This window comes from Notolepis coatsorum (assembly GCF_963971535.1).
Source record: "Notolepis coatsorum genome assembly, chromosome: 8".
NCBI classification, from domain to species: domain Eukaryota; kingdom Metazoa; phylum Chordata; class Actinopteri; order Aulopiformes; family Paralepididae; genus Notolepis; species Notolepis coatsorum.
In genome coordinates, this window is record NC_140172.1 from 128,625,481 (window position 1) to 128,697,569 (window position 72,089).

Consider the following 72,089-nt stretch of genomic DNA (forward strand, 5'->3'; position numbering starts at 1 on the left):
GGGAGCCGGAATGAAAAGGGTTTGGAACCAGATGATCTGTCCTGCTCCACAAGGAGAAGGATGGCGGCCCCCATAGACATAGCCGCTATCACCCCACGGTCATTTAGGCATGGGGGACTGAGTTTGTAAGCCGTAGTCGAGACTGCAATAACATGGCGACAAGATTCGGGGAAGAACATTTTGCCAGCAGACCCAAGGAAACCTCGTCCTAGCTTGCTGAAGGTGAAAACATACCGTAACAAGTAACAACTAAATGGGTTTTCCATGTTGACAGTGCCATGGTTTGCTTGTGTTCATTCATTCTTAGCAGAATGGGGCATACATCTCAAGTTAAAATGTAACGCAAGTCACCACCGATACAATGGACTGGCATTCGCTTGTGCAAGATGGGGGAGATTAAAGGCCGAAAAAGTTGAGTGGCACGGTGTAACTCCATAGGGATTTTACTCTCTATGGCCGCTCTCCACTGCTCTCTCCTGCTCCTCGCTCTTCCCCATAGATATTAAACCTGGACTCTTTTCACATCGCCAATAGGCCAATGTGACCCTGGTGTTAGGGGAGTTCAGCTGTTGAGCTGTGTATGAGACTGACTGAGCATCATATGGTGCAGCCCATTCTTCGCATCAGCATTCAAAGAAACTTAGGGCCAATGGTGTGTCCATGCCTTTAGGTTGTGATTGAAGATTGAAATTTGATTTATTATTATTATTAAGCCTTAAAGAAACATGTCAACATTATGGAATGGAAGTGGATACGGATCACTAGCCTAGTGTAAAACCCAGAGAGAATACCACGACCACAACACCAGAGGGAGCTCCACAAATCATGTTCAACCCCAGATTCGGCTCAAACAAGGGACTAAACACGTCCCGCTCTCAAAGAGCACCTACGGGAGGCTGCCATTTGAAACTGGCCCCTGTAAACAGCCAACCCCCCCCCCCCCCCCCCCCCCTCCAATGTACAGTTTCTTCCCCCTCAAATGTATATACTCTCTTTCAGAAACCCTGTCTCTTAAACAGTACTGTGTCTGTATATTTGTATATCATAAATATCTGGATAGGCCTACTGTTTAGTCGTGTATGTTATAAATGTTACGATGAATTGAAAATGGGGGACCCTGATGTAAACAAGACGAAAGTCTTTCTCTGGTCTGCATCCCCGTAACAATTGTGTGTATTGAGCCATACTGTATTGTACCCATTCTGCAATCTGCTAATAAAGTTTTCAATCAATCAATCAATGAAATTGGTATCTATCTTCCTGTCTGACTCTGGAGAAGACGGTATGTGCATTTGCCATAATGTTGGCGTGTGTAGTGTACCTTTTAACACTGGGAAAATATTTAACCTACAGCCATGTATTTTGCTTTTTACATGGCAGCACACCTTGCTCAAAATAGGCTAGGTCGACCTGTCTCACCTAATGAATGTGGGTATTTTCCAGCAAATATATATTTTTTACATTAAATTAGATGAGTGTACTTGGTGTAGTGAAATGCAATACTCTTTTTTTCCAATTTAAAAATCTAGATACTTCTTTGAAAAAGGACAGCAAAAATCTTACCAAATATTTGGTTGCGCCCCTAGCTCTTCACCCATAGATATATATAGAACACATATATCTATGTCTTCACCCACCCAACCCGACAAGAAGAAAAAGGATGTGTCGTTTTGTGGGCGTGTCCCGGCTGGCCAGAGAGAGATAACCGTTCGCGCGAGATTGTGCGAGAGAATAAGTTCAGGGAATATGGCGACGTCTAATTTGCTTAAGGTAGGGTTCACTTCGATTCAATTCAATGATTCCGGTAACATTTGACAAAGCGACGATGTCCAAATCTGACGTTATCATGTAACGTTATGTCTAACCTGAATGAAAATAGCATTGTTGTCCCACAGATGTCTTTCACTTTGCAGTGTTTTTAGGGATTGCCTCTAAGCTTGCCAACACAAACGTCACAGCAGCTAACACACAGTAGCCACTATTCAATTATGTTGTTATCTGGTTAGTCTAACGTTAGCTCACCGTGATAGCATGGCTAGATATAGTAGTGGAGATACTACGGTAGAGACGAGAGACAGAGATGTAATGTTAACTTTGGTCTTCACCAGCGTCCTAGCTTCATTTCAATGTCGCCACAAACGGTCTGCTGCCGACTTGTTTTGAACTGAAAGAAAGACAGTCATATATGTCCTATTATTAAAATGATGAGCCACGGCTGACTGCTGGGCGGTTAGCTTGGTTGTTAGGTAGCTACCCTGGTTACAGCTCAATGCCACAATCAATGATGTGGTGCACAGCGACTATGACGTATATAGTAGGTAACAGAGGTTAGATAAGATAAGGGATACATACACACCAGGGCCCAGGCCAGGAGTTAAAAACATTGAATCCCCATTGATTGATTGATTGATTTGAATTAACAGATTGCAGAATGGGTACAATACAGTACAGCTCAATACACACAATTGTTAAGGGGATGCAGACCAGAGAAATACTTTCGTCTTGTTTACATCAGGGTCCCCCATTTTCAATTCATAATGAGTTGAAATGAATGAATACAAATCTGATCCAATCAGATAGGGATTACAAGTTTTGAACTCCTGGGCCCAGGCTATTATTGAATATGTTAGGCACTGCAATCACAACATTAGGCATTATTACGTGTTTTTGTAGGGACGATTTAGTAACTGCAGCAGTCAGGCAATGCTGAAGGCAGCATAATGTTAGACAGGCCTATGTGAACTCTCCACTCCACTGTAGCTAATTGTTATGCATTGATAAAATACCAGTGGTGCTCAAGCCTTTTCAGGATGTATGATGATGATATGTATGATGAATTGAAAATGGGGGACCCTGATGTAAACCAGACGAAAGTCTTTCTCTGGTCTGCATCCCCTTAACAATTGTGTGTATTGAGCTGTACTGTATTGTACCCATTCTGCAATCTGTTAATAAAATGTTCAATCAAAACTCATACCCCCTTGAACCATAACCCACATTCCTCGACACACACACACACGCACACACACACCCCCACACACACACACACACACACACACACACACACTCACACTCACACTCACACTCACACTCACACACACACACACACACACACACAGTTCTGGTACCTTTTCAGATAACTGATGACAAGACATGTCGTTGTGTGCACTGGGAGTCGTTTATTTTTCACACTGTAGAATTATTCCCTGATAAGTGGGCTGGCTCTTCTAAATTCTGCCAAACCTTTTTGTAACCACAAATGGCAAGGTTCAGGCAGCTAGACTAAATGTTGTGTAGTCAAAAGTAGGATATTTAATTCTAAATGTAGGGTATACAAGTACAAAGATCCTTGCAAATGAAAGTAGACAACTAAGTGAAGTACTTTAATTTTGTGAGGTCAAGTACTTACAAAAATAAAAGTATACAAAATGTCACCACATTGAAATGGCTACTGGTTAGCATGTAGCATCTCCTGGCAGGTTAGCATGAAATGGCTGATATAGACTCAAGATCTCTAGTGTCAGATGCTAGCTCAGTCTTGGCTCTAGCATTAGAGTTGAGTTCGCTACAACCTCTGAAATACAGTAATGTTGTCTGTATTGCTGTCGATACGCTCATTCGCAGAGGAGGTTAACAAAGATTCTGTCGGAGGAAGAGTCAGGTTCTGATTTAAGACTAAATTGCTTTGAAAAATTATGGTTGCATGGAGGAGGTGCATATAGGCTAAAATGTAGATCATAACTTATAAGTGCTATAGATACAAATGTTTATGTAGAGTAATCATTTATATAAAAAAAAAAAAAACATCCACAGTGTGGAATAAAAGTATTGCTTTTCCCCCGTAAGATGATTTATTAATGAATTTATCATTGAAAAAACCTTTTGCGGGTCCAAAATGAATGTCGTTGTTTACATGTTGCAGCCATTATCTGTATCCCCTCCCTACTTCCAATTTCCCACGTGGAATGCACCTGATTGGATAAATTACATGCTAGTGCGACATCTAGTGGCTGAATGTTATCTATGGCACCTTTAAAGGGGCACTTCACCGAAAAACAACACTGATTTATTTATAGCTCTTTTGCACACATTAATTTAGTTTAACAGTTATTGAGAGTTAATGATTATATTTTTGAATATCTCCTCCAGTGATGTCATCAGAGGACACTGAATCCTTATGTTGTGTTAATTACAGCTAAATTAAATGAGGTAGATAAATAGAATAGAGACAAGGATTGCAATATAGTGATAACTCTCAATAACTGTCAAACTACATGAATGTGTGCAAAACAGTTTAGAGCCTTGGGATATGTGTGAGATTATGTACTAAATAAATCTGTGTTTTTTTTCTGTGAAAACCAAGCCGGGAAACTTGTGAGAGAGTACATTGTTGAAAATGCCGTAGTCTACATTTTCATAGTGATTGGACCCCTAGTTAGTCTATACCCCACATATTCTATCTTAGATAGTAGGTTATATAAAGGTGCTGTGGCCTATATTTTTGTGAATTATAGTGTTTGGTCAGTAACATCTCAGCTCTGCAGTAAACGGACATCCTTTTCTGGTATCATTCTACTTTATCCAACCAGGAGAGAGAACTCTAGATATTTTTTGTTATTTAAAGAAATCTTGCCAGGCCAGATTTGCTTACTGCACTGGCAGATAATTTTTACCTGTTTAAAGCACATATTTGCTTAAAACTAGTTTATATTTCTTCTTATTTCCTAATTTTGTCAGACAGTTTTATTTCAGTGTGGCGTTCTCTCCTGATTCGATGAAGTGTATGTTGTGCTTACCGCAGAGCGGAGGGACTAGGAGACCCATGTTACTGACCAAACTATAGGCTATATCAGTGATGGCTGATTATTATTATTATTAATGTAGAGCTATTATTTTAACATGTTGTAGACCACTTACAGCACCTTTTAATGTATTCTCCTCTCCCAGAAAAAAGGGTCCCTCCAGTTTGAGGACAAATGGGAGCTGATGCGTCCCATAGTGTTGAAGCTGCTGCGCCAGGAGTCCGTCACCAAGCAGCAGTGGTTCGACCTCTTCTCGTGAGTCCGCTCTTCTTTTTTTTATCTACTTTTTCTCCCCCTTTTTCTGTATTTTTCTCCCATCCCAATTTAGTCGTTATGCCAATTCCCTTCCCTCCCTTCCTGGTCGTTGCGCACATTTTCCCCCACTTGCCGGTCTAGGGAGGATTGATAGATACTATCACTTGTCCCCTCCGATACCTGTGGAGTCAACCAGCCGCTTCTTTTCACCTGACAGCGAGGACTCTCACTGGGGGAGCGTAACTCGTGGAGGGCTCACACTACTTCCCCCAGTTCCCTTCCTCGCTGAGCAGGCGCCCTGACTGACCTGTAGGAGTCGCTGTTTACAACGACCAGGATACACACCCCGCCGGCTTCCCACCCGCTAACACTGCCAATTGGTTAGTATGGACGACCGACCAAGCCGGCGGTACCGGCTGACAGCTGGATTCGATACCAGTGTCTCTGTGGTGGTAGGCAGGCGCTTAGTCCGCTGCGCTACCCAGCCGCCCCCATGAGTCAGCTCTTCTTGTTCTCCTAACGCCTGGAGAGTAGGCGTCCTCCTTCGGGCAGACTCCAGTCACCGGTCGCATGCGAGCAATATCTGAGCCAGAGTCTGACACCGATCTAATGTGCATCTGTATGTCAAGTTCTAGAATGCCACCATGTCGGCAGAGTCTCTGAATTGTGTTTTGTGTGCTTTGCCTTTGGGTGACGTCATGCATCGGGAATAGAGGGCTCGCACGGAAATGTTTGTGTGGTTCTCTTTCTTCCAGCATGGCTGCCTGCCTGTAACATCGTTTTGTACGTGTCAATGGAAGAGTCAACGGTTGCTATGTGCAAATGACAGTTGCTATGTGTTGATATATGAGGAGAAAAACATCATAATTTGGTGTCTTATTACTGGATCTTCATCTAGTAGACAATTCACAGTGGAACAGTAATATCTTGCTTTCCCAGCGTTTTACCCACTCTACCACTACACAGAAATTAGGCATTGTCTTTTGAAAGTGGTTACCAATAGTTACAGACAGCCATACTGGAAGAAATAACTACACAAACATTCCGTGCAAGGCCTCTCCCAGGCTATGTTATTGAAAACTGCCCAAAAGTAAGTTTGCTAAATACAGTTGTTAGTTAACATATTTCATTAAATAAAATATATTCGTCTAAGGATGCGTTGCCATCTTGTTGACCACTGATTTGATGATTCATAATGAATATTGGCCAGGTTGTTCATTGGCAGATTGATTGGGACTATCCCTTTTACAAAGCAATGCATTCAACTATGGCCTCTCATTGCTCTGCTTTTAGGGGCCGATGGGGATTAATATGCATTGATTTATTGATTGATTGATTCTCTTTCTTGTTGCCATAGAGACGTCCATGCAGTATGTTTGTGGGACGACAAAGGACCATCTAAGATCTACCAAGCCCTGAAAGAGGACATCCTTGATTTCATCAAACAAGCACAAGCAGTAAGGCTAGGGTCATAATAATCAGAGTTGGCTTAATCAAGGGTCTGATATAGAACCTTCTGTTTAGCCACAACACATTTTGTTATCGCTGCGGTTATCTCCTTGCTTTTAGACTATTCAATACCCTGTATCCCTCCCCTGAAGCAGGTACTGAGTCACCAGGACGACACGGCCCTGCTGAAGGCCTACGTCGTGGAATGGAGGAAGTTCTTTACCCAATGCGACATCCTACCCAAACCCTTCTGCCAGCTGGAGATGACCATCATGGGCAAGCAGGGCAGCAACAAGAAGTCAAGTGTGGAGGACAGCATCGTGCGCAAGGTGAGGAGGAATTTACCATTTTGCTATTATGTCATGCTCGGGTTGGGATTCCTTTCCACCCTGTTCCCACCTTGACCCCCCCCCCCCCCCCTTCTGGCCAATGAGTATACTTTTCTAAATGCAGGAACACAGCGGCAAGATGCATTATTCTCCCAAATGTTAGACCATGGTGTCTGTAATATTGTCTATGAGGGATGAGCAAACAGATTGTGTCGCAGTAGCGCCCCCTGTAGGGTATTAGATGCACTACTCGCTGACAAAGTTAGCGTCCACATTTTGTCCAACCAATTCAATGTTGTAAATGACGGAATGCAGTGGATGGACATCATTCCCCAGAAGTGTCGTTAAAAATTGGGACCAGTAGTGTGTAGTGTCTCATGTGAGACAATGTTGCACCCGTCCGCCCCTCTTAGGACTGTCAGTATGACATGGTAAATGCCTCAAAACTGGGACGGGATACATCGTTCTCCCAAGTATAGTGAAAGTGGGAGCAGTGGTGGTGTCTGATACCTCACTGGGTCGGAGAGCAAGCAGTTTATGGGACCAGATTCTCCTCTGTGTGGATGCAGATCCAGTCTTCTTTTGTGCAGGGTCACTTTGTCAGTGATAGGAAGGGAAAGGAAACTCTTTATTTGCCAAGTACATTACATATAAGATAAGATAACAACATTATATACATACAAACATACATACAATACATGATTACATATAACCACACAAAAATATAACCTAAAATAAATGAAAAATACAGTAAACAAAAAGAGAAAAAGAAAACTAATAATAAAAGACAATTGCATCGTTCTTATACAGGTTGTCACTTGCCATACAGAAATTGCCTATCTAATAAATCACCGTCCTATGCCTAAACATCCTCAGCGGGGAATTTTAGATTAAAATAACATATCCCTTTATTGATCCCCTTGGGGAAATTCGAGCTTCATAGCAGCATGGTGGAGGTACAGGTATGGGCAGGGTAATAGTAAAATGACATAAATATAGGCAATAAAATCATAGTAAAGATAAAAATAAACAGTGTAAACAATATAATTAAATCTGAATATGAGAAATAAAAAATATACCTTGGAATGTGTTCTGCGTTTAATCCACCCTACTTTAACACTTTCAGCACCAGCCATTACCCTTATCCCTGTAGCTAATGCGCCAGTTTTCCATAGCCTATTTTCACTGTGCGTCACTATGTTTGGAGAGCTGTATCTATATTCTATATTATAGCTATGGAGACAATACTATGGTCATTTAACAGTCACTTTCTCCCATCGAACATGCAAAAAAGAGATAATCTTTTCATGTATACGTTCGCTCGTTATCCCGTGGTAAATATTCTATAGTTTAGGAGTGATCTGGGGTAATTCATGAAAAGCTGAGTTATAGGGCACTATGTGAATTTAGCTAAAGTCGTTGGCGTTTCTCGCCTGGACACATTACTATTTCCAAATCAAATGTATATAATAGGTATTATGTTTCATCATGAATGCATCAATGGGGGGGGGGGGTCGTTTTTTGATGCTCTGATCATCATCGGCATTAGTTTTGAACACCACACACGCTGATCAGCTGGATCGATATGAAATCATTGTAGGATCAAGGTGGAATTGACGTCAGATAGTCCTTACCTTTGATCGGGGGTATTCCAAAAAGAATATTCCAATTGTCTGATCCGATTGCGATTTCCAGTATTGGTGTCCATCGGGCCCCCGACATAATCCGGCACAACACATGCATCGAGGGGCCATGGACGCGTTCCAATGTGTCCAAGGAACTAATATTTTCAACAAGTTCTTTATCATAAAGTTGTCTCTTATAGCGGCCCCAAGGGACCTTTTTGTTGCAAAGAGAAGTGCTGGGAGAGAGATACTGCTAGCATTCTGTTCTATGGCCAGCCATGCAGGGGTGGTAGTGGTGGTCTCACCAGGGTATGAGTCCTGCCAGTAGACCAGAGCTCCTGCATTGGCTGCCCAGTAGTAGTGTTGAAACATGGGTAAGGCAAGGCCTCCCATATTTGAAGGCTTGCACAGGTGATTTTTGGAAATACGGTGTGTTTTGTATCCCCAAATGAAAGACATAATAAGAGTGTCAAGGGTCTTAAAAAATGCTTTTGTTAAAAGAATTGGCAGGTTCTGGAACAGATATAAAAACCTGGGTAAAGTGACCATTCTTATTGCATTAATACGGCCTATCATAGACAATGGGAGAATTCTACACTACATTTCAATTTCTCTAACATTGGTTCATGAAATATTGTAAGCCGTCATTTGAGGCTTTATAAAAGCAGCACAATGAACACAAATCTGTCAGTGCCGAGTCCGACCTCATCTTAAATAACAAACAGCATTGCTTGTTGCAGTTAACAAAGAGAGGCAGAGTTGATTTAGCAAAAAAAAATATATATATATATATATATATTTTATAATCGAATTTTATTTTCATATTCGAATCCCATGCCCATCGAACGAAGCTTCGAAGTATTTAAGACAGCCCTAGTGGTTTCTAATGCTAATGGCGAAGGGTTCGATTGCAATGGCAAAGAGTAAAGGAGATAATGGGCAGCCTTGGCGTGTACTACGGTGAAGGGCAAAGGCTGGTGATTTATTGCAGTTGGTCAGGACTGATGCAGTGGGGTGAGAGTATAGCATTGCAACCCATCACCCACTCATCTGTATTATCTAATAAGATAACGTCTGTTCACCTCATTTCAATAATCTATATTGCAGTAAAATTGGATTGTCAAGCAAATGTCTTTTTGCAAATTGTATCGAATTTTCCCCCCACCCCTAGAGGACACGGAGAACATCGCAAAGCCCTCACGTCGGGGTTCCAACTCGGAACCTTCTCGCTGCGAGGCAGCAGTGCTGACCGCTGCGTCGCCCTGCCGACTTGTGAATAGTAGGGATCGGTACCGAATTCGGTACTTTCGAGGTACCGAACCGAAACACGTCGGTACTACCGAGTATCGAATCAAGTGAGAAACCAAAAAAAAAATAAAATGTCAACGTTCACACGCACAATATATGCTTACCTAGGATTTGACTTGATTCAACAACAAAGCAGTCGGAGCAATGACAAGCCGAAAACTGTCGAAATTGTAGTTATTTGAAGTTTGGATTTTTTTTTTACGGCTGAGGTAGGTAAATTAAATTTCTTGAGACTAAAGTACCGAAAAAGGTACCGTTGGGTACCGGTATCGATTCACAGGTACCGGTATCGGTATCGGTTCAAATGTGAAAGGTACCCATCCCTAATAGCCCTGTTGTCATGCCGTCCTCTCTCTGTCCCCCCTCTGCTGTGACTGTATAGCTGATGCTGTCCTCTCTCTGTCCCCCCTCTGCTGTGCCTGTGTAGCTGATGCTGTCCTCTCTCTGTCCCCCCTCTGCTCTGCCTGTATAGCTGATGCTGTCCTCTCTCTGTCCCCCCTCTGCTCTGCCTGTATAGCTGATGCTGTCCTCTCTCTGTCCCCCCTCTGCTGTGCCTGTGTAGCTGATGCTGTCCTCTCTCTGTCCCCCCTCTGCTGTGCCTGTATAGCTGATGCCATCCTCTCTCTGTCCCCCCTCTGCTGTGCCTGTGTAGCTGATGCCATCCTCTCTCTGTCCCCCCTCTGCTGTGCCTGTGTAGCTGATGCCGTCCTCTCTCTGTCCCCCCTCTGCTGTGCCTGTATAGCTGATGCCATCCTCTCTCTGTCCCCCCTCTGCTGTGCCTGTATAGCTGATGCTATCCTCTCTCTGTCCCCCCTCTGCTGTGCCTGTATAGCTGATGCCATCCTCTCTCTGTCCCCCCTCTGCTGTGCCTGTGTAGCTGATGCTATCCTCTCTCTGTCCCCCCTCTGCTGTGCCTGTATAGCTGATGCTATCCTCTCTCTGTCCCCCCTCTGCTGTGCCTGTGTAGCTGATGCTGTCCTCTCTCTGTCCCCCCTCTGCTGTGCCTCTATAGCTGATGCTGTCCTCTCTCTGTCCCCCCTCTGCTCTGCCTGTGTAGCTGATGCTGTCCTCTCTCTGTCCCCCCTCTGCTGTGCCTCTATAGCTGATGCTGTCCTCTCTCTGTCCCCCCTCTGCTGTGCCTGTGTAGCTGATGCTGTCCTCTCTCTGTCCCCCCTCTGCTGTGCCTGTGTAGCTGATGCTGTCCTCTCTCTGTCCCCCCTCTGCTGTGCCTGTGTAGCTGATGCTGTCCTCTCTCTGTCCCCCCTCTGCTGTGCCTGTGTAGCTGATGCTGTCCTCTCTCTGTCCCCCCTCTGCTGTGCCTGTATAGCTGATGCCATCCTCTCTCTGTCCCCCCTCTGCTGTGCCTGTATAGCTGATGCTGTCCTCTCTCTGTCCCCCCTCTGCTCTGCCTGTGTAGCTGATGCTGTCCTCTCTCTGTCCCCCCTCTGCTGTGCCTGTATAGCTGATGCTGTCCTCTCTCTGTCCCCCCTCTGCTCTGCCTGTGTAGCTGATGCTGTCCTCTCTCTGTCCCCCCTCTGCTGTGCCTGTATGCGTGTAGCTTTATGCCAAGCAAGCAGTGCAAAAATTTACCGTAGTGGCGTGCAGTAATGCGCCTTTCATTTTCCGCCGCCCAGCGCCCAGGTCGCGCGGAAATAGGCTGTCTATTGCCATTCTCTTTGACAAACTCTAACCTTAACCAGCTCCTTAACAACGCCTAAACTTAACCGTTCTAACCTTAACCAACTCCGAAACAATGCCTAACCTTAACCTTAACCATGCCTAACCTTAACCGGCGAAAGAATACACGTTAAAAAAAAATCACGTTAAAAAATATTTTCGATGGGATTCGAACTCGCCAGCAAACGAGCCATAGGATCCACAGCCATGTGGCCTTGCCAATTGAGCTATTGCTAGATACTGAATAAGGGGCGGTGACTTATATATATTGAGCTCCGCTCGAGGCGGGATCTCATGCGCATGCGCGGGCACCTCGCGCGAGCACGCCGGCGCACGCACGCACCTGAGCGAGCACGCCGCCGCCGGTGCACGCACGGTAGCATTTGTCTGAAAAGAAGGGCGCTTTACCGCACTGGCGTGCGGTGACGAATGCGGAAGCATTTTTGCACTGCTTGCTTGGCATAAAGCTACAGGCTGCCTGTATAGCTGATGCTGTCCTCTCTCTGTCCTCCCTCTGCTGTGCCTGTGTAGCTGATGCTGTCCTCTCTCTGTCCCCCCTCTGCTGTGCCTGTGTAGCTGATGCTGTCCTCTCTCTGTCCCCCCTCTGCTGTGCCTGTATAGCTGATGCTGTCCTCTCTCTGTCCCCCTCTGCTGTGCCTCTATAGCTGATGCTGTCCTCTCTCTGTCCCCCCTCTGCTGTGCCTGTATAGCTGATGCTGTCCTCTCTCTGTCCCCCCTCTGCTGTGCCTGTATAGCTGATGCTGTCCTCTCTCTGTCCCCCCTCTGCTGTGCCTGTATAGCTGATGCCATCCTCTCTCTGTCCCCCCTCTGCTGTGCCTGTATAGCTGATGCCATCCTCTCTCTGTCCCCCCTCTGCTGTGACTGTATAGCTGATGCCGTCCTCTCTCTGTCCCCCCTCTGCTGTGCCTGTATAGCTGATGCTGTCCTCTCTCTGTCCCCCCTCTGCTGTGCCTGTATAGCTGATGCTGGACACATGGAACGAGTCCATCTTCTCCAACATCAAGAGCCGGTTGCAGGACAGCGCCATGAAGCTGCTCCACGCCGAGAGGCTGGGCGAGGCCTTCGACTCCCAGCTCGTCATCGGAGTGCGAGAGTCTTACGGTGAGAGAGAGAGAGACCACTGCTGTCTGCTCCTTCTGTGTTGTAGAGAATAGAGGTCATATTAATAAGGTTGTTTAGTGTTTTCATCTGTAATCAGAATCAGAAAGGTCTTTATTGCCAAGTAGTTTACACACAAGGAATTTGATTTGGTCGTTTGGTGCCGACATTAACAGGCAGACAATTACGGTAGAATAATTGACCTGTCTCAAACCCTGCCCTCTTTTCTCGACCCTCCAATCACAAACGTTGCTTTCCTCAGACAGGAAAACAACAGTTGTGATTGGAGGATCAAGAAAAGGGGGCAGGGTTTGAGACCGGTCAATTGTTTTATAGCAGTGGTGCGGGGGGCTCATATTTTGGTGTTTGTTCTACATCCATCCCTGTTGCTCTGACTTGGCAGGTTGTAGCGTTAATACAGTCCATATTGGGATACTTGATTATGATTAAAGCGTTACTTCTAAAGCACTGGGCCTGTAATTGTAAGTGCCTTATGAGATAAATTGATCTGGATCATAATGTGTTGTTAATTTCCTCTTCCATCTAGTTGTGGAGGTAGTGCTCTTCCGCTTCTGGTCCACCACGATGGCAGAATGAATGTAGAGGAAATTCTGCACTGCATACATTTTATTATTCTGTGTCACAAGATTATGGCGGCAAATTCAGATCTGTGCTCATAAGTACCTGCGGATGTCTTGTTAAAATGTTGGCTACTGATTTGGTTTTTAAAACATTTGGTTTTGTCACACATTTAAGCTTATGTCTGTATCACACAGCATGATACATTTGTATTTCTTAGAGAGTAGGGACGTCTTGTCTCCTCTGGGATTTCTTTCTGTATTGAGAGACGGTAGGAATAATCAGGTTGATGCAGGTTAGCGAGGGATACGAGTTCACGGAGACACAGCAGAAAAGGTTCTCGAGTCAGGTGTCAAGTCGACTGTTCCTTTATTCATCCCCATTTCAGGTGTCATAGCAGAATGGGGGAGGGGAGGTACAGGCAGGAAAAAAAGATAATAGCAACAGGGATTCTGTGATTCTGTGTTTGTAGAGGTGGGGGAGGCTGCCTGAGAAAGAGCTTTTTAGTTTGAAACCTGTCATCTTGTAGTGTAGCTGCATCTTAGGTAAATACCTATCTCAAGCCTGCCCTCTTGATGCTCCAATCACAACTGTTGCTTTGTTTATCTGAGGGAAGCAACAGTTGTGAGTGTAGGATCAATAAAAGAGGGCGGGGGTTGAGATAGGTAAATGATGTGTTCCTCTACCGTTTGTGCACTTTCTTATAACTTGAAATGGGACTTCCTGTTTAGCGGATTGTTTTTCAAAATAAAAATGTAGAGAAATCGCTAAACCCACATCACTAAACACAGGAAGTGCTATTTCACGTTATTTGTTCTGGCTTGACACCTGGGCATGCCCATTTGTACACTGCTGTTTTAGGCCTTTTTGGGGCCCATTCTCCTCCCACTGTTCACTAGTGGATGTAACAACTACACCATTAAATGAGCACATGTCATTCTCGTTGTCTCTGAGCAGTAAACCTGTGCTCCATACCTGACGACAAGCTGCAGATCTACAGGGACAACTTTGAGAAGGCCTACATGGACTCCACCGAACGGTTCTACAGAACGCAAGCGCCCTCCTACCTACAGCAGAACGGCGTCCAAAACTACATGAAATATGTGAGTAATTGTATCCGGGCCCAGGTTTCTGCTGCTTTGTGACGACAGCGTCGGATATGTCGGCAGCGTATGTTGTTTGACGTTGATATTTAGACATTTCTTTGGGTAGGGCGGCTACGTGGTGCAGTGGCCAAGGCGCTCACCACGAATACTGGAGACGCTGGGTTCGCCTGTTCGAGCCCAGCGCTCCACATTGCTTTCAGTTTAGCTGGTCGTCCGTACTAATACACATTGGCAGTATTAGGGGGTGGGAAACTGATGGGTGGGGATCGGGCGTTGTGGACAGCGACTCCTACAGGTCGGTTGGTGCGCCTGCGCAGTAGAATCAGGAAGCGATGGGGGCAGCGCCCCTCCAAAGCGCAGACCCCTGACGCTGAAAGATCGAGCCGCGCAGGTGAAAAGATGCGACTGCTGTTACCTGGAGTATCGGAGGGGACTCGTGCTATGTATGACTTAGTCCACATTGCAGCCGGCTTGTGGGAGGCAAGAAACAGCGTTTGAGACAGGGGAGGGTTGAATTGGATGATACGAAATTGGGATGGGAGAAAAATTGAAAATGGGAGAAAAAGTGGATAAAAAAAAGAAAATGTCTTTGGGTTGAGGGATAATGTCGGGTGATGGACATGGAGAGAATGCTGTGTGTGTTTGTGTTTGTCAGGCCGACTCTAAGCTGAGGGAAGAGGAGAAGCGCGCGCTGCGATACCTGGAGACGAGACGGGACTGTAACTCCGTACAGGCGGTGAGTGCTAATGGTTCCTCCACATCAGGGATCGGCAACCTTTTGGACGCCAGTTTAGTAATAATGTACAGACCCGCGGGCCAGATGGGATTTAAATAATGCGTCTCTGTTCACACTACAGCTGCTAGTGGGATTTGTCTTGCCATATTTATTCCAAATACCCAAAGATCTTCTGTACTCTGTGCAGAAACAACAGTTGCTATGTGCCCAACAATGGTTGTTAAATATATCAAGACATTCTTTATAATTTGGTGTTATTATCTTATTACTGGATCTATTGAAAGTGGTTACAAATGGTTAAAGGCAGCCATGCTGGAAGAAAGAGAACTACACAGACTAGAACTATCCTGTGCGAGGCCTCTATTACCAAGCAATTAATCACTTGTTGAAGAAAAAAAAGATGATAATAATAGCCTATTGTTTTACATCCCAGTTTAAATGACCTCTTTGGCACACGTGCCACATTAGATTAGATTCAGATTAGATTCAAATGTATTGTCATCATACAGCACAACGAAAATAAGTCTGGCATCCAACCAGAGTGCAAATGTAACGGTAAAGTGCAACAGTAATATATAATGTACAGGTGATTAAACTGGGTATAAAATGTATGAATTAGTCCTACTGACTAATAGTGCTAATCAGATGTATGTAGTTTGTACAGAGCTGTACTGTAGTATTAATATGTACAATGATACAGGTATAAAGACACTATGGTAGTAGTCATACTGAATTCCCCCGAATTTCCCCCAAGGGGATCAATAAAGGAATATCTTATCTTATCTTGTCTTATACTGGCCGGCAGCGTGTGAGAGTAGGTGAGGTATATGTACAGATATAGATATAGTATCTACAGATGTGTAAACAGTAGGGGTGGGGAAAAAAATTTATACGTAGTAGTATCGCGATACTTTGCGTGGCGATACTGAATCGATACAGGGACGCCAAGTATCGATATTTAATTATTTATTGGGGGGAAAAAAGAAAAGAGAGAATTATTTTATAAGGAAGTTGCATTGTTCATTTCAATACCTGTAATAGTACAGTAGTCCACACGTGTGCATTCAGTTAAGTTGGAAAATGACAATGTAATACAAACAGTTCAGTTTGTCAGGTACATGCAACACATATTACAGTGTTTACATCTGTCTGCTTGAGAAAATACCATGTTCTGCAATAAAAATTATTGAAGTGAGATGAACAGACTGAACTTTATTTTATTAGATAAAACATGTTGACAAAGTTTTACTTTGCAGTTGAAAAAAGGTAATAAATTGCAATATATCGCAATATTAATATCGCAATACTCAGCATATCGCAATATATTTAGTATCGCAATACTATCGTATCGTGAGGCCTCTGGTGATTCCCACCCCTAGTAAACAGGATATAAAAAGCATCTTGCTGACCTCTGCCTGCTGACCCTTGCTTGACATATCGTACTGTGTGTCTCTCCTCAGCTGATGGAGTGCTGTGTGAATGCGCTGGTGACGTCCTTCAAGGAGACCATCCTGGCCGAGTGTCCAGGCATGATCAGACGAAATGAGACAGAGAGTGAGTACGGCAGGAGTGCTCCGACCAAAGGCTCAGCCAGCTCAGGTTTGCACCAGGAAACGGCCCGTCACAATCACTCCCCCTCCCCTCCCCCCCTTCCCTCCTGCACCCTAATCGTCTGTAGAATGTCCATGTACTCTCGTGTCCCACAGTCCTACGCAGAAAGTCCTTTCCACGGTCAAAACATCTCTGCCCAAAGAGGAAGTAACTAACCGGTGCTGCCTATGCTATATTCATTTAACCTTTATTTAACCAGGCGGGTCAATTAAGAACAAATTCTTATTCACAATGACGGCCTGGCGAGAGGACAAAAAGGCCTATTGAAGGGTAACGGGGAAAGGGGGACCAAAAAAAGGGAAACAATTAAAACACACCTCAAACAAACAACCAAATAAAATTACAAGGTATTTTATAATCAAATTTCACAACGTCTGTGCAGCCTTGTTTATTCACGGTCTCCATGGAAACAACGATGAACACAGCCATAAAGGCATGGTGTCCTTATGCAGAAAAGATAGTCCGGTTACCTTTCTGATAACTATCGCAGCATAATTCATGAATGTTCAGACAAGCTTAATGTTTGGTTATTTGTGATACTCTGTGTACACCCAATTCAAAGTTATCGGCACATATCAATGACTTAATTACTCATTTGGTCACGGATGTCCGGATTTGGTACAGTCGTGTGACACTTGGGGCAGAGCTGTTTTGCAGGCTGTGACGTCCAGGCGTAGAGGCAGCTCTGTGTAGGAGTGTGGCTTGTGTCCCCACCTTCTCTCTCCACCATCAGTGTCTGAGTGTGTCTGTCCTGATCAGTGTCTAGACTGCAGTAATCTTCCACGTGTGTCCTGGTACTGTAGCCCTCACAATAGTGTGTGTTCCATAGTGGCTCAGGGTATGGCCTGGCTTTATTTGTGTGCATGTGTGTGTCGTATGCCCCAGGTGTGTTAAGTCTAATTTTAAAAATAGACAAAGGGCATCCATGCATAGTAGGGGATTTTAAAGCAGCCCCATCCTCCCTCCTATTCTTTGAATGATGCATCTGCGGATTGGCTCGGGCATTCGGTACATCACACAGAGTGGAAAGCCCTGGTCTGTTTTCCTATATTACATGGAGGTCTGTCTCTCACTGTACCTCTTGTCAAGTCAGCCAAACAACGCTTATACTGTAAATGACAAACATGTACTTTTAGACCAAAATCATCTAGTTCACATGTCGTAGACATCACAGGCCTTTTTTAAATGTTTATTTCCTCTTTCCTACAGTGGCCCTTTAAAGGAACTCTAGGAATGATGGGAAATGCGCTTATTGTCTTCTCCAGAGTCGGACAATAAGATGGATACCAATTTCCTCTCTGTGTGTACGTAGAAAGCTACAAGCTAGCCTAGCTTAGCACAATTTATTGGATGTGGATATGTAAGGGATAATGTATAGCTACGAGGTCATTGTCGCAAAATAATTGACCGACACGTAGTTTAAAATACCGAGCCGCTTCGGCGAGGTGTTTTAAACGTCAGTGAAGGTCAATTATTTTGCGACAATGACCGAGTATAGCTATACATTATCCCGCTTATTACATGGCTAACTTACTAACAATATACCTAATTCATTTGACAAATCGCAGTTGTTCTGTGGCTCTGTCAGCCCAAATAAAGTGATTATTATTATCGCGGGCAGCCTCTGTTCTGGCTCCGCTGTAATACACACACTCCGCTGTCAGTGCAGTCGCGGCAGGTGTGTCTGATTTGCTGCACTATACATTATCCCGCTTATTACATGGCTAACTTACTAACAATATACCTAATTCATTTTACATCGACTCGCAACACTGGTTCTGGCTGCGTTCTGGCTCCGCTCGTCGCTCCGCCCCCTGTCATCGCCGGCAGCAGAACACCGGCAGTGTCTAATTGCACTGAAACAGTGTGTGTCAGTGGGCTTGATTGCGAACAGCTGCGCACAGCGGTCATTATTGAAAAAACAGCGGTCATTATTGAAAAATAATGACCGCTGTCGGGGGGCTATTGACCAATCACAAGCAAGCATTTCGGCGAATGTGAAAACGCCATGTAATATTGACTGTTAACCTAGCTTTAAACTCTAGGAGAGGTGTTTTTGGCCAACAGCTAGGCTAGCTGGTCCGTATCCGCTTCCATTCCTTTGTGCTAAGCTAGGCTAGCTTGCAGCTGGATGGCTTTCTACTGAACGCACAGAGAGGAAATTGTTATCTATCTTCTTGTCTCTGGAGAAGACAGTAAGCACATTTTCCATAATGTTGCCGCGTTCCTTTAACATTTTCAATGCCAGCAGGGGGTGCACGATTTAGTGCTTGCGTGCCACCACCCACTTCAATGATAGCGCTCTCATATTTGCGAACGCATAAACTACATCTTAAATTATGGCTATGTGTCTAATCTGGCCGTCGCTTATCAATGACTTGTTTGCAGTCAACATTGTCGAAACGGATTGTTTTTTAATCGGTTAATTTCCGTTTTATACCATTTTGAAAAACGCTCGTTTTTTGAAAGTTTCAGGAAAATATAAAGATTCTGTGATAAACGCCCTTTACTGGAATATTCTGGAATACACAAAAAACGTTGTAATTTTTCGGCCTATTTATGAATAGTTTTCAAATAAACGCTAGATTATCGATAGTATATGTGTACTTATGCACGCTAGAGAAGCGAGCTGAAAAATCAATTATCTCATTTCCTGATCAGCACACACACACACACACGCACACACACATAGGGCACACGTTGATATCTCTGTGAAAAAAGCTCTTATTATCCTAAGACTGGTAAAATAGATTCCTTACCTCAGATCAGATGTTCTCCAAAAAGATTATTCCAATTCCTGATCGCCATTCCAAATATCGATCGCGTTTATTGATCCAACGCTGGGTACTCTATATCTATCTATATATGGTACATATATATGGTATATATGGTACTGGAAATATGTATTCCACGCTGTTTTGGGGCTCGGCAATGAATCCGATCCTCTCGGGTGACTTGCCTGAGAAGTAAAATGAGGAAGCAGGATTTCCCCCCCGTGTGTTTCATTCAATCCATTCCAAAGGGGTGCAGTACCACAGGGAGAGACGATAGGGGGCGGTATTTTCCTAATGGAGCTCAGAGAGAGTTTGCAGCACTAACGTGAGGCTAGATTGATGAAATATGAATTCAAATCGCTAATAAAAAAAAAACTAGATCTCTCGTCGTTGGCAATGAACGGTCGACATGAACAAATGAGATATCTCGTTGTTGGCATTGAAAGTGTTAAGCGCTTCTAATGTCGCTACAACAAAACACAAAACACTCTACAACCACATGTCTGTGGACCTCCCCCCCGCACCTCGCATCACGTCTGTGGACCTCCCCCCCCGCACCTGGCATCACGTGTTCAGCAGGGCGGCCTCTGACCCCGGTCCCCTCCACCCCCACACCGCAGAGCTGCACCTGATGTTCTCCCTGATGGACAAGGTGCCCAGCGGCATGGAGCCCATGCTGAAGGACCTGGAGGACCACATCCTGAGCGCCGGCCTGGCCGACATGGTGGCCACCGCCGAGACCATCACCTCTGTGAGTAGTAATAATAATAATAATAATAATAATAGATTTTATTTCTAATGCGCTTTACAATTGTGGAGCAAATCTCAAAGCGCTACAATTAAAAGAACATAAAAACGAGCAAGAATAAAGGAAGAAATAATTAAAAAAATAGGCAAGACTAAAGCTAGCAAGGAGTCAAAAAAATAAGAATAAAAATAAAATAAACACTAGAACTAGTAGCGGAGTAAGAGAAACATAGAATAAATAAAACTGGTAAAAGAAATTGGTAAAAAGTATGTTTACTTAACCCTTTCACTACGACAATGCAGAAAGTTAACCCTTTCACTGCCACGACAAAGGGTTAACCTGCGACTGGTAGTGAAAGATTAACCTTCTGTAGTGTGGCAGTGAAAAAGGGTTAAAGCTGGAACCGGGCCAGTTGTGAGAAGAAAGCGTATAACTCTATAATAACTAGTTACTAATGTTTGAATATTGCTTATAAAAAAAAAATTCTCCTTTTTCTCCAATTTTTTCTGTATTTTTCCTCCCATTCCAATTTAGTCGTTATGCCAATTCACCCCTCCCCTTCCTGGTCGTTGCGCACATTTGCCCCCTACTTGCCGGTCTAGGGAGCCCTGAAGTCTATCACATGCTTCCTCCGATACATAGGAGACAGCCAGCAGCCTCTTTTCACCTGGCAGCGAGGACTCTCATTGGTGAAGTGTAACGCGTGGGAGGTCACACTACCTTCACCAGCTCCCTCCCTTGCTGTGCAGGCTCCCCGACCGGCCTGTAGGAGTCGCTGCCCTCAACGACCAGAACACCACCCACCGGCTTCCCTCCCGCTGACACTGCCAATTGTGCCAGTATGACGACCGGCCAAGCCGGAGGCACCGCTGACAGCCGGATTCGATACCAGTGTATCTGCGGTGGTAGACAGACGCTTAGTCCGCTGCGCTACCCGGGCGCCCTATTGCTTATAATCTTGACACCAATCAAAAAAAAAATCCCCCTGTGAAAGAAAGTGAGCCAACATTGTGCTTAGAGGATAAAGTCAGTTTGATTTGTTGCCGTGGTGATGTGTCTTGTCTCTCAGGCAGCAATGAATTCCTGCTGCTGTGATTACATTAAAGTACAGGAAATGTCTCCATTTATCTGTGTGTTACCAAGGCAACGGGCAAGTGTGCACTCAGACAGAGGCTTTTATATTAAAGGAGCACTTCACCAAAAAACAATGCTGATTTATTTTGCACATAATCTCACACACATCCAAAACAGTTTTGTTTTTGGTGAACACATGTTCATTTAGTTTTTATTGTGAGTAAATGGGTTTGAATATGGCCACCAGTGATATAGTTACAGCATCATGAAATGATGTAGATGGAAACAATAGCAATACCTTGTCTTATAGGGACTGCTATTTTATCATTTCATTGAGCCGTACAAGGATTCAATGTCCCCCGATGACTGATCACTGTTGGCCGTAAGGCTGACCTTCGATTTCTTTTGGAATTCGAAGCTTCGGGGCCGAGATTCAATTTGAATTCGAAGCTTCAAAAAAATAAATAGTAATAATTATTAATATTTATTTATTTATTTTTATATATATATTTTTTTTTTATGTTGTGGGACTTGTACAGCACTTTGTTCAACTTTGTCAGTGCTGTAAAGTTTAAACCTTTTTAAATCTTAGACAAACTAAACAATTTGCTTCCATGAAATATTGTAAGCCGTCATTTGAGGCTTTATAAAAGCAGCACAATGAACACATCTGTCAGTGCCGAGTCCGACCTCATCTTAAATAACAAACAGCATTGATTGTTGTAATTAACAAAGAGAGGCAGAGTTGATTTTGCACAAAAAAATTGAATTTCAATTTTTTTTTTTTTTTTTTTTTTACATAATCGAATTTTATTTTCATATTTGAATCCCATGCCCATCGAACGAAGCTTCGAAGTATTTAAGACAGCCGTAGGTGGCCGTATTCAAACACATTGACTCTCAATAACTAAATGAATTTGTGCAAAGCTGTTTTGTTTTTGGATGCATGTGAGATTATGTGCAAAAAAAATAGCTTTTTTGGTGAAGCGCCCCTTTAAAGTTCAGAACAGCCTTCTTGCTTCTTGCTTCGCTGCAGCCATTAGTGCAGAAAGGGGCACAAATTCGTCCTATAATGTTATCGCAGCACCAGGAATTCATTGTGTCATCATGAGAGACGAGACAAGTTAAATTAACTAGCTTGCCTACATTCCACGAGTCTTGACAGGTCAGGCTAGCTAAACACCGCGATACACTTTTAGCAGGCAGTTGTTTTCTCTATATACCATAACCATTGTGGTTTGCGATTGTTGCTTTCAAAGTGAACTGAACAACAGATGCCGGCTGTGTTCCACTACAGTGTTTATCTTGTTTCAGGACTCGGAGAAGTATGTGGATCAGCTGCTCACCCTGTTCAATCGCTTCAGCAGGCTGGTGAAAGAGGCCTTTCAAGACGACCCGCGCTTCCTGACGGCTAGAGACAAAGTAAGCTACGGCACGTTGTCCAACACTAGTGATATCACACGTTTATATATATATATAATATACACGCTGAATGCATTGATGCCTATTGATTGTAATGATCTTGTTTTGTCTCGTTTGTAGGCGTATAAAGCCGTTGTGAATGATGCCACTATATTTAAATTAGAACTTCCCATGAAACAAAAAGGGTAAGGACACGCTCTGTGTGAAAGGTTGCAGTATGTTCTATTGACCACTGGGTTAGCGGTCCACGTCAACCATGTCAATGTCCTCTCTTCCCCCCCCCCCTCTCTTCCTCTGTCCCTCTGCGACCCTGACCCAGGGTGGGCCTGAAAACACAGCCAGAGTCCAAGTGTCCCGAGTTGCTGGCCAACTACTGTGACATGCTCTTGAGAAAGACTCCTCTAAGCAAGAAGCTCACCTCTGAAGAGATAGAGGCCAAGCTGAAGGAAGTGGTGAGACGCTGACTCTTTTTGTGTCTGTTCTTTTTTGTATTCTTCCGTTAAAGAACCAGGGTTGGTTCACTTAGAAGCTTCATAGAAGCCCAAACAATCTTTTTTCAATTGGATTGCTTTATTATTACAGGTTTAAGGGGGAATGCCACTCATGTTCACAGGTCACCTGCTATGTTCTTCCTGTGCCCCAGGACAGTTCAGTCAGTGTTTGTGAACACACACCACTCTCTCCTAAAGCTAGAAATTCCAGTTAGGGTACCTTGTGTATACTGCTCCTGTGTTTACTTTACTTACTCATAGTATATATTCAGATTCTAAGTGTTTTATTGCCCATATTTATTGTATTGTATAACATAACTGATGGGGCATACAGACCCTCATCTGCACCTTTGATTACACCTTTTATTTACATATTCATATATTCAGAGTTAATTATATTGTTTACATAGCTTATTCTTATCTTTACTATAATTTATTGCCTATATGTATGTCTTCTACTATTACCATGACCATACCTGTACCTCCCCTCCCCCATGCTGCTATGATGCCCGAATTTCCCCAAGTGGATCAATAAAGGAATATCTTATCTTATCTTAAATCAGAGAGAGAACCCTCCAGAACCCTCGATCGGTGATGCATTGTGATGTGAAAATCTGGTGCTGCTCCATAGACAATGAATGGGGCTCTGACTTTATGAGGCCATAACATTTTTGTGTGAGCTCTGACATCCAAATGACATTTTAATTCTGTTTCCAAACCTCACACAAAAATGTTATGGCCTCACAAAGTCAAAGCTCCATTCATTGTCAGAATTGACATCCCAGTGACATCACCGATTGGACGACCCTCTCACTGATTCCTAGCTTCAGGAGAGAGTGGTGCATGTTTCACAAAAACGCAGCGGCCCGCCTGGTCTCAAACCTACCGAAGTCGGCCCATGTCACCCCACTTCTTAGGGACCTGCACTGGCTCCCCATTGCTGCACGAGTCCGCTTCAAGGCCCTCGACCTGGCATACCGTGCGGCAAAGGGAACCGCTCCCGCCTACCTCCGGTCAATGGTCTCTAACTACACACCCTCAAGACCCCTATGCTCTGCGTCTTCTGGGCGCCTCAGACCTACTCCTATCCAAGCTCCGGGAGGGTCATCAAAGAGAAGTCGCCTATTCTCAGTCCTTGCCCCACAATGGTGGAATGAACTACCCACCCCAGTTAGGACAGCCGAAACCCGTCCAATCTTTCGCCGTCGACTAAAGACGCACTTCTTCAACCATTATCCGAAAAAATACATACACTTGTCCTAATAAACTAACCTACACTGTAGCACTCAACACTTTGATGAACATTGTTACTCAGCTGATAGAGTTGTGCCCTTCCTGATGACCTGTCGTACAGAACTTGTAAGTCGCTTTGGATAGAAGCGTCAGCTAAATGACTAAATGTAAATGAAAATGAAAATGAAACACTGTCCCGGGGCTCAGGAAGAACATACAGTATCTATGCATTTTTTTAATGGAATGGAATTCCCCTTTAAGCCCATAGGGCCAAAACCCTACTGCTTTTCTGTTGGAAAATAATAATAATCTCATGCTCCACAGTGGTTTAATCCCTCTGAATTCACGAGAGTGGTTCTAGTAACCCCATTGAATGTGGCAGCACTAGTTTTGGAATTGTATCTCACTGTCTAAAATGACCTAGTGTAACCTCTAGCTAATAACCACAGTCCTATGAAGCTTTGCACCCAGACACTAAAGACCTGGCGCCTTATTCAGAGGGTGTAAGGTTTGTCTGTTTTGGTCCAAAAGAAGGGGTCTCAGTGCATTAGTTTGCAGGTACCGATACCCATCGGTTTCAGTGAGACTAGCCATTTTTTTTAGGAGGACTCGAGCACAAAACGTAGATAGATACTTTTTCCCCCCCTGATGCAACACCTGGCAAGGGAAGAACAATTCTAAATGTCAAGGCATTTATTTTGATCTTTAACATTCCCGTAGACTTGAACCCTATGTGTGGGACTTTCTGTGTGTTCTTTGTAGCTACTGGTGCTGAAGTACGTCCAGAACAAAGACGTGTTCATGCGCTACCACAAAGCCCACCTGACCCGACGCCTCATCCTGGACATCACGGCAGACAGTGAGACAGAGGAGAACATGGTGGAGTGGCTCAGGGTATGGCATGGCTTTGTGTGCGTGTGTGTGAAAGACAATATCATTAATAGGCCCTTTTCACAGCAGCCATTTGACTTGTCATAGATGGGTAAACAAAGGTAGATATAGAATAATGAACCATAGATACATAGAATATTCGTTATTGTATATCTATGGTTGCATCTTTGTTTACTCATCTATGACGAGTCAAAATGGCTGCTGTGAAAAGGGTCTATTGGGTGTATTCGGTATTAGTTGGTCATAACCAATGATGGCGGTCGGTTACGCATAACGGGGGGGGGGGGGCTGTAATATGTATTTCCCCCTGTTTGATGTCATTAAGTCCTCCTAATCTCCACAATACAAAGTGTCTTAACTAGGGATGTCCGATATTATCGGCCTACCAATATTGGCATACAAATTTGATATCGGAAAATATCGGTATCTGTTTAAAAAATATATATATCTTATTTTTTTTACATTTATTTAACCTTTATTCACCCAGGCAAGCAAGTAAGAACAAATTATTATTTTATTTATTGTCAAAGTATGCATAATGTTGTGTTAATTACACGACAAGAGATATGTAATGTTAATTACCTGAAATTATTCTGTTTTTTTTGGGGGGGGGGGGGGGGGGGGGGGGAACCCTGCATATATCGGTATCGGTTGATATCGGTATCGGAAATTAAGAGTTGGACAATATCGGTATATCGGTATCGGTAAAAAAGCCAATATCGAGCATCGCTAGTCTTAACATTATGTTTTGCTGTTGGCAAGCGTCAGCGCTAACACATACTACCAAACATTAGAGCTGCTATGTCGCCTACCAAACGTTACAGCTAACACTAGCTAGTGTTAGTCAAAGACGGGTCTTTGGAGTAGAATAGGAGGACTGAGTGACACTAAACATATTTCCCCCCTTTTGACGGTGTTATCATTTGCCCCTAACAGGAAGTAGGAATGCCAGCGGACTATGTCAACAAGCTGGCAAGGATGTTCCAAGATATCAAAGTCTCCGAGGACCTCAACCAGTCCTTCAAAGAAGCACACAAACATAGCAGGCTTGCATTACCAGGTAAGGGACATGACCAGACAATAGTCGGTTGACATCACATATAAAATAGCAAATCGATGTAACTTTGCAACCTGACTTAAAACAGCAAAGTCTTGAAACCGGATGTGAGTCGAGATTCTCTGCTGCTATGGTGAACGTGACGTAGAGTTCAGGGAGATGACAGCTGAGGTAGAGAAGCTGTTCCTGCTTGACTTGGAGGTGGTAGACAGAGGGTCTAAATGTTCAAAGTAGCGAAGTTAGCCTTTAACTCATTCAGCGCCAGCGGCATTGCACCCTCGAGTTCTCAATGAGTTCCAATGATAACACCGGGGTCCGTGAGAGTGTATAGAATATTCAAATCGGAGAAAAAAAAGGAAAACGGACCAAATAATGAGTATACTCGTTATTGGCGGTCAAGCGATGGCGGCCAATAACGAGTATACTCGTGATTGGCGCAGAAAGTGTTAAACCAACCGTAGTAGAAAATTTCCAAAACCACTGAAATATCTGTTCACTGCTTTTCTAAAGCCATGAAAGAACATTTACTCACTCTCTCTATTCATTCCTGCTGCTTTTCACCGTAGCCTCAAACACATTGGGGTTTTATCCATTTCTCTCACCGAGCATTAAGCTCCAAAGTGTTCGACGAATGCATTCCGCAAGGTCACGCATTAAAGCGGCACTGTGTAAGATTGGCACTCTGTTGCCGTGAGTGCACCTGGAGGATGAGAGGAAACTGCAATAAGAAAGACGGATCACTCGGACGTGATGGAGATGGTTAGCTTTAGGCGTTTCAGAGGAACATTGTTTCCTGCAAAGGAGACAGCTCTGTGATATGTATTGTCTACAGTAGCCAGAGATGAGGAAAGTGAACTCGGACTCATCTTGTGTTGTTCCTCACTGCACAAGGTGTTATGTTGTTCCTCACTGCACAAGGTGTTATGTTGTTCCTCACTGCACATGTTATGCTGTTCCTCACTGCACATGTTATGTTGTTCCTCACTGCACATGTTATGCTGTTCCTCACTGCACATGTTATGTTGTTCCTCACTGCACATGTTATGTTGTTCCTCACTGCACATGTTATGTTGTTCCTCACTGCACATGTTGCCGTCTATACTTTCCGTAGCCGCATTTCTGGCAGACGCTCTCTGATTGGCCACTGTTGCCCAATCACGTGACGAGCTGTGTCTTTGCCCATTTCCGCGTCGAAAAGCCTGCAAACTACCTGGTGTTCTATCGCCATGCTCTAAGACAAACTCTAACCTTAACCAACTTCGAAAGAGTGCCTAAGCTTAACCAGTGTAGAAACAGGCGTCGGCCAATCAGAGAGCGTCTTGCCAGAAATGCGGCTACGGAAAGTATAGACGCCACATGTTGTTGTGTTGTTCCTCACTGCACATGTTGTGTTGTTCCTCACTGCACATGTTGTGTTGTTCCTCACTGCACATGTTGTGTTGTTCCTCACTGCACATGTTGTTATGTTGTTCCTCACTGCACATGTTGTGTTGTTCCTCACTGCACACGTTATGTTGTTCCTCACTGCACACGTTATGTTGTTCCTCACTGCACATGTTGTGTTGTTCCTCACTGCACACGTTATGTTGTTCCTCACTGCACACGTTATGTTGTTCCTCACTGCACATGTTGTGTTGTTCCTCACTGCACACGTTATGTTGTTCCTCACTGCACACGTTATGTTGTTCCTCACTGCACATGTTGTGTTGTTCCTCACTGCACAAGGTGTTATGTTGTTCCTCACTGCACAACGCTGCCGTTTGAGTCGCATGATCTTCTACACTAGTGGTTCTCAACCTTTTTCATGTCAAGGACCCATACATTGATACACCTCAGACCTCAGACCCCCATCTGCTAACAGTTTGTCTCATGGACCCCCATCTGAGAAGATCTTTGTTGTTTACGTTCAGAATTCCATAACCGTCTGTACTGTAGTTGAGGCGATGACAGTGGAGAGAGTGGAACCTGTGGTCAGAAGAGTCATTGTTATACGTTGTCTCTCATTGGGCCGACCTCTAGTCAGTGAAATAATAGTGCAATCAAACAGTTTTCTCTAGGAACCCCCCCCCCAGATGAGAATCACTGATCTACACATGTGTCGGATGTTCACTGCTGCCTAATGACTCCCATCCTAATCAATAATCAGGCGACTTATTTGAAGCAGGCTTGCTTTGATGCACGCCTCCCTTTTGTGCACAGCAGGGCTACAGCCAAGTTTGCACACCTCAAGGTTGCACGGTTGGAGCAGTGACTTTTAGGGTGAATCATTGCCTACTAAGGCGGCGTGATATTTTTAGTAGCGCCACTTCCTCGATTTTGATTGGTCGGTCGAAAAAAAGTGACATTGATGAGCGGCGCTCCTCTCCAAATGTTGAACAATGTTCTACTCGAGGTGCCCAGAGCGCTCCGCCAAAAAAACGCTAGCCGCCGAGAGCGCTAAAACGCGAGGTGCGGCACTGGGAAGAGGAGCGCTCCTAGCGTGTCTTTACCCTTTCACTGCCACATGACAGCCGGTTAACCCTTTCACTGTGACAATACAGAAGGTTAGCCCTTTACTATCACACAACTGACGGCGATGCTCCGTCATTAGCATCATTAGCTCCACGGATGCGGAGCTAATGATGCTAATGCTGGAGCATCGCCGTCGGTTGTGTGATAGTAAAGGGCTAACCTTCTGTCGTGTGGCAGTGAAAGGGTTAATGGCAGAAAGGCGCTGGCAGTTCAGAAAACACTTTCTGTGGACACGGCCCCTAATACGGCCCCTAACACGGGCCCTAACACTTTCTGTGGACACGCCCCCTAATACGGCCCCTAACACGGCCCCTAACACTTTCTGTGGACACGGCCCCTAACACTTTCTGTGGACACGGCCCCTAACACTTTCTGTGGACACGGCCCCTAACACTTTCTGTGGACACGGCCCCTAACACTTTCTGTGGACACGGCCCCTAACACTTTCTGTGGACACGGCCCTTAACATTTTCTGTGGACACAGCCCCTAACACTTTCTGTGGACACGGCCCCTAACACTTTCTGTGGACACGGCCCCTAACACTTTCTGTGGACACGGCCCCTAACACTTTCTGTGGACACAGCCCCTAACACTTTCTGTGGACACGGCCCCTAACACTTTCTGTGGACACGGCCCCTAACACTTTCTGTGGACACTGCCCCTAACACTTTCTGTGGACACGGCCCCTAACACTGCCTTATTTGAACCCTTTCCAAAGGCCATCTTTGAGTAACACCAGCTAGCTGTAACATTTGGTTGCTGACATAGCAGCTCTGGGGGTTATTCTGGAAAATCTTTTTTCTCTCTCTCTCCAGATATCAATGTTGGCACTGGCAGGCGTAAATCAAATACAAATGAATAATTATTGATCAATCTGATATTTAAAACTATCGCTCTTAGCGATGAGTGGCAGTAATTAAGTTCAGTTCTCCAACATCGATTAAACCTCAGAAGCAGAAGCAGCAGTAGTTTAGTATTGTGGTTACAGTGTAGTATTATGGTAGTATTCAGTGTAGTGTATTATTCAATGTATAGCATTGTCTGGGTAGTGTAGCATTCAGTGTAGTGTATTATTCAATGTATAGCATTGTCTGGGTAGTGTAGCATTCAGTGTAGTGTATTATTCAATGTATAGTATAGTCTGGGTAGTGTAGTATTCAGTGTAGTGTATTATTCAATGTATAGCATTATCTGGGTAGTGTAGTATTTAGTGTAGTGTATTATTCAATGTATAGTATAGTCTGGGTAGTGTAGTATTCAGTCGTGTAGTGTATTATTCAATGTATAGTATAGTCTGGGTAGTGTAGTATTCAGTGTAGTGTATTATTCAATGTATAGTCTGGGTAGTGTAGTATTCAGTGTACTGTATTATTCAATGTATAGTCTGGGTAGTGTAGTATTCAGTTGTGTAGTGTATTATTCAATGTATAGCATTATCTGATAATTATCGATATATCGATAACTGGTCTCAGCCTTAGTTATTAGTGAGTGTGAATAATGAACCGCTCGTCTGTAGAGTGTCAGCTGGGCGGACTGTGAGGCAGGTGATTTGGCATCGGAGCAGAACGGCTGCTGATGAAATGTAATTACTAATGTCGAACAACAAATGATTCCCTCCTAACATGCTGTAGCCGGCGTTGTTTCATTAATAATGACACGGCACCAAAGTTGTGACCTACCATTACCTAATGCAATTGGACTATGCTGTGTGAGGTGACTATGAGAGGTGAAATTAGTCCCTTAACTTCTTTTGGCGTTCTGTGTGACACCAATATAAGCAATGGCCAAAACTGACCTTGCATTAGCCTTCTTTGGCCTGTAACAACATTATTGTCACAAAGTCGGATGACTTAAAAAGTCTAGAGTTTGTTTTAGAGGCACTTTGCAGGAATTGGGAGCCATTATGCAATTACAGTTCAGTCCATAGTTTCTCATAAAGCAAGGGATGAAAATGAAGTGGTAGTGGTAGACGGGAAGCCACCATTAGCCTAATTAAACAGCCTGCCTAATTAAACAGCCTGTTAAACCGTTTGGCACACATTCATTTAGTTTGACAGTTATTGGGAGTAAATGAGTTTGAATGCGGCCACCTGCGATGCCATCGGGGACGTTGAATCCTTGTTTTGTGTTAATTACAGCTCAATGAAATTATGTAGATGGAAATTACAATACCTTGTCTAATAGGGACGGCTACCTTATCATTTCACTGAGCTGTAATTAAAGGTGCTGTAAGTGGTATTTTGTTTGTTAAAATAAATAATTTTTTTTTTTTTTCTTCTAATTTTACTATGTTTTTATTTCATACTTATCTTGTCTAGCACAGTCTCTGGAGCGCAACAGTAAGAAGCATTTTGTACAAAAGTATTCTGTACTTCTGTATGACAACTATTAAAGAAACTTGAAACTTGAAACATTCAGTCAGCCATCACTGATATAGAGTGTTTGGTCCGTAACATGGGTCTCCCAGTCCCTCCGCTCTGCAGTAAACAGAAAATAAATGTTATATCCAATCAGGAGTGAGAACTTCACACTGCAACAATCGTCTGACAAAAATAAGAAATAAAAACTAGTTTACAAGTAAAATAATCTACCAGTGCAGTAAGCAAATTTGGCTTGGCAAGATTTCTTGAAATAAGTGAAAATATCTAGGATTCTCTCTCCTGATTGGATAAAGTGGGAAGGGATACCAGAAAATGTATTTTGGGACTGGGAGACCCATGTTACTGACCAGACAGACGGAGACAGTTAAGGAAGTTCAGATTATCGGGGAAGATACTCCAGTCCTTCTACTCCGGAGCTGTAGAGAGTATATTGACTGGAAACATCACTGCCTGGTATGGAAACAGCACGGCACAGGACAAGAAGGCCCTACAGAGAGTGGTGCGCTCAGCTGAGCGTACTACCGGTATTGCACTACCACCCCTGCAGGTCTTATATAACAAGAGGTGCAAATCCAGAGCCTGCAGAATAATGAAAGACCCTCACCACCCCAACAACAGCCTGTTCAAGCTGCTGCGGTCAGGCAAACGCCTGCGCACACCAGTAACTAGGACAGAGGGACTTCGGCTCAGCTTCTTCCCCCAGGCCATCAGAGTCTTGAACACTGAACTCTCCACACACAAGCACACATGAGGACACACACAACACACATACTGTATATACACTCACACACTAACAGTCACTTTAGCACGAACACACACACACACGCTGCACACGCTCACACTCAACGGTTACTTTACACAATGAAAAGGTCACTTTAAAAAAAATAAAATAACGGGAGTGGTTCTTGTATAGTATATAGATGGATATGTAAGGGATAATGTATAACTACGAGGTCATTGTCGCAAAATAATTGACCGACACAGAGTTCTGGAACACCGAGGCGCCTCGCCGAGGTGTTCTAAACGTAGTGAAGGTCAATTATTTTGCGACAATGACCGAGTATAGGCTATACATTATCCCGCTTATTACATGGCTAACTTACTAACAATATACCTAATTCATTTTACACCATCGACAAGACGAGATCAAATGCAGACGCAGTTGTTCTGTGGCTCTGTCAGCCCAAATAAAGTTATTATTATCGCCGGTAGGTGTGTCTGATTGCACTGATGCAGTGTGTGTCAGTGGGCTTGATTGCTCCAGCTGCGAACAGCGGTCATTATTGCTCTGTTGCACTGATGCAGTGTGTCAGTGGGCTTGATTGCTCCAGCTGCGAACAGCGGTCATTATTGCTCTGTTGCCCCTGGCAGCGGTCCGTTATCGAGTAATAACGGACCGCTGCTGAGCGCTATTGACCAATCACAATCAAGCATTTCGGCGAATGTTAAAACGCCATGTAATAAAGCAAGATACCGGTAGCATATGGATATATAGTATAACTGTAGATTGTATAGTACATTTTTACATTTACATTTACATTTAGTCATTTAGCTGACGCTTTTATCCAAAGCGACTTACAAGTTCTGTGCGACAAGACAGCAAGAAGGGTATAACTCAGCTGAGTAACAATGTTCATCAAAGTGTTGCGTGTTACAGTGTAGGTTAGTTTATTAGGACAAGTGCATGACCGTAAGGTTAGTCAGGGTTAGATTTTTTTTTTTATTTTTTTTTTTATTATCATTTCAGATAATGGTTGAAGAAGTGAGTCTTTAGTCGACGGCGAAAGATTGGACGGGATTCGGCTGTCCTAACTGGGATGGGTAGTTCATTCCACCATTGTGGGGCAAGGACTGAGAATAGGCGGCTTCTCTTTGATGACCCTCCGGGAGCTTGGATAGGAGTAGATCTGAGGCGGCCAGAAGATGCAGAGCGTAGGGGTCTTGAGGGTGTGTAGTTAGAGACCATTGACCGGAGGTAGGCGGGAGCGGTTCCCTTTGCTGCACGGTATGCTAGGTCGAGGGCCTTGAAGCGGATACGTGCAGCAATGGGGAGCCAGTGCAGGTCCCTAAGAAGTGGGGTGACATGGGCCGACTTCGGTAGGTTTGAGATCAGGCGGGCCGCTGCGTTTTGAATTAGTTGAAGAGGCTTGGTGGCAGTGGCCGGGAGGCCAGCTAGGAGTGCGTTGCAGTAGTCGAGGCGGGAGATGACTGTTGATTGGACGAGGAGTTGGGTGGCTTCTTTTGTCAGGAAGGGGCATATCCTTCTGACGTTGCTCAGGAGGAATCTGCAGGTTCTGGTTGTCGCTGCGATGTTAGCAGAGAAGTTCAACTGGTCGTCGAGGACAACACCAAGGTTCTTGGCGGTCGGCGACGCGGTCACAGCTGCATTCTCGACTGTGATGGAGAGGTCGGTCAGGGGGGAGGATTTGGCCGGCAGGTGGAGCAATTCTGTTTTGCTTAGGTTCAGTTTGAGGTGGTTGGTCGTCATCCAGGCGGAGATGTCGGACAGACAGGCCGAGATCCGCTCAGAGACGTGGATATCTGAGGGAGGGAAGGAGAGGAAGAGTTGAGTATCATCGGCATAACAATGATATGAGAAGCCATGAGACGTGATAATGTTACCCAGTGATTTAGTGTAGAGGGAGAAGAGAAGGGGTCCTAGGACCGAGCCCTGGGGGACACCCATCCGGAGGGGGCGGGTGGCCGACAGAGTCCCTCTCCATGACACTTGGTAGGAGCGGTCATTGAGGTATGATGTCAGCCATGTCAGCGCAGATCCAGCCACTCCCATTCCTGCGAGGGCCGCGAGGAGGATCTGATGGTTGACTGTGTCGAAGGCTGCAGATAGATCTAGGAGAATCAGGACAGAGGAGAGGCCTTTCGCTTTTGCTAAGTGAAGTGCCTCTGTGACCGCAATGAGGGCCGTTTCTGTGGAGTGGCCAGTCCGGAAGCCAGACTGATTGGGGTCTAGGAGGTCATTCTGTAAGAGATAAGCAGTAAGTTGGTTGGATACAGCACGTTCAAGTGTTTTAGAAAGGAAGGAGAGAAGAGAGACAGGACGATAGTTGGCTATGACGGTGGGGTTCAGGGTTGGTTTTTTTATGAGGGGCGTGACTCTGGCTTGTTTTAGGGAGGTGGGGACCACCCCCGAGTTGAGTGAGGAGTTGATGGTTGCAGTTAGGAATGGGAGGATGTCCGGTGCTATGGTCTGGAGGAGTGGGGAGGGTAGCTGGTCCAGCTGGCATGTAGTCGGACGGTTCGACGTTACCAGTGTCAGGGTCTCGGCTTCTGTAATGGGAGAGAAAGATGACAGAGTGAAGGATGAGGTTCTCGATTCAGCGTTTGGAATGGGTGGGGGTTGGGAGAAGGAGCTGCGCATGTTCTCCACTTTTTCCTCAAAGAAGATCGCAAAGTCTTCGGCAGAAAAAGATGAGGGAGGAGGAGGTGGGGGGGGGGGGAGTGAGGAGGGAGGACATGGTAGCATGCAGTTTGCGAAGATTCTTGGCAGAGGCCTCGATCCTATGGTGAAAGAAAGAAGCTTTGGCATTAGTAATGGTTTTGGAGAATGTTAACAAGAGGTTGTGATATGTGTCGATGTCAGCAGTGAGGCGTGACTTTCTATACTTCCTCTCAGCCGCTCTCAGGACCTGTCTTTGTTCTCTCACTGCATCCGTCAGCCATGGACTGGGTGGGGAACGGCGGGCAGGTTTCTCAACGAGGGGACAGAGCTTGTCGAAGGAGGTTGCAAGGGCTGAGAGGAGGGTGGAGGTTGCCATCTCTGTGGGGAGAGCAGAGAAGGTGTCACTCAAAGGTAGAGCGGATATTATGTCAGAGGAGAGGGTGGAGGGGGATAGGGAGGGCAGGTTGCGTCTGAGTGAGACGGTTTGAGTTGGGGTGAAGACTTTTCGGTTAAGCATGAGAGTTAGTGAGAAGGATATGAAGGAATGGTCAGATACATGTAGGGGAGTTACCGTGGTGTTAATGTATAGTAGTGTACATAAGACCCAGTGCCTCATCCGTAGCTAACATTGTATTGCACTATCGTAGGACCTTAGCATGCCTTTTACCGTGCTCTTTGTAAACTTTATGTACATTATACCTGTTATGTCTTATTCTTATTACTTGTATTATTGCACAATCACTGCGGGCATGACCACCTGTATTTCACTGTATGCTTGTATGCCGTGACAAATAAAACTCTTGACTTGAGACACTCTATATCAGTGATGGCTGACGGAATGTAGAGCTACATATTTGAAAAATATCACTTACAGCATCACACAACACAAGGATTCAATGTCATCACTGGTGGCCTTATTCAGTCTCATTTACTCTCAATAACTGTCAAACTAAATGAATGTATGCAAAAACTGTTAAGAGCTTTTGGATGTGTGTGAGATTTATGCACAAAGTAAATCTGCATTGTTTTTCTTTGGTGAAGTGCCCCTTTTAAGATGAGCAGGGGGAAAACACACGGGTGTTATCCGTCAATGTGGAGCCCTGATATGTATTCCAAACAACATCCCAAATGGTTCCAAGGATATTGAACCTATCCTCTGGTAGTTTTGTTTTGTGGCACACTAGCTAAATCGGTAATCATGGATAACTGATGTGCTTTTCCCCCATGTGTCTTCCTGCAGTGGACTCGGTCAACATAAAGATCCTGAACGCCGGCGCCTGGTCGAGGAGCAGCGAGAAGGTGTTTGTGTCTCTGCCCACCGAGCTGGAGGATCTGATACCAGAGGTGGAGGACTTCTACAAGAAGAGCCACAGTGGCAGGAAGCTGCACTGGCATCACCTCATGTCCAACGGCATTGTGAGTCACATGGACCGTGTTGATGTAAACGCGCACACACGCGCACACACATGCACACACACACTTGCAAAGCTGCATTGTTAGGCCACGTTGTTCCACAAGCTTTTTAGATGTGGGCCTCTTTTTCTATAGAGAAGCACTCTCTATATTTGTATTAATAGATGTATTTGTGTTCAGGGGTCATATTTTGGGGGATTTTATTTTAAATAGGGCTCTATAACATGTTGTCAGTTGTGTAGATACTTCTCTCTAGATGTAACATGTCAGTTAGTTCTGTAGATAAACACTTCTCTCTAGATGTAACATGTCAGTTAGTTCTGTAGATAAACACTTCTCTCTAGATGTAACATGTCAGTTAGTTCTGTAGATAAACACTTCTCTCTAGATGTAACGTGTCAGTTAGTTCTGTAGATAAACACTTCTCTCTAGATGTAACGTGTCAGTTAGTTCTGTAGATAAACACTTCTCTCTAGTCAGTTAGTTCTGTAGATAAACACTTATCTCTAGATGTAACGTGTCAGTTAGTTCTGTAGATAAACACTTCTCTCTAGATGTAACGTGTCAGTTAGTTCTGTAGATAAACACTTCTCTCTAGATGTAACGTGTCAGTTAGTTCTGTAGATAAACACTTCTCTCTAGATGTAACATGTCAGTTAGTTCTGTAGATAAACACTTCTCTCTAGATGTAACATGTCAGTTAGTTCTGTAGATAAACACTTCTCTCTAGATGTAACGTGTCAGTTAGTTCTGTAGATAAACACTTCTCTCTAGATGTAACATGTCAGTTAGTTCTGTAGATAAACACTTCTCTCTAGATGTAACATGTCAGTTAGTTCTGTAGATAAACACTTCTCTCTAGATGTAACATGTCAGTTAGTTCTGTAGATAAACACTTCTCTCTAGAGATGTAACATGTCAGTTAGTTCTGTAGATAAACACTTCTCTCTAGATGTAACATGTCAGTTAGTTCTGTAGATAAACACTTCTCTCTAGATGTAACATGTCAGTTAGTTCTGTAGATAAACACTTCTCTCTAGATGTAACGTGTCAGTTAGTTCTGTAGATAAACACTTCTCTCTAGATGTAACATGTCAGTTAGTTCTGTAGATAAACACTTCTCTCTAGATGTAACGTGTCAGTTAGTTCTGTAGATAAACACTTCTCTCTAGATGTAACGTGTCAGTTAGTTCTGTAGATAAACACTTCTCTCTAGATGTAACGTGTCAGTTAGTTCTGTAGATAAACACTTCTCTCTAGATGTAACGTGTCAGTTAGTTCTGTAGATAAACACTTCTCTCTAGATGTAACGTGTCAGTTAGTTCTGTAGATAAACACTTCTCTCTAGTCAGTTAGTTCTGTAGATAAACACTTCTCTCTAGATGTAACATGTCAGTTAGTTCTGTAGATAAACACTTCTCTCTAGATGTAACGTGTCAGTTAGCTCTGTAGATAAACACTTCTCTCTAGTCAGTTAGTTCTGTAGATAAACACTTCTCTCTAGATGTAATGTGTCCGTTAGCTCTGTAGATAAACACTTCTCTCTAGATGTAATGTGTCCGTTAGCTCTGTAGATAAACACTTCTCTCTAGTCAGTTAGTTCTGTAGATAAACACTTCTCTCTAGATGTAATGTGTCCGTTAGCTCTGTAGATAAACCTAATTCTCTAGATGTAATGTGTCTGTAGGCTCCACTGGGATTTTCAGTATATCGGAGAAGAACCTGAATATTTCGGTTCAAAGGCTTTCTATTTTGTAGCAAAGTACAAAGCTGTTAAAGTGGCTTTTTGGAACCGAGTTGTGTCGCAGGGAAGGGAAACATTGAGGAATATTTTATTCAGTGTATATTTTGAATAGTATAACCTGTGCAGCACTTTTATCAGGCAAAGTCTGGCATTTATAGAGCAAGTGTAACGATGCTTTTCTGGAGAACAGTGAGTTATGAAATATGAAGAATGGAACACTTAAAATATATTTTATACTATAAAGATCAGAAGACAACTTCTACGTTCAATATGATAGTTTATTTCAGATACAAGCATGAAGCATAAGAAAAACAGTGTAAGCCAAGTGTAAGAGATCAAGAGAAGGGATAGAGAGAATACTTACTCACTTATTGGATATACAGTACGGATATACAGTACTTCATACAGACAAAGGAACTTGGGTGTTGGTCAGTACATACTGTACATTGGTCAGTATTACATCAAGTACATACTTGTTATGATATACCGAGTTAAAGTAAGTAGTGATGCACCGATGTGAAAATTGTGGCCGATACCGATAACCGATATTAATATTGCTGTTCTGGCCGATACCGATATTTACCAATGTCGATATATCTGTATAGAAAACACTTTTTTATGATAATCAAATAAAGAGCTATTTTCCCAAATGCATTTCTTTTTACTTTTGTAACTTATTCTCAGAAATGACAGATATTTTTAAACTATCTAAGGCTTTAATTTTTTTTTTAAATATCGGTCCATATCGGCCCTATCTTGATATCGATACCGATGTGTTAAAACATACATCGGCGGCCGATATATCGTGCATCACTAAAAGTAAGCCAGATGTACACTACCCAAGGCCATATTGATACAAGGATGTACATGATAATATATGGTGGCACACAGACACTTATACAACCAGTTTATATTGAGGCCATGGCGGGTTCATACTAAGACCTATGGTCTCTCAACGTGCGAGAACATGCCTTTGGAATCAGGGAGGAAGATCTCTAACGTGAGATTATTAAAACCTTTATTAAATGCAAATATGTTTCATATTTAATATAAAAGCGATTATGGAGAAGGCAAATACCATATGGAATTATGATATTGTCAGATGTGTAGAAATCATCCTTACAGCAAGTATGAATTTATTGTAAGCTTTCATCCCGTAAATCATCTGGGATTTATTGACCCAGCTCATTCTCCCATGCACGCTTGTAAACCTCAGACGAAGGGGAGTAAATGGCCTGCAGGACATTGTAAATGTAGAATATCAACTTCTCTGTATCGGCCTGCCTATTCAGACATTCATTGTTTATCTGGGATTGCAGTAAAATGGTAAATGGCAGGGCGGCCGGGTGGCGCAGCGGTCTAAGCGTCTGCCCACCACCACAGAGACAGTGGGATCGAATCCAGCTGTGGTGCTTCCGGGTTGGCCGACCGTCCATACTAACACAATTGGCAGTGTTAGAGGGTGGGAAAACCTGGCGAGGGTGGGTCCTGGTCGTTGTAAAACAGCGACTCCTACAGATCGGTCGGGGCGCCTGCACAGCGAGGTCGGATCCTGGGGGAGTCCGCGCTGCCAGGTGAAAAGAAGTGGGGATTGGCTACACATGTGTCGGAGGAAGCATGTGATAGTCTCCGCCCTCCCAGACTGACGGTAGGGGGCAGAGCATGCAACAACCAGGTAGGGGATTGGGAATTGGCATAACGACTAACATTGGGATGGGAGAAAAACAGAAAAAGAAAGGGGGAAAAAGAGAAAGTAAAAAAATATATATCGTAAATGGCTGCATTTATTTTATATAGAGCTTTTATCCAAAGCGCTTTACAATTTGTTCCTCACATTTTACCCGTTCACTCACACATTCACACACTGACGGCAGAGGCAACCATGCAAGGTGCCAAACTGCACATCGGGAGCAGTTAGGGGTTAAGTGTCTTGCTCAAGGACACTTCGACACGCTGCCCGGGAGGAGCGGGAATCTAACCGGGAACCTCCGGATTGCCAGAGGACTGCTCTACCTGTCAGGAACACAGAAGCTAAAAGCAGATTTCCCCAAGTTCAGTTCAGACTTTAATTATAATTTATTTTGTGCGTATAGCCATCTCGTGTTCAGAGATGAGACGGTCTTTTAAGTTACGGAAAGAAAAAGGAGGAGGTTCTGAGCAGAGATCTCTTGAGGCGAGGGACACTTTGTAGAACACACCAGTCTTTTTACTCTCCCTGCCGCCTATTGCTTAATAACAGCGGAGCAGTGCTGCCGTTGCTTCCGCGTTTTCCCTGATTGGCTGCGACACGCCCCGCGGCAGGCGCGGCAACCGAAGAGCGGAGCGGAGCGGCAGAGCTTGCGGCATTATGTAACCGCCCTAATCCGCCATGATTTTCATTCGAAGCTCAGCTCACCTCGCAGCGCAGCGGTCCTGCGGTCCGTTGTTGACAAGTTCGAATCCCATAAATTTTTTTTTTTAACGTGTATTCTTTCGCCGGTTAAGGTTAGGCATGGTTAAGGTTAAGGTTAGGCATTGTTTCGGAGTTGGTTAAGGTTAGAACGGTTAAGTTTAGGCGCTGTTAAGGAGCTGGTTAAGGTTAGCGTTTGTCTTAGAGAATGGCAATAGACAGCCTATTTCCGCATTGCCGCTCTCCCGCGTTGCCGCGGTCACATGGTCAAATTGTCACATTCTTGCACTCCTCTGCTGTTAGAAAGCAACACGCCTCCCTGCCACTGGTGTACACTGCCCTGCAGAAGCTAACCGCAGTAACTATACTGCCCTGCAGAAGCTAACCGCAGTAACTATACTGCCCTGCAGGAGCTAACCGCAGTAACTATACTGCCCTGCAGAAGCTAACCGCAGTAACTATACTGCACTGCAGAAGCTAACCGCAGTAACTATACTGCACTGCAGAAGCTAACCGCAGTAACTATACTGCCCTGCAGGAGCTAACCGCAGTAACTATACTGCCCTGCAGGAGCTAACCACAGTAACTATACTGCCCTGCAGAAGCTAACCGCAGTAACTATACTGCCCTGCAGGAGCTAACCGCAGTAACTATACTGCCCTGCAGGAGCTAACCACAGTAACTATACTGCCCTGCAGAAGCTAACCGCAGTAACTATACTGCCCTGCAGAAGCTAACCGCAGTAACTATACTGCCCTGCAGGAGTTAACCGCAGTAACTATACTGCCCTGCAGGAGTTAACCGCAGTAACTATACTGCCCTGCAGGAGTTAACCACAGTAACTCTACTGCCCTGCAGGAGCTAACCACAGTAGCTATACTGCCCTGCAGGAGCTAACCACAGTAACTATACTGCCCTGCAGGAGCTAACCGCAGTAACTATACTGCCTGCAGGAGCTAACCACAGTAACTATACTTCCCTGCACAAGTTAACCACAGTAACTATACTGCCCTGCAGGAGCTAACCGCAGTAACTCTACTGCCCTGCAGGAGCTAGCCGCAGTACTAACAATACTGCCCTGCAGGAGCTAACCGCAGTAACTATACTGCCCTGCAGGAGCTAACCGCAGTAACTATACTGCCCTGCAGGAGCTAACCACAGTAACTACGCAAACAGTGAAACCTTTTTTATTACATTTTTTTTTATTTTTGATCCACTTTTTCTCATTTTCTATTTTCTCCCATCCCAATTTCGTGTATCCAATTCTACCCTCCCCTGTCTTGAACGTTGCTCGACTATGCCCCCCACTGGTCGGTTGTAGAGAGGATAGAAGCCTTGCATCACGTGTTCCCTCCGGCACACGAGGAGGCAGCCTGTCGCATCTTTTCACCAGACAGCGCGGACTCTCATTGGCGAGGTGTAACGCATGGGAGGCTCACACTACCCTCGCCACTTCCTGTCTCTGCTGTGCAGGCGTCGCCCAACCGACCTGTAGGGGTCGCTGTCCACAACGTCCAATCCCCACCCATCGACTTCCACCCGCTGACTCTGCCAAATGAGCCAGTATGATGGCCGGCCCAAGCCGAAGGCAATGCTGAGACTGGGATTCGATACCGGAGTCTCTTGCATTGGTGACGAGCGCAATCTCCGCTACGCCACCCAGCCGCCGTGCAAACAGTGAAACTTTAAACTGATTTTGTAGTTACTGCAATTCTTTATACCCTTTTTCTCTAAAACAGACCCAGATTGAACTCTGAAACTTTGTCATTTGTAGATGACAGAAAGGCAGCCTTTGTTCGATAAGAAAGGTAACACTAATTCAGTGGTGTGACGTATGATGTTCTCAAATCAACGAGTAATCGTGTTTAATAATCGTGATTTCAATATGATTACTGTATGATTACATTAATATGTGATTACTGTCTACTCTAAGCAGAGTGTTCCCACTTAAGGGTTTACGATAAATAGTAGTTTCATCATCATAGTGCATCTATCGTTACCCTTATGAATGGTAAGGTCAAGGAAATTAATTTAGTCAGTATTCAAATCCATTGTAAAAGATCAATAGTTCTTTTACAATAAGGGGTTATTACTGGGGTTACGAATAAACCTTTCCTCCAAAAGGCCCATAACCAGGCCAGCGTATGAGGGAGCAGAATCACTGCCCTTAGCAGTCCCTTGGGTTGAAGATAGAAAGAATTATTACATCAAATAATCTCAGCTAAATTGACTGAAAAGCTTGAGGAGGGTAGAATTTCTTCTTGGCGTCTGTCTGTAATGTGAAAGAGCTTGTTAAACCAACATTGTGAGGAATACATATATACAGTAAGATCTGGATGTATTTTATTGCCTACATTTATGTCTTTCTTCTATTACCCTGCCCATACCTGTACCCCCCCTCCCCCCTCCACCGTGCTGCTATGACGCCTGAATTACCCCAAGGGGATCAATAAAGGAATATCTTATCTCATCTCACGTTACAACAAGAGAGACCAAAATATCATGTTCATATTTCTAGTCTTATATAGTATTCAAAACATCAGCGGTATCACCAAGATGTGAGGGCACATTCTCAGGAGATAATCTACAAACCTGGACAGTGGTTCAGTAAGACTGTCTATGCTGGACAGTGGTTCAGTAAGACTGTCTATGCTGGACAGTGGTTCAGTAAGACTGTCTATGCTGGACAGTGGTTCAGTAAGACTGTCTATGCTGGACAGTGGTTCAGTAAGACTGTCTATGCCGGATAGTGGTTCAGTAAGACTGTCTATGCCGGACAGTGGTTCAGTAAGACTCTATGCTGGACAGTGGTTCAGTAAGACTCTATGCTGGACAGTGGTTCAGTAAGACTGTCTATGCTGGACAGTGGTTCAGTAAGACTGTCTATGCTGGACAGTGGTTCAGTAAGACTGTCTATGCTGGACAGTGGTTCAGTAAGACTGTCTATGCTGGACAGTGGTTCAGTAAGACTGTCTACTGGACACAATGGTGCGGCATATTGCAATTGTCCTCTATTTGACTGCTATCTTGTGGAATGGCTGCTCTAGCCACATTGATTATTGGTGGAATGTAGATATTGGCTAATTGAGTGCACTGCCCCTTTTACTCATCTGCAAGGTGATTACTTTAAGCTAGGGCTGGGCGATATGGCCAAAAACGTTATCGCGATAAAATTATAAAATTATTTTCATATAACTCGATATCGATAATTATCGTCGATATAATTTCTGTCAAGTTTAATTAACTTCTATTGCCCGGCGCCGATGGACGGGCTATTAATAGACTCACTTGTTTTGCTGCTGCGAATGTCTCGAGTTGATGTCGTCATCAGTCCGCGCACATTCTTCTACGCACCAGTGCATAGATTATTATATTCCACCAGGGGGCAACCTACCGCCACTGGATCATTATGCATTATAAGAATGGAACTAACAGTTAGCCAGAGCAAGCGGTGTATCCCATGACAATGTACTAACTATCACCCTAAAATACTCCGTTCCGCCGCAATACATTGCAACAACGTCCACCGCATACCCCACTCTAACCGTGGCCTCAGAATTCACGCCACACACCCACTCCGCACGTAAACTATAAAATAGCGGCATGCAAGCTAATGATCCTAGCCAGCCTTGTTTACTACCCAGAGGTGCACCGCGGGTCTCCTTCGCTGTCGCCATCTCCTTCACTGATTGGTTGTTAGTGCGTGTGCTCATATCCAAGCTTGGAAAATCGATATATCGAAACTTTGCGACCACGTTTCATGTTTATTTCGAGGAAATAATTTATCACGATAGTTATCGTTTTATCGCCCAGCCCTACTTTAAGCTATAATCCTCCTCATCAACTCCAAGTCAACCCTCAGCAGAATCAACAACCCCATGCTCCCCATTGATGGCACCTCCCCTTCCTCCCAGGCAGGCAACCTTGGCGTTATCCTCGATCCCACCCTCTCCCATGATCCCTCATCTCCTCCCGCCTTGAATGACTACTCAACTCTCTCCTCTCTACACAGCACCAGTGCTGCTCCGTCAATAGACTCCAACTGGTCCAGAACACATTTGCCGGGGATTCTAACTCGCATCATATCCTGGCACCACATCACCCCGTCTTAAAAGACTGGCTTCCTGTCTCCTACTGGATCAATACAAAATCCTGGTCTTCACTTACAAATCCCTTCACCAACTGCCCCCTCCTCCTCACTGACCTCCTCTCCCCCTACCAACCCTCTCAACCCCTCAGATCCTTCTCTCCTCCCCCAACAACCTTTACAGTTTTAGGGGGAGAGAGCTGTTCTCCAGGGCAGCTTTCAGGCTCTGGAACTCTCTCCCCGAAGACATTAGAGACTCAGTCTCTCAGTTTTCCAAATCCCGCCACAATCCCCATCTCCACTGCCTTCTCTTAGCCCCCTTCATCCATCCTGTGTGTCTGTTGTTTTCTCTCACTACCACCGCCCCTTAGTGTGAAGCCACTTAGACTTTTAGAAAAATGCTATATAAGCACCATTTATTATTATTATTATTATTATTATTATTATTATTATTATTATTATTATTATTATTATTATTATTATTATCATTATCATTATCATCATTATTATCATTATTATGTGTTACCACTGCCTTTGTCCACTCTTGACTCTGAAAATGTACTACTGTAACACCAAAACGTTGGTCTATGCACCACCTGTGTGCTCCAGTGAATCTTTCCCTATTTTTCCCTACATATGCATTTCCCATGTATCTTTCCTTTGCGTTAACTGTGAACATGCCCGTCATGCCATTAACACATTCTCTCTCTCTCTCTCTCTCTCTCTCTCTCTCCCCCCCCCCCCCCCCCCCCCCCCCCCCCCTCCAGATCACTTTCAAGAATGCGGTGGGCCAGTATGACCTGGAAGTGACCACGTTCCAGCTAGCGGTGCTGTTCGCTTGGAACCAGAGGCCCAGGGAGAGGATCAGTTTCGAGAATCTCAAGCTGGCCTCTGAGCTTCCCGACGCAGAGCTGCGACGCACTCTCTGGGTGAGGGAGGGAGGGAGGGAGGGAGGTGCTGGGCGAACTTCCGAAACACAATAATTAATCAGTTAATTTGATCAAATAGGCTTTGTTCTGATCTGCTGCTTATCTCCCCTCTCTTCCTCTAGTCATTGGTGGCGTTCCCTAAACTAAAACGCCAGGTGTTATCGTACGACCCAGTGGTGGGTTCACCCAAAGACTTTGCTGAAGGAACAGTATTCCACGTCAACCAGGAGTTTTCTCTCATGTAAGGACTGTTTTAAAGCTAGAAGATGCCATTGCCGTTTCTTTTATCAACAAGATATGAAGCCTTTGAACTGAATTTTACATACTGTACATAGTGACTTGAGTCATCGTTGTTGTTTTTTTTTGTCCGTCCTTGCAGTAAAAATTCGAAGGTTCAAAAAAGAGGGAAGATTAACTTGATTGGCCGGCTGCAGCTCACCACCGAGCGAATGAGAGAGGAGGAGAACGACAGCATCGTCCAGCTCAGGGTACTAAGAACACAGGTACGGTATGGAGATCATCCCACACAGGGTTGCCAGATGTACCATAATTATTGTACCATAATTATTATATTTGATCATTCCATTGCCAATTAGCCTATTTGTTCTCTTGGTAATGACGAAAACGATAATCTTCTCACCGGCAAACGGGTGGTAGGGCCAGTATTTTCCATATTACCCCTGACGCAGTTGTGTAAACCCTGTGGTTGGATAAAGCAGAAATGAATGGACTAAATGAACAGGTATACTCTGTAGGCCTACATCAAAACTCTTTTAGACTATTTGTTCAAGTTGTAAATTTTTATGCTCCTTGTCATTTTAAGATAAGATAAGATATTCCTTTATTGATCCCCTTGGGGAAATTCAGGCATCATAGCAGCATGGGGGGAGGGGGGGGGGGGGGTACAGGTAGTAAAAAACAACACAGGCAGTGTAAACAATTAGGTCAATTTTGTCAATATAATTTACTATCTAACTAGCTGAAGAAAATATTCACATTATTCACAGTGTCACATAAGGTGCAGTATGCATAAGGTAGTGTTATAATTTACTATCTACTTAGTTAGTTATTTTACTGCCTTTTTAAACTAGCAGGCAGCTGACGAGTAGCCACACCATTCTATCCATAAATTACTGCAAAATTATGATTCGATTAACTCATTGGGCGCCAAACACGTAATATTATGTTTTTAGATCCTTTGATCCCCGTTCTAAACGATCATCCGGATCACTCTAGCCGTCCCTGGCTCATTTGCCTACGTTGGAATTGCAATGCCGATCGAATCTCACCAGGTGGCAGTATCGCCTACCTTTTGAACTCTTGATAGAAAGGGATCAGTAGAGACAATTAATTAACTGGACTATCAAGACTCGCTCTGAGGGGGAGGAGCTCTTGCAAAGCAATCGCTAGCAGATCTGCTCGCCTCAACCTATAGTATCCCGTAAACGTGTAATTACATATAAACGAGTAATCGCGATCACCGATGGGATCATTGGAATTATTCTTTTTTGGAGTACCTTCTGGCTAAGGTAATGTCTACTTTACCGAACCTAAAACATGTTTCTGTAACGATCACAGTGTCTTACTTTACCGGACATAAACCAAGCGTGTTCTAACGATCGCATTTTCCTTGATAATTTTGTGAAGGCACATGTGTACATGGTATATACCTTTGATTTTGGAGTATTTGTGGTTTCAGGGGATCAACCAGAACGGTTTGGGCTTATTGCATATAGCGCGTTTTATCTCGCGATCTATGGAAAAAGTCTGGATTATGTTGGAAATGGGCGATGTTTAGCGTGTAATAAACTACAAACTACAGTGTGTAGAAACAAACTCTTTTTTTACATGTTGGACTAGAAATAGTGTCTGTCAAATTAGCCATACTATTGTCTCCATAGCTATAATATACAATATACAATAGCTCCGTAAAGATTGTGAAATATCGTGAAAATGGTCAAGCAAAGCTGGCGCTAGACAGTGAAAGATGGGGAAGGTATGTGGCGCTTAATGAGTTAAGACATTTTATATGGATTTTTGGTGCGGGACACAAAACGGAATTCATCCAGGCCATCTATCTGGATTTTAACAGTTGCTCACATATAGAAAGGCTGCACCACGTTTCTGTTTAGGAAATGTACGATAATTATTCAGATAACGCTACACTAGATATTCACATATATGCAACTTCCTCATGGCAATGATTTGATTACACTGCTATAAGGCTATATATAGAAAGGAATTACATCTCCACGCAAGTAGCGTATTTCCCTCCTGTCATTCAAACTCTGGCCGTTTCCTCTGTGCATCTGGTTTAACGCACCTGAAAGTTGTCCAATATCCTCCCCATATTGCCGCTCTACAGTTATTTTCATTGTGCTACATGATGAAAGGTCCAGTCGGTTCCTTTCCAGGCTCTGTAGGCTGTGAGTCTGTAATCTGTGGGTCTGTAGGCTGTGGGTCTGTAGGCTGTGGGTCTGTAGGCTGTGGGTCTGTAGGCTGTGGGTCTGTAGGCTGTGGGTCTGTAATCTGTGGGTTTGTAGGCTGTGGGTCTGTAGTCTGTGAGGCTGTGGGTCTGTAATCTGTGGGGCTGTAGGCTGTGGGTCTGTAGGCTGTGGGTCTGTAGGCTGTGGGTCTGTAGGCTGTGGGTCTGTAGGCTGTGGGTCTGTAGGCTGTGGGGCTGTGGGTCTGTAGGCTGTGGGTCTGTAGGCTGTGAGTCTGTAGGCTGTGAGTCTGTAATCTGTGGGTCTGTAGGCTGTGGGGCTGTAGGCTGTGGGTCTGTAGGCTGTGGGTCACGCTTCCCCAAGAGGCCGACATGCACTCGTTTTTAGATGTTGGTGCCGCGTCACCTAGGTAGCTGCAACACTGAGCCATGACAGAAGTTCCACCCTTATTGGGTTCATATCATCATATTTGGGAGAAAGGCCACTGATTTAAACTGCAGGCAAGGAAAGAAAATGCTGTTTTATATCAATAGGCTACAATCCTTTTATTTTTTCACCCCTGGTTTCTGGTTCTGGTCCATAGTAAGTAACGTTATTCTCATGATGAGGAAGGAGTGTGTTTTGCTGTAGAAATATGGAGCAATGCCACACAGGATATTCACAATTAATATATAAATATTTTGGATTCAACTGGAAAATAAGTTGTTCTTTATTTATTGTGCCAACCAATTGAAACCGGTGATGATAAAATGACTAGATGGAATTTGAACCAGCAGTGATTACCGGGATGTGCATTTATGCCCAGAAATCACAATTTCGGTTGGCAAACTTTGAGACAAATCTTTGCTGTAGTCGCTTGCAAAATAAATGCTGCCGTCACACCACACTTACGTGTCTGACGCGCGTTGATCCCAGTAAGATATTCACTGAAAAATATTTTTCTTTCATGGGATTTATCCACTGCAGTTATGAATTATTTCTCATGGATACCTTAGGCTGTGAGGCCAGAGAGGCCCATTCAGTGGGGTATTCCTGTGAATCGCACACTATCTGACCACACAAATCATTAATTTCAGTGGTGAAAATAATTGTTTCCAGAGGCAAGGTATACATAATTACAAGAACAAGGCTTGTGACAAGTAGAAACCTTTTCATAGTCTGTACGTTCATGTTTATTTATTTGCACAAAATAACAGTAAAAAAAATAAAACATCAAAGCAACAAATGAAACAAAATACGCAAGTGAGACATTTCTAGTATTTCACTTAGTGCTGTCAGGCAATAATTTTTAATTAATTACAGGATTTGTAATTAATTAATCGCATTTTAATCGCATAACCATTTTAGGCCTGATATTCTATATTCTTTAATCATATTTCAAATGGCATGTGTCCGGATGGCAGAATTCAGTACTGTATCTACAAAACCTTCTGTTTAATCATCTTCCATTTATTAATTTGCTTAGATTTTTCAGGTCTGGTCAATTTTAGCATGGTGTTATTCACAGTCAAAGATTAAAAAAATAAATGTAATTGATATTCTCATTTGGTTCATTACAATTTACTCAAGCCTAGTAACAGACACAGTATTTCTGACACTGGGAATACATTCCCTGAGATCCATAGATGTCCCTAGAATCAGATAGCAAGAACATGCAAATGGGCCATATTAAATGTAAATACACATATGTAAATGTGTATTCTACGTTCTTATGGAATGAATGAGATTAAAAAGAGATTTTAATAAAAAAAAAAATATTTATGAATTTCCAGTTAATTTTCATAACGCGATAATTTGCTGTGTAATTAATTAATCTAATTAACGCGATAAACTCACAGCCCTAATAAACAATACAAACTATAATGAAAAACTCATAACTGTAACAAAAATAAATAAAATAAGCACCAGTAAATAAACAAGGACATAATGCATGCGTGTGTGTAGGCGTAGTACCAGCTCTATTACCATAACGGCCAATACCACTTAGAGCGTTGCCATCAACCACCCCGAGCAGCGACGGGAGCCGGTCGGGGGCGGGACGGGTGATTCCCGCTCCTCTCCTCACTCTCACATCCCCCTCCTCTGTCCTCCAGGAGGCCATCATCCAGATCATGAAGATGCGGAAGCGCCTCACCAACGCCCAGCTGCAGACGGAGCTGGTGGCCATCCTGAAGAACATGTTCCTGCCGCAGAAGAAGATGATCAAGGAGCAGATGGAGTGGCTGATCGAGCACAAGTACATCAAGAGGGACGAGACGGACTTAAACACCTTCATCTACATGGCGTAGCGCGCCACGAGACGGACATCAACACCTTCATCTGCTTGGCGTAGCGCGCCACGAGACGGACATCAACACCTTCATCTACATGGCGTAGTGCGCCACGAGACGGACATCAACACCTTCATCTACTTGGCGTAGCGCGCCACGAGACGGACATCAACACCTTCATCTACTTGGCGTAGTGCGCCACGAGACGGACTTAAACACCTTCATCTACATGGCGTAGCGCGCCACAAGACTGACTTAAACACCTTCATCTACATGTACTCTGCGGATGTGAAGTACTGTAATACTACCAGGGCCCCCCCACCCCACTCTCCCTCCTCCATTAAAAAAAAAAAAAAAAGCTGATTGAGGAGGCATGTGTTTATGACTGAGAGGTATTTAACAAAAGAGGATATTCCTGCCTTGAAGTTGTAGAAAGAAGATATGATGGCGGTGTCTTCGACAATTACCATGCCAGTGAAACACACACACACACACACACACACACACACACACACACACACACACGCACACACGCAACACTCCCCCTTGATTGTGCAAGTAAAGGCGCGCTGAGAGGACCACAGGGAGGATGCTGCTTTTGACCCCAAGTACCCGGGTTGTCCACCGTGTTTGCTGCTGACGGTGAAGCAGTGATGATAATGACTCTCTGGTCTCAGACCGGGTGATCTGCACATTTCATCTGGACATTTTAGTATGTGGCGATCCAGAATTAAAGCATGCACTGTTTTCAGAGCCGAGAGAGACGGTGGGCGGGCCCAATTCCAAAAGGTTTCCTTCTCTATGGATGGTGTGCTGAATCGCGTACGGGTGGTCATTGTGTGCCACAGAGTGTTGCTGAGTCGTGATCTATCTAGCTAGCTTTATTGTAATTATTTGTATATTCTGTCAGAGCAAGCAGACATCATTCCGGGGAGAGCAGATTGCGTTGAGGATGTCGGTAGGCCGTCTTCTTCACCTGCATTTAAAAGGACCTTTTATTGGGAGGAACGTTTCGGACCCGATGAATATCTTTGTAACGAAACGTTGCCAATAGAAAATGGAGAAGACGGTGAGTGGGAGCTCTTTTGTTCGTCTCCTCCTGCGCACCTGTCTCTCTGCACTCAGGTGTGCGAAAGCTCCACTGTTTGACGTCAGTACGCTAAAATAAAGGACCAACTTGTTGAGCAAAGTGTTAGCCTACCTCTAATGTCCGCTGTCCTCTCTGTGTGGCTACTACACCACTAACATTCCTCTCCTTAGCTTTGCACACATTCAGTTAGATGAGTAACTGGGCACGGTTTGCACTGAATCGTGTATCTAACCAGACTTGGCGAAATGTTATCATAAAAAAAAAAGCGACTGTAATGTGTATTTGGCGGTAATCACATAAATGTGTCGTTATATCTTCTAATCTGAGTAGCTCTCACACACACACACACACAGGCACCCACGCATGCACACACAACAGGCGCGCGCGCACAATCCCGTTTGTTTGGAAATATTTTTTTTATTACTGAGTTTGTACTTTTAAATGTAATGTTAAATTCACCGTATCTGTGTAACGTGTCTAGCTAGGTCCGACCGGCTCCGCTGCGTCTTGCCACAGTGGTGCACATACTGCGTCGACAGAACGGCTCGGCCACTATCTCTACCCCTGAGTAACAAGTAGAAGATGGAGAAAATGAGCATATTGCTATGAGGTTAAGTATGAAATCCATTTTTGTCTACACATTGCCACGGGGTATGGGGCTAGAGTTGGATTTGGAATTGGGCCGGCGCCTCGTGTGGATTTTGCGACCCCCCCCTTTTTTTTTCTACAGGTGGCTTGGGAGAAGAGGGTGAGGTCAGTGTTACATGTCATGTTAATTGAGTTGTACAAAGGGATGTGAATAATGAGATGATTAAATAAAAAGCACCTTATTGTAAAGCAAGAAACAGGCTTTCAGTCATTCGTACGTGTGTGAGTGTGAGTACAGTACATAATATTATATATGCTTGCTTGTTAAAATAAGTCTTTTTACGTGAGTATTCTGTTTTATTTCCTAGTAACTAGGGTTGAGATGGTCATTTTATACAGATGACTAATTACCAGGTTGAAATGTGTTATTGTGTGATTTACTGGCTTACTTTGAATTGCTCTGCTTCTCAGTCTTAAAATATGAACGTAAATGGACAATTCATTACAAATTATAGACTGTAAATTGAAATGTTTTATTATAATCTACAGCCATAATTTAAGATTATTTCAAGCTGTTTACAATGTTTTTACCCATATGTTTTTACCATTCAAATAGTTTTTTATATAAATAAAAATAAATACAAACACCGGATAAGGTAAAAATAAGAAAGCTTAAAATGTTTGCAGAAAAACACGTTTGAATTAACTCCAGAGCATCTCCACAGTTGGTTCTGCAAAAACCTTCTGTAGCGTATGTGGGTTACTGTCAGAAAATCTAAAAAAGAATGGTGATTGGAATGTTTATGAACAACCAGTAGATGTCCGCCTGCACTTCCTCTCCTGAGTCCAATCAGCCATCTCCCAACTCTCTTCATTTACATTTATCCATTCAGCTGACTCTTTTATCCAAAGCGACTTACAAGTTCTGTACAACAGGTCAGCAGGAAGGGTACAACTCTGACAGCTACGGGTAAGTGATATTGTTTGTCCAACAGTGTCGAAATTGAGTGTTACAGTCTTGCATAGTAGTTTACCAAGTTATGTGATGATTTTGGTGGCCCCTAGATTTTAAAATATTACAATATTTTATTTTCAAACCTTTATTTAAACTCGAAAGTCAACTGAGGTTTCCCTCATTTACCGTCACGTCGAGTGTACATACAGAAATAAGCAAAAAAGGCATATAAAATCACAACAATAAGACCACAAGGTGAGACAAAATTAAGGATAACAAGTCAATTAAAACATGTACAATATAGACTACAGAAGTGACCACTACTTCACTTTGAAGACTGTGATATTTATAAACCCCCTACTGAACTATATACTTCTATATACAATCAAAACATACTTGTTCATATTTCACTGTTCATACCTTTTGCACATAACTGCCCAATTGCACAGCCCTGCTAAATATCCCATCCCACTGTATTGTTATTTTTATTCTAATTAGTGTATATACATGATACACATACATCTTGCACAGTTGTACAGCCCTGGCCTATTTTTGTTTAATATTCTATTTAGCTTCCATCTTAATTTAGTTCATATTCCATTTTATTTGATTCCACCTTTTTATTTTATTATCGGTCGTTAATGTCGCACAACGAAAACGACCAAATCAAATTCTCTGTATGTGAAAACTACTTGGCAATAAAGACCTTTCTGATTCAGAGTCTGATTCTAAACATTAGATAATTTTCCATTTGTCAACCAGGTGGGTTTCACTGCACTTTTTTTGTTTGCAGGCAGGCTCACAGTACATCAACCTCAGCTATTTTAATTACTACCTCTTGAGGTTATGTAATTGGTCTCTTTTCTGTGTGTGTGTGTGTGTGTGTGTTTATGTATCTATCTATGTGTGACATATCTCAAGAAGTAATATCTGGATTGCAATCAAATGTCCTGTGCACTCAGGACTCCCTGGAAGAAGAGATCTTGTATCTCAATGGGACATTCCTGGATAAATAAAGGATAAATAAAAATAAAACATTCATGATCCCAAGAGGAAGAAACCTATACTGTATATATTGCATGTGCTCATCCTGCTTGGAGCCTCCGTGCGCTCGCACTGAAAGAATTTTACATTCACTGATCACCTCTCTGGACTCTTGACCGTCCAATACCACTCATGCTTGCACCACACGTCAACTCACCTTACCGTCAATGCGACTTTGAAGATGAAGAAGGATGTAGGGATGTCCCAACGGGCCAGAAGTTCCCTTTTCGTTCAGCCCTGGGTCCCGGCAACCATCATATCCGCGGCAACCTTCTTGTACGCAGCATGGTGTGCCTGGGACGAGCCCCCATACCAGACGAGCCTTGGATGTGGACATTTACATTTAGTCATTTAGCTGAGGTTTTTATCCAAAGCGACGTACAAGTTCTGTACGGACAACTGCGTGAGACGGCTGCAGCTGATGCACCTTCCTGCCCTGGGACGTCACCTGGACTGAGAGGCATTCTTTCAGCAGATCCGTGACGCCGTGGGAGAGCTGCCAGATCCCCCATATTCTAATGTGGCGCCAGATTTCCTCCTACCTCCGGCAGTTCGGGCCCCTCCGTTTCCATCCCGGAGGACGATGACCGTGTCGCTGCCTCAGCCAGCTCCGTGGCCTCCACTGTTCTGGCCAGGCAGCAGCTTGATGCAGACGCTCTGGAGCTTATCAGGGCTGTAGCAGCTGTGGAACGGATTCCCCTTCCAGTGCTCCCCGCGCCTGACGGTGTGGTATGGTTGGTGACTATTATCGCCAGCGCCCCTCTACCAGGATGAGGCCGCTCTGCCCCCGCTTCACACCTATCGACCTCTCCCTTTGACGCTGCCCCGCACGTAGCCACTCACCCCTGGCCCTTCTGGTTCCTTGACCGCTGAGTCCCCTGCCAGCGCTCCAGCCAACCATGTGCTGTTGTCCCAGCACCAGCCTGAGAGACACCCCCGCCTGCCAAGTCCCAGAGGCTGGCTGCTTCCTGGAGCAGCCCTCCTGGCCCCCAGGAGATGCCTCACACAACAATGTTGGGGGTATGCATTACATTTCCTTGAAAGAGCGATATTCCATTGGAAACCACAAAGACAACCCCAGCCATCGCTCGCTCACTGCTATCAGTGGTTCTGAGGTGGCCCGGGTATTTGAAAGGGTGAGGCTAAAAAATGGAGGCCTCTCCCTTGAGGTCGGAACCATTGAGACCGTTCTAGCATCTTCCATCACTACTGTATACGTGGGGAAGTGGCTAGCTTTACATACATGGTGTGATGAGAGGATAGTGGTTTATTGTGGTATACATGCTGTTATAGCACACTTATTTCTTTACTATGGTATACATGCTGTTATAGCACACTTATTTCTTTACAATGGTATACATGCTGTTATAGCACACTTATTTCTTTACAATGGTATACATGCTGTTATAGCACACTTATTTCTTTACTATGGTATACATGCTGTTATAGAACACTATTGGTTTACTATGGTATGCATACTATTATATAGAGGTTGATTTCCTCTAGTTTGGAAATCTGCACGGGTGATTCCTTTACATAAGGGAGGTGATAGGGATAACTTATATAATTATTGTCCTATCTCCAGGTTACCTTGCCTAGCTAAAGTCCTGGGCCCTCATTCATCAACGTGTCTTACGCACAGATTTGTGCTTAACCTGTGCGTACGACCATTTCTAAGCAAAGAGTGGGATTCATCAATTTCAACTTGAACTTCACTTCGTGCTTATGTGTACGCACAGCTCGGGGCACACTTAGCTGACGCCCAGTGGTAGAATATATTATTACAACAAGGAAATGAGCTTCTGTGCATTAGTTTCAACACTGGCATGTTCTGTATGAACCGTAATTCATTATAGTTCATTGTAAAATAGCAACAGTAGAGTAATTATGGTCAAAACCCTATAAATAGCATTTGGAATAATAGATCTTTCTCTCAGAATGAATGCAGCATGGTTTATATAGCGTTATCGGAATATACGGGGTGTACTGACTGACTGCGCTCTGCGTAGCTCAACTCGTTATTATTTTGCGCACAGACCGCAGAAACACGGGAACGTTTTGATTATATTTAAAAAGCTTTACGTTAAACGAAACAAGTGGAATTTCGAAGCTGTAAGCAGAATACAAGTCATATGAACACCCACGATATAGTGTTCTTCCCCCTTTTTACTGTATAAGAAAGAATAAAAAACGCATTGCAATGACACCAGATAGTGGACAGACTATGTATATGATGGGATTCAAGTTCGCGTTTTTGTTGATCATAGGCATGCTGTCAGAGTATGATATCTTAATCAAACATTCTAGAACATTTGTCGTCACAGATCATGTCCTAATAGAACATAGGCTATGGCATGGTCCATCGTGATATTGTGTGGACTGTTATTACTGTACCGGTACCACCCATTGTGACAACAGCCTTGTGAGTCCCGCACACAAACATGATGGAATTCAAGTTCATGTATTGAAAGGCAGGCTACATCATACATGCAGTGAGATTCATTGTTCTTGTATATGCTCTCGTATTATTGTTTATATAGGCTACCCAATACTGACATCAAAATAGATTGTAGTATGCCTCTAGAAATCATATGCAGCAGGTAGAAAATTGACGGAAAATCCATCGCGATTTGGAATAAAATTGAGGAGAACTTTAATCCCTGGGTATTAATCAAACAACACGGGAAAAGGCAGTCATATTCCAGCACGGTCTTTATTAGTGTTTGCGCTGCCCAGGCAGCAATGGTTAATAGATATCATATCCGACATCACCGTTCTCATAACACGCTTCCCTCGGCTTAGTCCATTTTTCCACATTTCATGGGGGGTATTCCATTACCGTATATGGTTAATCGGGGCGGTTCTGGTATGCAAATACTTAAAACAGTGCACGAGCTCAAACGTAGGATCAAAGTCATATTCATCATGACAGGTGTGCGTAGAACCTGCGTACGCACGTGTGGTGAATCCCGATTTTTCTGTGCGTGCACTGATTCTACATTCTGTGCTTACGTGTGGAAATAGAACACTTTCCACGCCACGTTGATGAATGAGGGCCCTGGAAACACTAGTAAGCAAACAACTTACATTTTACCTTTCAATTAACTCCATACTTAGTTCTCAGCAATCTGGTTTTAGAGCCAAACATAGTACTACTTCAGCCATCACTCTGGTTACAAATGTCATTATTTCAGCATTAGATAAGAAGAAACATTGTGCTGCCCTCTTTGTTGATTTATCAAAAGCCTTTGATACAGTTGATCACTACTTACTTCTAAAGAAACGATCTAACATTGGGTTGGATGATAAAGCCTGTGTCTGGTTTCAGGATTATCTATCTGGATCTAAATGTACAGTTTCTATGTCAAATGTATATACTCTCTTTTCTGGACTCTTTTTGTATCACAAACAGTACTGTATTTGCAAATCTGGTATGTCATAAGTAACTCATAAATGTATAGATGTAGCAGTACTGTCTATCTGTATGTCGTGTATGTCATATATGTTATGATGAATTGAACATGGGGGACCCTGATGTAAACAAGACGAAAGTCTTTCTCTGGTCTGCATCCCCTTAACAATTGTATGTATTGAGCTGTACTGTACCCATTCTGCAATCTGTTAATAAAGTTTTCAATCAATCAATCAATATCTTCTAGGCGGCAGTGTGTGAAGTTAGGTCAAGCCCAATCTGAATTCTTGGCCATGACTAAAGGTGTGCCACAAGGTTCAGTTTTGGATCCTGTCCTTTTTACAATTTATATTAATGATATTGTTTCTTCTTTGTTATGGATGTCATGCCCATTTGTATGCTGATGACACAATTGTGTACTGTATTGCAGACTCTGTACAGTTGGCCATTGAGAAATTGCAACTTTCCTTTTATGCTCTACATGCCCTTGCTAGTCTTTTTTTTGTTTTTTATCATTTTTTTTTTTTATTATTACTTAACATGAAAACAAGACAACACAATACAATAACCATAATAACAATACACAGAACTTCACAGGGAGATAACAGAACAATAATAATAAAAGAAATAACAATTTATAAAAACAGAGTACAACATTTTAATTTTAAAGGGGTACTATCTTACAATTGGCCTTTTTCCCAGTATTCAGTACCGTTTCCCGGCCGTGTGGCTCTATATCAATAAGACTTATGTCTCTAATTCTCATATTGGCGCACTCTTCCAATTCCCCTCACAACCCTCACCCTCACCAAACTGAGTCATCTCAAAACGTGCATATCAGTGATGTCAGAGATTTCCAGCTGCATAACAATGTGGCAATTGTCACCAGGCCACACAGTGGTTGGAGCCCAGCCTCAAAACGGCTTAAGATCCTGAGGTAGAAAAACGCTGCCCCTGAGTACCCGACCAGAAATACAAAACAATGAACCTTGTCGAAAAACAAAAACCTACAGTGTTCCATAGACTCACAGGAACCGTGCAAAAGTGCCCAAACAGTGAAGAAATAGCAAAATAGCTCCCCCCCCAATAAAATTCCCCCAGTTAAAGTTAAGAAGGACAAGACAAAAGACAAGACAGACAAGACATTTCCTCCTCCCCCTCCCACGAGACCGCCGGACTCCCCCGAACAAGCACCTCAACCCCGCTCAGCCGCACACGGCGGTCCTGACCTTCTCAGCTGTTGACCACAGGTCAATACCAGCCTGCCCCACCCCAATCACCCGCGCCGTGGATATCTCAAGATAAATCACATCCAACAGTGTTAGGGACCAGTTAATCACTGTGAGCTTCTCAGGCTCCTTCCATCTCAATGCTATTAGCTTCTTCGCTGCTGTGACGCCCGCTAGGACAACCCTTTTTAGTTGTACGGACGCGGGTAGTGTCGTTATATCGTTCAGGAGTAGCGTAACAGCTGTGAATGGGATAGTTAAGCCACACAAATCTGAAAGTTTGTCCGTTATTGACCTCCAGAAGCGGGCCACTGGTGGGCATGCCCTTGCTAGTCTTAAATAGGTTCTTAATGCTAGTAAGACAAAGTGTATGTTGTTTTCAAGAGCCAGGAATATTAACTTTGATGATGTGAGGATATCTACTGTCAGTGGCTCTTGTATAGAGAGAGTCACTGAGTATAAATATCTTGGCCTGTGGCTTGACGAGAAATTTACATTTAAGTTTCATGTGGACAATCTTGCCTCTAAAATGCGACAGAAAATTGGTTTCCTGTACAGACACATATCCAATTTTCCTCTAATTAGTAGAAAAATAATTGTTGAATCAGTCTTCTTATCAGTTTTGGACTATGGTGATTTTTTATAGGCATGCTGCGGCATCAACTCTTAAACCTCTGGATTCTGCATATCACTCAGCTCTTAGATTTATTACTGGTGACAGATATGATACTCACCATTGTGTCCTGTATGATAGGGTGGGTTGGCCTTCTCTTGCAGAAAGGCGCAACAAACACTGGTATTTATTTAATTTTAAAGCCTTTATTGGTAAACAACCTGTTTATATCTCTTCACTGTTAGATTGGAATATTGGAACCTATTCAACTCGATCGAATGACTGGATGGTTCTTAGGGTTCCTCAAGTTTGTTCTGATCTAGGGAAGTCAGCCTTTTCCTTTGATGCCTCTAACTCAAGGAATGTCCTTCAACTCTCTGAAATTGGAGGTTCTCCCTTCCCTTGGAACGTTTAAACGTATGATTTCAGACCATTGTGTGACTACCTGTAACTGTTTTAGCTGATCTTTTAAAATGATTTTTAAACGTTTTTAATTTTTTACTCTGGTGTTTACATTTCTGTGAATATTGTTTGTATTATGTACTGTTTAAATTTTGTACAATCGTCGTTTCTGTAAATGAGGGAAACCTCAGATGCTTACGATTTTAAATAAAGGTTGAAATGAAATATAGGCCGTGAGCCAGTAGGGTTGGTCGGTAGAATCTTGGGGGACTAACTTCCATAGTAATTTTTGGGAAGGTATACACCCCTATTGCTAGAAAAGATGTGATAGCAATGCAGCAGTTGCCTCCAAATGTGTGCTATCACCCATTTTATAACACTACCAAGCATATTTTTCAGGCCTCCTGTCCGAAATTACATGCCCCAAATTAATCATGATAGCTCCTGAACCAAAAGGCCTTTCTGGTCTCCTTTGATAGGTAACAAGCTATGATATATGAATCTTGTTGACAGAATCCGGCTATAGGGCGACAATAATGTGGTCCAGAGGCATGGTTCTTATCTTTAGCCTTTAACTGGCGTGGTTTGTTTATTCACATGGTATGAGCAGTAACACATGAGTCCTCCTCTGTGAGGGGTAGGTGGGGAGAGAGATCGAGTAGGAGGAGACATCTATATTTATACTCGCCACCTGGTGTTGTTTTGAGTGGCTCCGCCTAGAGCGCCCTCTAGTGGAAACAGTTATATATGCAGTTAGACAGTTAATAACAATCCTACCTAGAACCTCTGACTTCAACAGTATAAGTAAACATTTTGCTGGATGTCAGAGTTAGAAGAGGAGCAGACGCAGGATCTGACCACCATCTCCTTACAGCAAAGATCCAGCTGAAGTTAAAATGCATGAAGCACAGGGAAGGATGAAGAGTCCAATTCAACACACAGCTTTTTCAGGATATAGGTACATCAGAACTCTACAAAGTGGCACTACACAACCGGTATCATGCGTTAGAAATAGAAACTTTAAATGAAGTGGAGGTGATATGGAAGGGTCTGAAAACCATGTGGAAAGACACATGTGAGAATAGGGAGAAGGAAGACAGCCAACAAACCCTGGCTATCGGGGGATTCAGACAGAACAGTGATCGAGGGGAGGAAGAAAAAATAGGCAGTAAATAGAAGTAAAACCAGAGCCACCAAGTCGGTAGCACAGAAAGAATATGCAGCAGCAAACAAGGAAGTTAAAAGAAGTGAGGAGAGACAAGAAGAAATACATTGAGGATTTAGCACAACAGGCAGAGGAAGCAGCGGGAAAGAACAACCTGAAGCACCTATACCTAACTACCAAAAAGCTCACAGGCAAATTCAGACACACACAGGCACACATAAAAAAAAAACACGGGGTGTACTCCTCAAAACCAAGGAAGAACAGTTGAACAGACTGAACACTTCAGAGATCTGCTCAACAGGCAGCCTCCTCAACTGGAAGCAGATATCCCACCAGCCCCAAATCTGTTGGAGATAAACTGCAACCCCCCCACCAAGACAAATCAGAAAATCCATTAAGGCCTTAAGAGGAGGGAAAGCAGAGGGACCAGACGGGATCCCAGCAGAAGCTCTTAAGGCTGACATTGAAACCTCCACCAACATGCTCCACCACCTCATGCAAACCATCTGGGAGAAAGAAAATGCCCCATCTGACTGGAAAGATGGCCACATCGTGAAAATCTCAGGGACCTCAGGGAATGTAAAAATTACAGAGGAATAATGCTCCTTTCAACACCGGGGAAGGTGCTCAACCACATCCTGCTGGAAAGGCTCCGGAAGTGGGTCGATGAGAAACTGAGGGAAAACCAGGCTGGCTTCAGGAACAACAGATCCTGTGGAGACCAAATTGCCACCCTTAGGATTATCATCGAACAGTCTATTGAATAGAACTCTTCTGTCTATGTGAATATCATAGATTTTGAGAAAGCCTTTGACAGTGTGGATAGGGAAATGCTGTGGAAACTGATGGCCCACTATGGGATCCCAGCAAAGATCATCAACATCATAAGGAACACCTACCAAGGGATGAGATGTCAAGTCCTCCATGAAGGATGTATATCAGAAGCTTTCGAGGTCCTGACTGGTGTGTGGCAGGGGTGCCTGCTCTCACCCTTTCTTTTCCTCCTCTGCATAGACTGGGTGATGAAAGAAACAACCAGCAACAGAAAAACCGGCATACAATGGAGCTTGACAGAGCAGCTGGAAGATCTGGATTTCGCTGATGACCTGGCACTACTGGCTCACACACATCAACAGATGCTGGAAAAATCGGGAAAACTGGAAGAAACTGCTGCTCTGCTCGGGCTCAAAATAAACTCATCCAAAACCAAAGTAATGCATATCAACAGCAAGAACAACACACCCATAACCATGGAACAAAACCCATTAGAGGATGTAAACGGCTTTATACAATGGCATGCAAATTTCTTAATTCTGATTGGCTGAAACAGTCAAGTTAGACGTTGTTATTTCGTATAACACACTCCACGTGACCCCAAATCCCTCCCACAACCGAATTACTTTTTTTTCTGTCTGAATGAATCCGCCATAGATAGACAAATGGAGTTTGAATAGCTTTTGAACAAATCCTCCAAAAAAGATAGTCAACTGGAATATGTTAGTTTGTTACACTTATGTTGGATTATGTAATTGGTTTGTCATGACCCATTGTGAAACGAAAGAAAAATCGTGGACAAAAAGAAAAAAAATTGCTGTAGATTTTTATATTTTTAACTTTTGTCAGACCATTGGATTTGATTGATTGATTGACATTTTTATTAACAGATTGCAGAATGGGTACAATACAGTACGGCTCAATACACAGAATTGTTAAGGGGATGCAGACCAGAGAAAGACTTTCGTCTTGTTTACATCAGGTTCCCCCATTTTTAATTCATCATAACATATATGACATACATGACATACAGATAGACAGTACTGCTACATCTATACATTTATGACCAGATTACAAATACAGTACTGTTTGTGATACAAAAAGAGTCTAAAAAAAAGAGTATATACATTTGACAAAGAAACTGTACATTGGAGGAGGTTGGGTAGGTGGGGGGGGGGGGGGGGGGGTTGGGTAGGTGGGGTGGGGAAACTGTACATTGGAGGTGGTTCGGTGGGGGGGGGGGTTGTGGCGGCTGGGTAGGCGGGGTGGGCGGGGCGAACTGTACATTGGATTATTGACAACCTTACTTGGTCCCAAGAAGAGGGTCTCTCTGTATTATTGGGTTAGGACATTTACTGTACATTGGAGGGGGTTGGGTTAGGACACGGGCCAGTTTCGAATTGCAGTCTCCCGAGTAGGTGCTCTTTGAGAGTGGTTTTGAAAGTGGGTAGTGATTCACATTCCTTTACAGCTGTGGGTAGGGCGTTCCACATTGATGTGGCATAATTGCGAAACGTGTTTAGTCCCTTGTTTGAGCCGAATCTGGGTTTAACATGGTTTGTGGAGCTCCCTCTGGTGTCTACTAGTGGATCTACTATTGGATCTACTTTCTCTGTGGATGGTTTTGTGAAAAATCTCCATTATGCTTCAATTACTGTGTGTTTATTGTATAGCAATAATGTTGGGTGAATTGGGCCATTGTATAAAAGCATTACATCACTTGAAGTCGTGTGTTATACTCATTAGATCACGCCAATGGGGAGCGACGACGCCTCTCTCGCGGACAAACTCAACTCCTACGCTCGGTTCGGTGTAGACAGTGTCGCCGCTAGCCCTCTGGCTAGTGACGTCACTGGCGCGCCGGCTGTTGTGGAGGGGGGGGGGGGGGCAACCGCGGGGGGGCGGGGGCGCTCTCTCGTTGTCGGAACACAGTGTGAGAAGAGCATTTATGCAGGTGAACACCAGGAAGGCTGCAGGCCCAGATGGTATAACAGGACGCATACTTAAGTCCTGTGCCAACCAGCTTGCCCCGGTGTTCACCGCCATATTTAATCAATCCCTGGCGGAGTCAGTGGTCCCTGCCTGCTTCAAGATGTCTACCATCATCCCTGTACCGAAGAAACCCTCCCCAACATGTCCAAATGACTACAGACCGGTGGCACTCACCTCTGTGGTCATGAAATGTTTCGAGAGGCTGGTCAAGGACCACATTTGTGCCTCCCTCCCCAGTGATATGGACCCTATGCAATTTGCATACAGGACAAACAGGTCCACTGACGACGCGGTCTCCCAGGTACTGCACAGCACTCTCTCCCACCTTGACCGTCAGAAGGGGGGCTATGTGAGACTGTTGTTCATTGACTACAGCTCAGCGTTCAACACCATAGTCCCCACCAGACTGGTGGACAAGCTGATCGAGCTGGGTCTGAGCTCCGCCCTGAGCGCCTGGGTACTGGACTTTCTGAGTGAAAGACCCCAAGCGGTCAGGGTGGGGGGCCAGACCTCCAACACCATCACCCTGAGCATCGGGTCCCCCCAGGGCTGTGTTCTAAGCCCCCTGCTGTACTCACTCTACACACACGATTGTGTGGCCAAGTTCAGCTCCAACTCCATAGTGAAGTTCGCAGACGACACGTGGTGGTGGGGCTGATCTTGGACAACGACGAGAAGGCCTACCGGGAGGAGGTTGAGGTACTGGAACGCTGGTGCCAGGACAACAGCCTGCTCCTGAACATTGGTAAAACCAAGGAGCTGATCGTGGATTATAGGAGAGGACAGCAGGAGACACACACACCACTGATGATTAACGGGGCTACCGTGGACAGGGTGAGCAGCTTTAAGTACCTGGGGTCCACATCTCAGAGGATCTGACATGGTCAACACATAGACACAGTAGTAAAGAAAGCGAAGCAGCGCCTCTACCACCTGAGACAGTTAAGGAAGTTCAGAGTATCGGGGAAGATACTCCAGTCCTTCTACTCAGGAGCTGTAGAGAGCATCTTGACCGGAAACATCACTGCCTGGTATGGAAACAGCACGGCACAGGACAAGAAGGCCCTACAGAGAGTGGTGCGCTCAGCCGAGCGTACCACGGGTATTGCGCTACCTCCCCTGCAGGTTCTATACAACAAGAGGTGCAAATCCAGAGCCTGCAGAATAATGAAAGACCCCCACCACCCCAATAACAGCCTGTTCCAGCTGCTGAGGTCAGGCAGACGCCTGCGAACCCCAGCTACTAGGACGGAGAGGATTAGGCTCAGCTTCTTCCCCCAGGCCATCAGAGCCTTGAACAATGAACATTGAGTGCCACAGAACACTGAACTATCCACACACAAGCACACACAAGCACACACACGACACGCACGCTGTGCACGCTCACACACTAGCAGCCACTTTAACACGAGCGGGCACACACTCACGCCGCACACACGCACACTTATGGCCAAGAGGAAAGGCCACTTTAAATTAGTATAACAACAGGAACAGTGTATTGCACTACTAAAGCTACCTAGCATGTCCTATATGCTCTGTAAATACTATGTACAGATACCGAGATGGCACACCATGTTACCTGTTACCTGTTTATTGCACAATGTTTTTTTTTTTTATTAGATTCTATTATATGTTGTACCACTGTATTGCACATCGTCGCGGGCAAGACCACCCGCATTTCATTGTATACTTGTATGCCGTGACAATTAAAACTCTTGACTTGACTTGACTAGGGGGGTCTAACGACCCTCCACTGCGCATCGGGCCTAACAACCACCCCTAGGCGTGATCTAATGAGTATAAAACACTCCTGCATGTGATGTAATGCTTAATCACTTACCTTGGAAGCATCATTTCTGTGGAAGGGGGTACGGAAGATGATGTCCAAGCCAGGATTGGAAAGGCAAGGACAACATTCAACATGCTAAACATTATCTGGAAGGCAAAAAACCTGTCACTCAAGACCAAGCTACAGATGTTCAACTCAAACGTAAAGACCACTCTACTATATGGCTCAGAATCCTGGAAAACCACCACCACTATACTCAATAAGCTACAGACCTTCACCAACCGGTGTCTCAGACGCCTCCTGGGAATATACTGGCCCAACACCATCTCTAACGCCAACCTGTGGGAACTCACCAAACAGGACACAATAGAAATTCAAATTTTGTATCCTGGCCTTGTACATAATCTTAATTTAAAAGGCAATATGACCATTATAACCAATATCCCATGGATAATAATGCAACAGAATGTGTTCTCCTACTCCTTGACTACAAATGTAACTGTAAATGTGATGACAATACATTCAAAATACAACATTTATGATATCGTTTAAAAAGGTATACTCAGATGATGTAAATGATGTAAAGGCCATGGTTACCGTTTACATGTTGACCGTTTACTGGTAAATAATTTTACTCAAACACATACAGCCATGTTATAAAAACATAAATCTCCCCAAAACATTGAAATAGTCATTAATAAAATCATGAATATTGATCAATATGCATATTCAACATTCATATAAGGGCCACAGAGCTTCATGCCATGTGACCTATCAATATTTTCAGCTCAGTTGAGCTATACAATGATATATTGCTTATTGGTTTTCAGAAAAATTTGTTTATTTTGGAAAACTCAATACAAAACGCAAGGCACATATAATCGCATCACAGAATTTATTCAGGAATTCAAATAACTAATTACTTTTTGTATAAGTTCCGTCAGTACAGACAGTTCTCAGTCTCTATCCGTGGAGCTGTTGGCGGCGCTCTCCAATTGTCTGGGAGCAGAGACTAGTACAGACGTCAAAAACAACAACATATATAATAATAATAATAATAATAATAATAATAATAATAATAATAATAATAATAATAATAATAATAATAATAATAATAATAATACAAAACCTACCATACTTTGTTTTACATTATGTTAATAACCTAATAATCCCAATCATTTTCCAAGTCTTCCATGTCTTCCAGGAGTCTGTGTATTTGTTAACTGTGACTTCAGTAGCCTGGTCCACAGGGATCCGTCCAAAGGGGTTGTTACTTGACAGCTGCACAGAGAATTGGCCTGTCTTGAATGCCTCATACACAGAAGGATTCTTCTCTGGGAGGTTTGTCATCTGAGCAAAGTAAGGGGACAGGTACCTGGCATAATTTATCTTATCATAGGCAAAGCACCATGAGATCATGGTTCTTATAGCATGGAGGTGCAACTCCCAGTCCCATTGACTATAGCTCAGCGTTCAACACCATAGTCCCCACCAGACTGGTGGACAAGCTGATCGAGCTGGGTCTGAGCTCTGCTCTGAGCGCCTGGATACTGGACTTTCTGAGTGAAAGGCCCCAGGCGGTCAGGGTGGGGGGTCAGACCTCCAACACCATCACCCTGAGTATCGGGTCCCCCCAGGGCTGTGTCCTGAGCCCCCTGCTGTATTCACTATACACACATGATTGTGTGGCCAAGTTCAGCTCCAACTCCATAGTGAAGTTTGCGGACGACACAGTGGTGGTGGGGCTGATCTCTGACAACGACGAGAAGGCCTACCGGGAGGAGGTTGAGGTACTGGAACGCTGGTGCCAGGACAACAGCCTGCTCCTGAACATTGGTAAAACCAAGGAGCTGATCGTGGATTTTTAGGAGAACACAGCAGGGGACACACACACCACTGAGGATAAACTGGGTTACCATGGACAGAGTGAGCAGCTTCAAGTACCTGGGGGTCCACATCTCAGAGGATCTGACATAAACAACACACAACGACTCAGTTGTAAAGAAGGCGAAGCAGCGCCTCTACCACCTGAGACAGTTAAGGAAGTTCAGAGTATCGGGGAAGATACTCCAGTCCTTCTACTCCGGAGCTGTAGAGAGCATCTTGACCGGAAACATCACTGCCTGGTATGGAAACAGCACGGCACAGGACAAGAAGGCCCTACAGAGAGTGGTGCGCTCAGCTGAGCGTACTACAGGTATTGCACTACCACCCCTGCAGGTATTATATAACAAGAGGTGCAAATCCAGAGCCTGCAGAATAATGAAAGACCCTCACCACCCGAACAATAGCCTGTTCAAGCTGCTGCGGTCAGGCAAACGCCTGCGAACACCAGCAACTAGGACAGAGAGACTTCGGCTCAGCTTCTTCCCAGGGGCGGAGCTAGGGGGTGGCTACTTGGGCTCAAGCCCCGAATGTTTTCTGAAAAGCCCCGAATCTATTTAAATTTTTTTTTTTTTTTTTTTTGACAATTCATCATTGTTACATGAAAATATGTTTGCACCAGATTTAGCAGAAGCTAATTTCCATCTGTGGTCTATCCAGCTGCTAACTGTATTTGAGTGAGTTAAGTCTTGGTTGTTACGATTAATCCTACGCTTCTTTGGCATGATGGACAGATGGACCCAGATGGCAGAGTATAGATGAGACCGGAGACAGAGCGTGACGATGAACAGTTTACTAACACACAAGGTACATACACGACACAGGTAACATTTAACAATGACCGCGCACAGCAGGGCAGGACAGACAGGACTATATACACAAGACTAATTGACAAGACACAGAGGGTAATTTACAAACAAGACACAGGTGTGGTAGACAGAAACAATAGAGCACAGAGTACTGGGAAAACAATAACAAACAACCAGACTAAAACATAATTACAAACCACAGACAGGGGAACACAAGACTAACAAAGTGGAGACAACAGATAATAAACACAACAAACACAACTGACAATAAATAACAATAAGTTGGTGTGTGAGCTGATGCCAGATTGGCATCAGCCCACCGGGTGGCAATGTAGACTGAGGGTTATTGTTAATGGGAGGTACTTGTGAATACTGTCTGAGTCCTGGTCCCACAGGGCCAGGACCGGAGGAAGTGTTACACTTGGTGTCATGGTAGACTCAGACCTAAGCTTTAAATCACAATCAACAAGTTGACAAAAACTTAATTCTTCCACCTTAGAAACATAGCTAAAGTACGGCCATTTATAAATCAAAAGGACGCTGAAAACCAGATCCATGCCTTTATTTCAAGCCAACTCGACTACTGTAATGCACTCCTTACCGGCCTCCCGAAGAAATACGATGATAACTATTTTATTGCAATGCACTATTGCATTATTTTATTCTATTTTACTAACTATTTTATTGCACTGCACTATTTTACTTTGTATCAGTGAATCATAGACGCCTGGCCATAAGAGCATTCGGAGCATCTCTGCTCTCCCACTATTGAACTTGGGGGAGCAAAGGTATGCTCTTGCTCCACCACTTTTTGATCATATGAAAAATATGATATATCCCCCCCCAATATATAAATCTAACCATAACTACTGAGTTAACTGAGTTTTATAGTGAAAAGAGCAGCTTTATTGGTCAAGATTGAAGGCTCTATATTGCAGGAAATTGCACGTACAGGTTAATTAAATTTAAAAAAAATCTGCCGTTGCCTGCAAAAAAATTAAAAAAAAAAAAAAAAAAAAAAAAGGCGGGCACCTATCTGGGCTAAGCCCCGGATCTCCTATAATCCTAAATCCGCCCCTGCTTCTTCCCCCAGGCCATCAGAGTCTTGAACACTGAACTCTCCACACACAAGCACACATGAGCACACACACAACACACTGTATACGCTCACACACTAGCAGTCACTTTAGCATGAACACACACACACATGCTGCACACGCTCACACTCATGGTCACTTTACACAATGAAAGGTCACTTTAAAAACAAGAACGGGAGTGGTTCTTGTATAGTAAACAGATGGATAGCAAGCTAGCATAAGGACACATAACTGTAGATTGTATAGTATAGCATTGTATAGTAGTGTACATAAGACCCAGTGCCTCATCCGTAGCTAACAGTGTATTGCACTATCGCAGGACCTAGCATGTCTTACCATGCTTTTTGTAAACTTCATGTACATATTACCTGTTATGTCTTATTCTTATTACTTGTATTATTGCACAAATGTCTTATTCTCATCCTATTGGATTCTTATTATTGTATTATTGTATTATTGCACAATCGTTGCGGGCAAGAACCCCCGCATTTCACTATGTTTATATGCCGTCACAAATAAAACTCTTGACTTGACTTGACTTGATTGTATCTCCATTTACTCTGGAATGGTAATATGGGTTTACATACACCGGATTAATGTGTCCTAGCTTGTTCCCTATCAAAGGAGACCAGAAACATGCATATAGGCCTTATGGTTCAGGAGCTATCATGATTCATTTGGGGCATGTAATTTCAGACAGGAGGCCTGAAAAATATGCTTGATAGTGTTATACAATGGGTGATAGCACACATTTAGAGGCAACTGTTGCATTGCCATCACATCTTTTCTAGCAGTAGGGGTGTATACCTTCCCAAAAATCACTATGAAAGTTAGTCCCCCAAGATGGTACCCGTGGCCCAAATGTGGGGCCCTGGCTCACGGCCTAATAGTACAGTATTTGTTTACTATGGCATGCATGCTGTTATAGCACACTATTTGTTTACTATGGCATGCATGCTGTTATAGTACACTATTTGTTTACTATGGTATGCAAGCTGTTATAGTACACGATTTGTTTACTATGGTATGCATGCTATTGCTGTTATAGTACACAATTAGTTTACTATGGTATGCATGCTGTTAATAGTACAGTATTTGTTTACTATGGTATGCATGCTGTTATAGCACACTTATTTGTTTACTATGCATACTGTTACTGTTATAGTACAGTATTTGTTTACTATGGTATGCATACTGTTATTATAGTACAGTAATAGTTTACTATGGTATGCATATTTTTACAGCACTGTGTACTATATCTTTATTAACAATTTGCATCCCCTATAGTCTACTACAGTTCTATGGCACGATCAACCGAACTGTGAAATAGTGTTCGACAACAGGCGGCTGATAATAAGCTGGATAATGCAGAGGATGTATCATCATCCATGATGATTTAAAGGGGATTTTCTGTTTGTTTGTGTGCGCGCGCTAGTGTGTGTGTGTGCGTGCGCGCGCGCGCAAAACTACAACAACGACCGCACACGCTCTGTCCCTTCGCTCGTAGGCTCCTCCCTGGCGTGCGTGCGCGTGAGGAGGAGAAGAAGAGATCCGCAAGCGGATCACGGCGGGGGGGTGCGTTGCTCCGAACGAGGAGGAATCTCAGCAGCAGCCCCAGGGCCAGGAGGAGGACTGCCGGAGCCGACCCGCTGGATGCCCGGAGGGAGGACACGAGAGAAACCGTCGCCGAGGGAGAGAGGAGGACTCTAAGGTAACGGGAGGAACGAGACCCTGCTTCCAATGCCGTTGTTGTAAACCGCACTGTCTCTGCTGTACGCGTTGATGGCTGCGCGCGGCGGCGGCGGTGGGGATGGAGAGGCAACGGCGGTTGGTCAACAACAACCGTGTTCACGAGCCGCAAGCGCGGCTGGTCCAGGGGGCGTGAGAGACGCGATTCTATCACTTTGGCAACTGATTGATGCCTTGCCGTTCCGAATTCTGCAACGGATGACTGGTGCATGGAGTCGTTCCGCTCGAGGGGTGCGATGCTGCTCTCATTGCCCGGCGTGGAGGCACGGGATGATGTGGCTGTATCTCTGCAAGGATTTGTTTTGCGCATAAATAGCCACATTGAAGGGCTGCCTGCCACAAATGCATTTCCATTACATTTGCTCAATTTGCTGTTGTTGAGGATATGTTCTTGTTTTTTTGCAGGGGGTGTGTGGGGGTAGCTTGCAGATAAAGGAGTGATTTCAAGAAGTATATGCTCTGCCTCTCTGCGTATTGTTCCATGCAAACCAAGTTGGGAATGTGTCGATATGTGCGTGGGGGGGACACCCACGCGCATTAATAGACTGCCTATCTGTAGCCCATTCCCAAAATGTGGCTATTTGAGCCAGATATGCCTGGTATGCAACACCTAGGCTACAAATCACAACAATGGCAGCTCAGTTACTCAAACTAGCTTACCATATACTGTACTCTGTACATCAACTGAGGTTTTGGAGAAAAAATTGCCTAATTTCATCCATTTGATAAACCATATGTCATCATCAGCTGTTGGGGAGAGAAAAATCAATCTCCCCTGCTGATTGCAAATGTAGGTCTATAGGAAAGAGAGGGGGGGAAAAAAACATTTCCCCCCCCGAACACCCCGGTGTGCCATACATGTAATAACCTACTACACGATAACTTCATTACAGTGCATGATGGATAAGTGGAGATATTACATTTACGACTCCTGAGAGGAAGACTTAAGTATGTGGGGAAGTGGTTTTCAGTGCAGGTGTCATGTGTCAGGGCCAAGCCAAAGCTGGCAGGAGGAGAGACTGCAGAGAGGATAACACGTTGCTGGGGCCGGGATAGCCCTCATCCTTGCTGCTGGAGGGCGGGAGGGAGGGAGGGAGGGAGGGTGGCCTGGTGCACCCAGCTGCTAGCCAACCAACCAGTGCAGGATCTCCCTCTCTCCCTCTCTCTGCTTATCTACCCTCCTCTTTCTCTTGTTATCGGTTTGTCTCTATCTATGCCTCTTTCTGTGTATGTTTGTTTTGTCTCTCTCTCTCTCTCCCCCTCTCTCTCTCTGCTTATCTACCTCCCTCTTTCTCTTGTTATCGGTTTGTCTCTATCTATGCCTCTTTCTGTGTATGTTTGTTTTGTCTCTCTACCCCCCCCTCTCTCTCCCTCCCTCCCTTTCTATCTGCTTATCTATCTACCTCCCTCTTTCTCTTGATATCTCTGTTTGTCTATCTATCTGTGCCTCTTTCTGTGCACGTTTGTTTCTCTCTCTCTCTCTCTCTTTTTCTCTCCCCCTCTCTCTCTGCTTATCTACCTCCCTCTTTCTCTTGTTATCGGTTTGTCTCTAGCTATGCCTCTTTCTGTGTATGTTTGTTTTGTCTCTCTATCCCCCCCTCTCTCTCCCTCCCTCCCTCTCTATCTGCTTATCTATCTACCT

At 44.0% G+C, this 72,089-nt stretch overlaps 1 protein-coding gene across 3 annotated transcripts; it reads left to right on the top strand.

Annotated features, from left to right (window-relative positions):
* Window positions 1–1,731: 1,731 nt before the first annotated feature.
* On the top strand, window positions 1,732–51,703 carry cul5b (cullin 5b). 3 transcript variants are annotated; one of them, XM_084319691.1, is made up of 19 exons: window positions 1,732–1,770; window positions 4,948–5,057; window positions 6,415–6,514; window positions 6,659–6,835; window positions 12,426–12,567; window positions 14,101–14,246; window positions 14,905–14,985; window positions 16,446–16,584; window positions 19,991–20,121; window positions 22,507–22,614; window positions 22,735–22,799; window positions 22,934–23,066; window positions 25,101–25,232; window positions 26,166–26,289; window positions 35,820–35,995; window positions 44,980–45,141; window positions 45,264–45,382; window positions 45,521–45,644; window positions 49,679–51,703. In XM_084319691.1, exons 1-19 carry the CDS (start codon window positions 1,747–1,749, stop codon window positions 49,871–49,873), a joined length of 2,388 nt encoding a protein of 795 aa, XP_084175817.1. In that variant the 5' UTR covers window positions 1,732–1,746; the 3' UTR covers window positions 49,874–51,703. The 3 variants fall into 3 exon arrangements, with proteins under 3 accessions (XP_084175817.1, XP_084175819.1, XP_084175818.1); XM_084319693.1 differs by having other exon boundaries at window positions 16,446–16,539; XM_084319692.1 differs by having other exon boundaries at window positions 6,662–6,835.
* Window positions 51,704–72,089: the final 20,386 nt, after the last annotated feature.

What these genes read in the sequence shown, in the direction of transcription:
- cul5b (XM_084319691.1), top strand. Translation starts at nt 1,747, where the DNA reads ATGGCGACGTCTAATTTGCTTAAG. An exon ending in CAGTGGTTCGACCTCTTCTC is followed by an intron (nt 5,058 to 6,414) that starts GTGAGTCCGCTC and finishes TTGTTGCCATAG; the next exon opens with AGACGTCCATGCAGTATGTT. An exon ending in TCCTGACGGCTAGAGACAAA is followed by an intron (nt 22,615 to 22,734) that starts GTAAGCTACGGC and finishes TCTCGTTTGTAG; the next exon opens with GCGTATAAAGCCGTTGTGAA.